The sequence below is a fragment of the Lactuca virosa genome, chromosome 8 (genome assembly GCF_052849685.1).
Source record: "Lactuca virosa cultivar CGN04683 chromosome 8, Lactuca_virosa_CGN04683_v6, whole genome shotgun sequence".
NCBI classification, from domain to species: Eukaryota; Viridiplantae; Streptophyta; class Magnoliopsida; order Asterales; family Asteraceae; genus Lactuca; species Lactuca virosa.
The window spans coordinates 345,461,585-345,533,673 of record NC_136433.1 but is presented as its reverse complement, the minus strand read 5'-3'; the positions used below and the strand labels follow the sequence as shown (position 1 = coordinate 345,533,673).

General features: G+C 38.6%; 2 protein-coding genes and 2 pseudogenes across 3 annotated transcripts; 2 read left to right on the top strand and 2 right to left on the bottom strand.

The window, feature by feature from the left end:
• Positions 1 to 29,232: 29,232 nt before the first annotated feature.
• LOC145135092 (small nucleolar RNA R71) lies at positions 29,233 to 29,333 on the bottom strand (annotated as a pseudogene).
• Positions 29,334 to 37,231: 7,898 nt separating this feature from the next.
• On the bottom strand, positions 37,232 to 44,046 carry LOC145132886 (cysteine-rich receptor-like protein kinase 2). 2 transcript variants are annotated; one of them, XM_079067837.1, is made up of 8 exons: positions 43,771 to 44,046; positions 39,309 to 40,207; positions 38,998 to 39,111; positions 38,758 to 38,897; positions 38,390 to 38,600; positions 38,079 to 38,313; positions 37,853 to 38,003; positions 37,232 to 37,764 (listed from the first exon to the last, which is right to left on the bottom strand). In XM_079067837.1, the coding sequence occupies exons 2-8, from the start codon at positions 40,066 to 40,068 to the stop codon at positions 37,423 to 37,425; spliced, it is 1,953 nt and encodes a 650-aa protein (XP_078923963.1). In that variant the 5' UTR covers positions 40,069 to 40,207; positions 43,771 to 44,046; the 3' UTR covers positions 37,232 to 37,422. The 2 variants fall into 2 exon arrangements, with proteins under 2 accessions (XP_078923963.1, XP_078923964.1); XM_079067838.1 differs by having other exon boundaries at positions 39,309 to 40,181.
• Positions 44,047 to 47,704: 3,658 nt separating this feature from the next.
• LOC145131864 (uncharacterized) lies at positions 47,705 to 48,328 on the top strand. Its single transcript, XM_079066509.1, has one exon. It carries the CDS (start codon positions 47,705 to 47,707, stop codon positions 48,326 to 48,328), a length of 624 nt encoding a protein of 207 aa, XP_078922635.1.
• Positions 48,329 to 67,748: 19,420 nt separating this feature from the next.
• Positions 67,749 to 68,333, top strand: LOC145131863 (secreted RxLR effector protein 161 pseudogene; annotated as a pseudogene).
• The last annotated feature ends 3,756 nt before the right edge of the window (positions 68,334 to 72,089 follow it).

Here is a 72,089-nt window from a genome sequence, read left to right as displayed (position 1 = left end):
CTTTCGAGCCATATCTGATTCATCTCATGGAATGGAAACCCATGCCAAAATAGGTCATCTCAAACCTAAAGCTCTCACTTCTACTAAATATCCTTTACTGATTGATCATGTTACACCTATTGAACCAAAAAATTTCTCCCAAGCAACGAAGGGTCCTAATTGGCAGCATGTAATGCAAATTGAATATGATTCTCTTATACGTAATAAAACTTGGGAACTAGTTATCATGCCTCATGAGGCTAACATTGTTGGGTGTAAGTAGATTTATAACATTAAGAAGAAAGATGATGGCACAATTGAGCGTTATAAAGCTCGTCTGGTTGCTAAAGGGTTCTTACAAGAGGAAGAAGTTGATTTCATTGACACTTTTAGTCCAATGGTTAAACCAACTACAATTCAGATTGTTCTCAGTATAATCGTCACACAGAATTGGCCTCTCCGACAAGTCGACATCAAAAATGCCTTCCTCAATGGCGATCTGAAAGAAACAATCTATATGAATAAACCATAGGGATTTATTGCTAGTGATCAGCCCAATCATGTTTCTCATCTCTCACATGCTATTTTACATGGCCTAAAACAGGCACCCCATGGTTGGTTTCACAAATTACATACGGATCTTCATCAACATGGCTTAAAAAGTTGCATCTCTGACTCCTCATTGTTCATCAAATGCTATGCTAAGGATGTTGTTTATGTTCTTGTATATGTCGATGACTTGATTATCACCGAGTCTATTTCCAAATTTATAGAGGAGTTTTTTTAGCATCTCAATGTCACATTCTCCTTGAAGGACTTACGCAATCTTCATTATTTCTTGGGAATTGAGGTTCTTCGTAATCACTCCAGTATATTATTATCTCAAAAGAAGTACATTCATGACATCCTTGATAAATGCAAAATGACAGGTGCTAAACCCATCCCCTCACTAGCTGAGCCTGGATCACGCTTACATGTTATTGGTGACCTTCTTCTAGACCCTCATCTATACCAGAGTATTGTGGGACCTCTTTAGTATGTCACTATAACATGACCCAAAATCTCCGACGTGATTAACAGAGTGTTTCAATTCATGCATAAACCCACAGAAACACATTGGTCAGCTGTTAAACTAATCTTAAGGAGTTTAAAGGGTACCATATATGATGGTCTTCTATTTAGCAAAATACATGACTAAAGTCTTGTCACGTTCACTGAAGTCGGTTGGGTGTATGACCTGGATGATTGTCGATCCCAACACGGTTTATTTATTTACTATGGTGGGAATCTTATCAATTGATCCTTGTGTAAATAACATGTTGTCTCCCACTCTAGAACGGAAGCCGAATATCGTGCTATACCATTTACGACTACTAAACTTATATGGATTTGCCAACTACTAAAGGAGATAGGTACGAAACTCACCCAACCGCCTATTGTACTATGTGATAATTTGTGACAACCCGAACCTTTTTCCGTTAATGTTAGCCCAATTCCGTCAAATAAAATTTGAATTTTATTTAGTTCCGTCAAATTCCTTTGGTTTGGAAAATCATTTAAGTTATATAATTGAATTTTATATAGGAGTCGGAACCAAAACCGCACGAAAACCCGAGTTTCCTTTGAAAAATCGACAGTTTCCGGCCTGAGTGGTGTTCACGGCCATGAACCCGATCACGGCCGTAAACCCGTTCACGGCTGGCCCCACCACCGACCATGAAAACCCCCTATATATGTGTGTGTGGTACCCTCATTTACACTTTTCTGGCCGAAAACTCCCCCATTCTCTCTCTAACCTCTCAACCGCAAACATACAAATACCCTCTTTCCTTCCGGAAATCATCAAGAATCACCTTTGGGTGTTGTTGTGGAGAATCTAAAACGCGTTTTTCATCAAATCCAGTATTGTTGTTCTTGAGTTCACGGCCGTGAACCATTCAAATCTTCATATTCACCAAGAACAGGTCGTGAACCCTTCAAACCTTCAAAGGCCGTAAACCCTTCAAGGGCAGTAAACTGTTCAGGACCGAGAACAGTTCACGGCCGAGAACAGTTCACGGCCACAAACCTTCTCAAGTCGTGAACTTGGATGAAAACCCGTTTTCTCCGATTCAATCGAGTCCCGGTAACATTCCTAAACCAAAAGCAAGTGTTTTTCCAACACTATAAATAATGGTTTCGCTAATAATATGCATATATGTATTTAATTGTTATTAGGATCCCGTTAAGTGCCGCGTACATCAATCTGAGGGTCTTCATTCACAGTTTCCTTTTCCGACACTTTCACGCTACTAATAGTGAGTTCATACCCCTATGCTTTTATTATTTTTAATGTTTTCAGGGGGGAATACATGCCAAACACAAATGATTTTGTGAATTTATACAAAAAGGATTTCAACACACTTAAAACTGATGCAATTAATACAACCATACGGTTCCCACATTTTATAAAATATTTAGATATTTTATCCCTTTTGTAACATGCTGAGCATAAGGGACGTTTTCAACTTATAAGCATAATTGCATAGTTTTCTGATCCATACACAAACCAAGTACATAACCTACCTACAAACTATAATAGGTATAGTTTGGGATTTCAATACACGGTTTTACACTTAAAGGCATATAAACTATGGCAGACTTAGTTTATGATATTCTCGGGTAGCAAGAATACTTTACTAAATAATTATTTAAGTATAATTATAACTCTATAAAGTATACAAACAAATTTAAATACAATAGATCAATACAGAACTACACGTAAACTAGTTAATACAGGATTGTGAGACAACTCTTCAAAATGTACCTTTCGGGGTACAGATTAAATCCTATCTTTTAGTGTAACCAGAGTCTCCTGGAGGGAGAGCGTGAGATGTGTGAATAGATCTATTCGGGACTGACAATCCCACATCTAAACTACTAGCTACAGTTAGGCAGGCATGCCTGGGGTGACAAATATCATACCGTCCGACGCCTGAAGAACGTCGTAGAGGTCATCAGTCATATCAAGCATGGTTATACTACTCATAATAGTATAAACTAACCTTTGGTTTACAAGATTTCATTCTTCATTAGTTTTATTTTAATTAATAGAACTACAATACATTATACTGGAGGATTTCAGGGGATGAAATACATGGTTTTATTTTAAGTAGTGAAAGTACTATACATGCTGGTGATAACCAGAGTTTTCCAACAAAACATTCTATACATACTGGTGATAGCCAGGGTTTTCATACCAAAGGGGTTTTACATTCAAAACATTATTATACAATTCATCTGGTGGTAAACATGCATTCGAACTAATACTTTATGGAACACTATAATAAACTTATATGTTAGAAAATATTAGATTTTCTTGGAAACATACAAACATTTTCACTGATTTGTTAACAGGTTGTCATTACAAACACATGCTTATGAACTTACCAGCTTAATGCTGATACTCTTTTCAAAACCGCTTGTATTCTCAGGAAATCAGTAGACAGGTACTCCCGCAGCTTTTGAAAAGACAGAGCAGTTATAGAGTCACGTCTTTATATTTTGCTACTTTTGTTGTATATTAATACGAATCAAACTGATGTAAATACTCTTTATATATTCAATGTAATGGTTGTGTTTACTTTGATTACTATGATGCAATTGTTGTGATACTACATATGAAGTCATCCACCCCTGAACGTTTCCGCCGTTTCGGTTTGGGGGTGTGACAGATTGGTATCAGAGCTCTTGTTTATAATGAACTAAGTATAACGAACCTTACACGGTATACAACTATAAACACTAAAGGGCCGAAACGCTATGAAACTAATAATATACTTAAAAATATAAGTATTTTACAAGAAGTATACAAGTATACATATGTACAAGAAGCTATAGCACAGTAAGAACCACATAAAAGTATTTAGGGCGAGTTGGACACTACGGTTAAACCTGAATAGTTATGAAGTCATATGTGGGGCCAATATAACCTGATCAACTATATTTTTCCGAGATATGACCAACATGTGTTTGGGAGTGACTGTGGTGTTGCGACAAGTCTAAAACTCACCAAATCCTATACTAATGAAGTACATAGTTAAAATACTATAGGAGTATTTTATAACACTGCACGGAATTATTACAAATAGTACTAATCCCCACAAATGAAAGACCTGCAATTCCTTGTTTATGTTAGTAAACCTTTATTGTAGATCTCGGTTATCGTTGTAGGATTAAGATATATCTTATTCGAAAGTATCCAACTCATGATCAACATAGAAGGCTTATCGTCATTTTTCCCTTGTATCTTTTATAGAAAGATGCCTCCCGGGAAGATACCCAACAAGAAGAACAACGATCATCCACCACCACCACCTCCTCAGTTCGATCCTGTCATGTTCCAGGCAGCAGTTACAGCCATTGTAGCTTCTGCAATGTCGCAGATGAATCCTGGCGGCTCTGGCGGGTCGGGAAGTGGATCCAAGCCCCGTAATCTTGATGGTGGCCAGGGACACCCAAAGGAGTGTTCCTACAAAGATTTTATGAACGCGAAACCCAAATCCATTGACGGCAATGGAGGAGCCATTGCCCTAACGCGGTGGTTCGAGAAGATCGAATCAATTTTCAAGATTTGTGCTTGTTCCGAAGCAAGCAAGGTGAAGTTTGCAGCCTGAACCTTCACCGATAGAGCACTGACTTGGTGGAATAGCCGAGTCAAATCCCTAACTCTGTCAGTAGCCAATGCTATGAGTTGGGAAAGTCTAAAGGAACTGATGCTCACCGAGTACTGCCGAAGGGGCGAGATGCAATAGTTGGAGCACGAGCTCTGGAACCTGAAGATGAAGGGTTCCGACATTGCTACTGATACAGCTAGGTTCTGCGACCTGGCTCTTCTGTGTCCCGGGATGGTCATCCCGGAAAGCAAGAAAATAGAGAGGTACATTTGGGGATTGACGCCCCCAAAACAAGGAAATGTTTTGGCTGCTAAACCCCTCACATTCGACAGTGCCAAGTGCCTGGCACAGACTCTGATAGATCACGGGGTTGATCATGAAACCGTGACAGCCATTCCTGAACCACCCAAGGTGATTGGTGAGAAGAAAAAGTTTTGGAACATACGCAAGGGCAACTCTTCGCAGGAGCCCTCCAAGAAACAACAAGTAGTGGCAGTTCATGCCGCTACCACTCCTGTTGCTGCCCTTACAGTTCAAGCACCTGCCAGTAGATATGCTGGTACCCTTCCAAGGTGTGACAAGTGCAACTTTCATCATCATGGGCAGTGCCGCGAAATGTTGTGCAATAGTTGTGGTAAGAAGGGACACACAACTCGATTTTGCAAGACACAAGCCCAACTAACCAATCAGGCTCCTGGAGCGGGTGTTGGTCAAGCCAGCTATGGCTGTGGGGAGACCGGGCACTTCAAGAGAAATTGCCCCAAGGCGACAACAACTGGAAACACAGGGAGAGTGCTAGTCATGGTCCAGGAGGAATCGGTCGTTGATCCCACCGCTGTTATGGGTACGTTACTCCTCGACAACTCTTATGCATGCATTCTTTTTTATTCTGGTGCGGAGAGAAGTTTTGTTAGTCATGCATTTAAGCATCTTCTCTAGCATAAATCCCAACCTTTAACCGAAACATTTACCGTCGAGATGGCTAACGGCAAGAAAGAGAGCACTAACGACGTATTCATCGGCTGTACCCTTACCTTAAACGACCATTCTTTTCCAATCGACCTTATGCCAGTTTCCATAAAAAGCTTCGATGTCATCATCGGCATGGATTGGTTGAGCCCAAATCATGCTGATATTCTTTGTCATGAAAAATCCATACGCCTCAATCTACCATCTGGCAAAGCCCTTATTATATATGGTGATAAACTCAGCTCAAACCTTCGTATCATTTTTAGCATCAAAGCCCAGAAGTATCTGCGAAAGGAGCGCCATGCATTCCTAGCCCATGTCATTAATAAGAAGAAGGAAGTTAAAGACCTCGAGAGCATCCCCAAAGTCTGCAACTTTCCTGATGTTTTCCCCGAAGATCTTCCCGGAATCCCTCCCGAGCGCCAAGTCGAGTTCCGAATCAACTTAATCCCCGGAGCTACCCCCGTAGCCAAATCCCCTTACCGTCTAGCGCCGGCAGAAATGCAAGAGTTATCCAGACAGCTCAATGAACTACTCAACAACAGATTCATCAGACCAAGTTCCTCACCTTGGGGAGCCCCGATCCTATTCGTGAAAAAGAAGGATGGATCCTTTCGGATGTGCATAGATTATTGTGAACTGAACAAGCATACCATCAAAAACCGTTATCCCTTGCCCAGAATGGACGACCTCTTTGATCAACTCCAAGGAGCCGGTTATTTCTCAAAGATAGACCTGAGATTAGGGTACCATCAGTTGCGAGTCCATGAAGGTGATGTTCCTAAGACATCATTTCAGACTCGGTATGGTCACTACGAGTTTGTAGTTATGCCCTTTGGTCTAACCAACGCACCCGCAGTACTCATGGATCTAATGAATCGGGTGTGCCGCCCCTTCCTAGACAAGTTTGTGATAGTGTTCATAGATAATATACTTGTCTATTCTCAGAGTGAGGAAGATCACAGACAACACTTGAGGCTAGTGCTGGAAACTCTAAGGGCGGAGAAACTATATGCAAAATTCTCTAAGTGCGAATTATGGATCAGAAAGGTAACATTCCTCGGGCACGTGGTTAGCGAGGAAGGCATACACGTGGACCCTTCCAAAATCAAGGCGATTGAGAATTGGTCAGCACTGAAGACACCCACAGAAATCCATCAATTCTTGGGTCTCGCTGGCTACTATCGCAGGTTTATCCAGAATTTCTCCAGGATTGTTAAGCCTTTAACCACCCCGACTCAGAATGGTGTACCCTTTATTTGGGGAGAAAAGCAAGACACTGCGTTCCAAACATTGAAGCAGGCTCTATGCAGCGCACCTATCTTGTCTCTTCCAGAAGGGACGGAGGACTTCGTTGTCTACTGCGATGCATTCAATCAGGGTCTAGGCTGTGTGCTCATGCAACGAGGAAAGGTCATTGCATATTCCTTGAGATAGCCGAAATCACACGGAGTCAATTATACAACTCACGATTTGGAGTTGGGAGCAGTGGTCTTTGCGTTAAAGATTTGGAGATATTATCTCTACGGAACCAAGTGTACTGTCTTCACCGACCATAAGAGCCTACAACATATCTTCGATTAGAAAGAGTTGAACATGAGGCAACGGAAATGGGTAGAGCTACTCAGTGATTATGAGTACGAAATAAGCTATCATCCCGGCAAGGCCAATGTGGTAGCGGATGCCCTTAGCCGGAAAGAGTATTCGGGTCGTAGAGTGAAGGCACTGACAATGACCATCCACTCCCATCTGTCCGCTCAAATCAGAGAGGCTCAGCTGGAAGCCTTAAAACCAGATAACATGTCAGATGAAGCCTTGAGAGGAATGGAAAAGAACCTAAAGATCAAGGGAGACGGAGTTTACTATTTCATGAACCGGATTTGGACCCCAAAATTCGGCGGTTATAGAGAGGTTGTTATGAGCGAAGCTCACAAGAATAGATACTCCGTTCACCCAGGTACGGATAAGATGTATCTGGATCTCAAAAAGCTATATTGGTGGCCGAACATGAAAGCAGAAATCGCTACCTTCATGGGTAAGTGCCTGACTTGCGCCAGGGTGAAAGTAGAATATCAAAAGCCCTCAGGTCTACTTCTGTAACACCCATAAATTTTAAGCCAATTCAAAACTTTTTAAACAGTTCAAAAGCCATTAGTTAGTACAAAACTTGTTTTCAAAAGGTATAATATCAGAGTATCCCAGAAACATAAACATAAATATGAGGAGCTGTACGATCACGCCTTCGCCTTGCCGCGATCCCCTGATGTACCTGAAACAATAAACTGAAACTGTAAGCCCGATGCTTAGTGAGTTCCCCAAAATACCGATACACTGCACATAATACATATATCAATAACAGCATGTACTGGGTCCACAGCCTTACAGACTGGAATACCCCTGGGCCCACAGTATGAGTCTGGATTGCCTACCGGGCCCACAACTCACATCTGGATTGCCATCGAGCCCACAGTACGAGTCTGGATTGCCTATCGGGCCCACATCTCGTATCTGGAATGCTCCTAGCATTTGTTGGTCGCCGCATGAAGCAGCACATCCTCAACCCATCCCACATAACATATCATCATATAACATAACTACTGAGCATGCAGATACTCATATAACAACACAGGTAGTCCTACAGATCTACCTAACTGGATAACCACTAACATGCAACACTAACTCATACTCAACTTCCAACACTGCTAGAATAACATATCCAATGGGCCGGCCTTGGTGCCTTAGACCCCGTAGTATAGTGAGGATAACTCACCTCGCAACTGTCGTCTGAAACTAGAAAGCTCAACTCCCGGATCACCACCACAAACTCCACCACCAGTATCTGACACATCACAAGGTTCATAGGTTTCCAAGATACCTCCAGAAGTCCAATAGTCAACCCTTGCCCAAGTCCAAGTCAACTTTCAAGGTCAACAGTCCATGTTGACCTCAACTCGTCGACTACCCTTAGCTACTCGCTGAGTTCCTGGCCTGACTCGCCTACTCACCGAGTCACTCGAGTGGCTCGTCGAGTTCCTAGTGTCAGTGGTAGTAATCCCTTGGCCAACCCTCTGAGTTTTCCATTGACAACTCGCCGAGTTCATACGTGTCCAAAGGTTGGGAAAACCCTAAACGACTCGCAGAGTCATTCGACTGACTTGCCGGGTCTACGACAATCTTCAACGGACTCGCCGAGTACAGGACCATCTTCATGTGGCTCACCAAGTTGACTATGCAACTCGCCGAGTCCCTTCAGAACTTCATCCATACAGGTACTTTTTAAGCCATGCAACGGTTCCATATTGCAGATCCAAGCTTCTAAGGCATGTTTATCACGTAAAGTTGCAAACTTTACGTGCATACAAGGCCCTAGAGACTCTTAATGACCAATCTAAGCTTCTAATGGAGCTTTACACCTTAGGAGAGTCTCATTCTTGAAAAGCTGGGAAATTTTATGGACTTAGAGACCCAAGAGAGTCCAGATCTGAGGTTGCAACCTCAGATTTGAGCTCAAACACAAGAAAGGCTTCCTAATAAGCTAGAAAAGCCCTAAAATCCACCCAAAATAGATCTAGAATGAAAGGGGGTTAGGATAACGACTTAATACCTTCCAAAAAGGATGCCAACTGATGTGGATTTCTGGTTCCACACGTTCCTTGCTCCTAGTCACTTGATCTCCAAGCTTCTTCCCACCAAAAATCTTCTTCCCAAGCTTAAGAACACAAATGAAGTACACTCACACGAATTAGGGTTTAAGGGTATCAAGTAACTGTAAGGGGAGGCTGGGGAAGGCCAATGATCCTTTAAATAGGTGCAATACCCTGGGATTTAGGGTTTCATTTGTCAGCTCCTACTCGTCGAGTCCCTTCTTGGACTCGGCGAGTAAGTCACTAAAACACGTGGACCAACCCGTTGCTACTCGACGAGTAGGGCAACCAACTCGTCGAGTAGACCTTGAAATCAAAGAAATTCTTATATAAATCAATATCTGAGAATCGGGGTGTTACAACTTCAGCAGCCAGAAATACCTAAGTGGAAGTGGGAAAGGATTACGATGGATTTCATCACTAAATTGCCCAAGTCTCCGAGTGGGTACGATACCATCTGGGTAATTATCGAGCGATTGACTAAATCCGCCCACTTCCTGCCAATCAAAGAAACATTCAGGATGGAGAGACTAACACGAATCTACATCCAGGAGATAGTTCGTCTGTATGGTGTGACTGTGTCCATTATCTCCGATCGGGATAGCAGATTCACCTCAAGATTTTGGCAGTCACTGCAGAAGGCTCTTGGAACTAAGCTGGATATGAGCACAGCTTACCATCCGCAGACAGATGGGCAGAGTGAGAGAACCATTCAGACATTGGAAGACATGTTAAGGGCATGTGTTATAGACTTTGGCAAATCGTGGGACACCCATTTGCCTTTAGTTGAATTCTCCTACAACAACAGCTATCACACTAGCATTAAGGTTGCACCGTTTGAAGCTCTCTATGGTAGTAAGTGCAGATCCCCTCTGTGCTGGACTGAGGTGGGTGACACGCAGCTAGCTAGAGGTCAAGTTCCCGATAGCTCTCTCACTGGCCCAGAAATCATCCGTGAAACCACAGAAAAGATCGTACAAATCCGAGAACGACTAAAAGATTCAAGGGATAGACAAAAGAGCTACGCCAATAAGAGACGAAAACCTTTGGAGTTTCAGGTTGGTGACCGTGTTCTATTGATGGTCTAACCCTGGAAAGGCATAATACGCTTTGGAACGCGTGGAAAGCTGAATCTGAGATACATAGGACCATTCGAGATCCTCGCTAGGATCGGTCCCGTAGCATACAAACTTCGTTTACCCCAAGAACTTAGCAACATTCATCATGTCTTTCACGTGTCGAACCTTAAAAAGTGTTTATCCGACGAAACCCTTGTGATACCTCTTGATGAGATCGAGATCAACGAGAACCTTAATTTCGTGGAAGAACCGGACGAATCATGGATAAGGAAATCAAACGAACAATGCAAAGTCGCATACCGATAGTGAAGGTCCGCTGGAATGCCAAGCGGGGACCTGAATTCACTTGGGAGCGCAAAGATCAGATGAAACAGAAGTACCCTCATCTTTTTCCGAGTCCATAATTGTATCCTATGTTTGAATTTCGGGATGAAATTCCCTCTATCGGGGGGATGATGTGACAACCCGATGAAACCGGAACCGAAAAAACCAAAACCGAAGCAAAACCGACGGTTAGGGTTTGATATTTTTAAAAACCGAAAAATCGGGTTCGGTTTCGGTTTTTACCTAGAAACCGACCCATCCAACCCAAGAAACCGACCCATACTTAAAACCGACAAACCACCCCAAGAAACCGACCCATTTAACCCGAGAAACCACCCATACTTGATTGTGTTTTGGTTGTAATAGACTATTTCGGGCTTTGGTTGTAACTTGTAATAGACTATTTATTGTAAGACTCATGTTTTTTGAAGTATTTAACTTCAATTTGGTGTTTTTTGAATTACTTAGCTTGTTGTTTCGTTTATAAAAAATGGGTTAAAACCCAAAACCCATGGGTTTAAACCCAGAACCCATGAATATATGGGTTGAACCCAAGAAACTGAAAAACCGCCCAAACCGACCTCAGAACCCGAGAAACCGAACCGACCAAAAACCGATGCTATTGGGTTCTGAAAACTAGAAACCAACCATTTATGGGTTGGGTTGGGTTTGGGTCCAAAACTGACCCAAACCGACCCATGCACAGCCCTAGCTGGGGTGAGGTCGGTCAGAGAGTCATGGGGAGTACGAAGGTAGTACCCAAGACCACGGAGCGGATTCAGCAAGTCCGAAGCAAGCTCCAGACTGCTCAGAGTCAGCAGAAGAGTTACGCCGACAAGCGGCGTTCGGACTTGTTGTTTCAGGCGGGGGATATGGTCCTCCTGAAAGTGTCACCCTAGAAAGGTGTTATCAAATTTCGGAAGCGGGGCAAGCTGGGCCCCAGGTTCATTGGTCCGTTTAGGGTTTTGGCCCGGATGGGACGGGTTGCTTATCAGTTAGATCTTCCAGCAGAGCTCAGCCAGATCCACAACACGTTCCATGTTTCTCAGTTGCGGAAGTGCTTAGTGGATGATTCAGCAGTGGTACCCCTGGAGGACATTTAGGTTGACGATAGCCTGAACTATATCGAGATACCAGTGGCGATTCTAGATCGCAAGGTGAAAGAGCTAAGGAACAAGAGAGTAGAGTTAGTGAAGGTGCAGTGGCAGCACCGCAAGGGCTCGGAGTGGACATGGGAGCCCGAGGAGGAGATGAGAGAGCACTACCCGGAGTTGTTTCCAGATGCAGTAGACTTCGAGGACGAAGTCTAAGACAAGTGGGGGAGAATTATAACGCCCCGTTTCTGGTACGTATTTAATTCATTAATTGTCATTTTACAAGATCTACTCGACGAGTTGTGGCCCTAACTCGTCGAGTAGATGCCAGGTTTGGACGCGGGTTTAAGTGACCTACTCGGCGAGTCCACGCCTTGACTCGACGAGTAGGCCAGTCTGGGGGAAACCCTAATATTTAGGGTTTGCACCCTATTTAAGCAAAATTATAGGCCTCTTGTCCAGCCTCCATCACCTCCAGAGCAGTAATCCCGAAACCCTAATCCTCCATAAGTGAACTTGAGCTTTCTTTGTGATTTTGAGAGTTATTTGGTGTATTTGATGCTTGTGAGAAGAAGAGGAAGAAAGAGGACTTCAAGAGAAGATTGTAGATCCAGGAACAACATCAGCTTCTCTTCACTTTCTGGTAATCAAGCCTCATACTTGACTTGTAGTTTCTTAGATCTCCTTGTGGTCATATTTATGAGGTTTTGGGTCCAAGGAGCTTGATCCTTGGGACTTGGACGTCCCAGGTCGATTTACACACGGATCTGGAACCTTGGAGGGTCCTCATGGCATAAAGGTGCCATCTTTATGGCCATGAGAACCCCAAGAATGAAATAAACCCCATTTTTGGTCCTTTGAGCATAAAAGTCCCATGCATGAACGTAAAGTTCATGGATTTACGTGTTATACCGATCTTAGGAGCCTAGATCTACCTTCTGGATGAGTTTTGCACATTAGAAATCGAATTATTAGACTTGGACATGCATGGACTCAGCGAGTCGTTCTTGGGACTCGGCGAGTCGTAAGTTGGTTCCCAAAACAGTTATGACTCAGACGAACCCATTTCAGTTCAGAAGGGATTTGGATGAGTCCAGGGAAGAGACTCAATGAAATAGACAAAGACATGGATCTGGAAATCATGGGACTCGCCGAGTGCAGGAACGTACTCAGCGAGTCCAAGGCCATCTCCTAACTCATGAAGACGGACTCGACGAGTTGTTCATACAACTCGACGAGTCAAAGACTAGACACGTTCATATGATGAAGATAAACTCGACGAGTTAAGGAGGAACTCAGCGAGTCAGATGAAGATTGTCCCAAGGTTATAGTTGAAGGAGAACTCGTCGAGTTCTTTCTAAACTCGACGAGCGGAGACGAGTTGGGGATAGATGAAAGTATTGGGACTCGGCGAGTTGACGGGCCAACTCGGCGAGTCCGGTCAACTGCGAAGTTGACTTTGACCAGGATGTGGACTTTAGCCAGGGGTAAAATGGTCAATTTACCCTAAGGATAGTTCTCGGTTTCTGACAAAGTGTCATTGTGGAAATGATAGTTGGAGAGTCCCCGGAGCAGCAGTCAGATATTTCCACTTAGTGTTCAGCAGCCAGTTACGCGAGGTGAGTTTCCTCCTTTAGGAACGGGTCTACGGCCACAATGCCGACCCGTTTAGATATAGTAGTTCCGGATTTCGGTCTAATCCCTGGGTGATCCCGAGAAGTAGTGTGTATGCCTGATGTCTTTGTGATTCATGCATGTTTATGTTATGTGCTTTGTGTTCCGGAATTCGGTCCGATGCCGGGCAAGCCCGATGCAGTAGTAATATGTTTATGTTACATGTTTATGTATATGTTATGTTCAGTTATTCCGGACTTCGGTCCGATGCATTGGGCAAGGCCCGAGTTATTCCGGACTTTGGTCCGATGCAGTGGGCAAGGCCCGAGTTATTCCGGACTTCGGTCTGATGCAGTGGGCAAGGCCCAAGTTATTCCAGACTTCAGTCTGATGCAGTGGGCAAGGCCCAAGTTATTCCGGACTTCGGTCCGATGCAGTGGGCAAGGCCCAAGTTATTCCGGACTTCGGTCCTATGCAGTGGGCAAGGCCCAATATGTGCTTTATGTGTTATTGTATGGTATGTGGTAGTTTGGGGGAGCTCACTAAGCTTCGTGCTTACGGTTTTCAGTTTTGGTTGCAAGTACTTCCACTAGCAAAGGGAAGGGCTCGGGATGATCGCATGGCACACACCACAGTTTTTCTTAGCCTGGGAGTTTACTCTGATATTTTGTTATGAGATTTATATGTGAGACATATTTTATGATGTGTTATGATACATGACTCACGATTTTACTCATGATACTGGATGGTTTATGATTTTTATTATGATTGAAAAATGAAATTTTGGGGCCGTATTTTTGGGATGTTGCAAGTTGGTATCAGAGCCTTGGTTTGAGGGATTCGGGCACACCTACGGGTGTGTCTGAACTCAAACTAAGGAAGTAGTATGAAGTTTTCAAAAGAAAATCATTTTTTTTCAAAAAGGATTTTGAAAGTAGAAAAGAACTTTGAAAAGAAGAAGGGTGTGGTGCATGCAATCAGCCGAGCTCAAGTAAGTACTCCAAAATTACCCATACAAGTTTATGTTATGTTATGGTTATCAGCTTTTGAGAATTGCATGCTAGTTAGGACTAAGGATCTAGGAAGGATGCCTTATTTTCCTATTATATGTGTATCAGCCTAATGAGAATTGAATGCTAGTTAGGACTAAGGATCTAGGAAGGATGCCTTATGTGCCTATTATATGTGTATCAACCTTATGAGAATTGCATGCTAGTTAGGACTACGGATCTAGGAAGGATGCCTTATGAGCCTGTTATATGTATCGCAGCTCTATGAATTGCATGCTAGTACAGATTAGTCGGTGTGATAACCTGATTAGTAAATGCTTGATTATATGCACTCAATGCTCCAATGCTGCTTGCTTTGTGCTATTAGGAGTTCTAGTTATCTTTTACTAACTAGTAAACGAATATGTTAAGTTACATATTGCAAGGACAAAATAATTTGAGAAGGTTAGGTCTAGCCCTATTTCGCAGCTCTTGTTTGAGTCCAACCGTTGTAGGGTAGGATCTCTCATTCGAAGAATTATCTAGTCTGAGTAATATGTAATAGTATTCGCGAGCTAGTTAGGGGAAGAAAGCAGGAACTTCTTATGCAGCTGATGGCGGAGAGTGAGTTGGTGATTACCCTAGGGCAAGCCTAGGATGAGAGTAGCAGAGAGCAGTAGCAGTAGAAGGGACTTGGTGGAGTCAAGTCAGTTCTTGAGGAAAGTACCGATAGATGTGGAAGGTAGTATGGGCCCGTACTACTAAAAGCAGAGGATCCGTACTCGAATCAAGGAAGGCTGAGATGAGACCAGGGAACTTGTAGTATGCGTGATCCCTCTAGTTATGAGTAGTATTCTGACTTGGTTTTGATGTATTTTTAGAATGGTGGTTTTACGACCCAGACCAGCAGTCGGCAGTTCAGGTGCCAGGGAGGGATCAAGCTCGGGTTCTGGAGCCGGACAGTTAGATGAGCAGACCAGGGAGTTTATCTCCTCGGAGGTCACAAGCAGCATACTAGACTAGACCCCTGTGATTTTCGGGTCGGTCAAGGAGGGTATCTTAGAGCTTCTGGAGGAGAAGCTGAGCGCATTCTGTACTGAGATAGCGGCCATGATGGGATCGCGCTCGTTGACTTTCAGAGAGTTCAGAGCTTGTGGAGCTCCCGACTACCATGGGGCTCAAGACCCCATTGCGAGTACCAGATGGTTGGCGAATGTCGCCAACGCGTTCCGCACCAGTAGATGTCCCGAGGGGGACAAGGTCAGACTAGCATCCTGTCTTCTAAAGGACAGGGCACGAGATTGGTGGGAGGAGGTCGGGAGAGCCATTGGAGATGACACTGTGTTGGATACGATGACCTGGAGTGATTTGACGACCAGGTTCAGGGCCGAGTTTGCACCTGTCATTGAGGTGTAGCAGCTTGCTAGGGAGTTTCAAGACCTCCAACAGACGACAGAGAATGTGGCGGAGATTACCGCCAAGATTAGGGAGAGGGCCCTTCTCGTTCCGCAGTATGTGGCGGACGAGGAGATGAAGAAGGCCCGATATCATGAGATGTTGGAGAGTGATATCCACCAGTTTTGTGAGCCGTTCCAGCTGCAAGACGTTGGAGGACATGATTGCGAGGGCTCGTGAGAGGGAGATTGACCTAGAGGTGGAGAGGAAGAGGAAGCCAGAGGTGGCGTCTGGCGCAGCAGGTTTGGGCAAGAAGCCCAAGGTATTAGATCCTAGATCTCGGAGCTAGCAGAGCCACAGTCGTTTGTGGAAAATGCGGCAGGATGCACGAGGGGGCATGCAAGGCAGGGAGTTCGGGCTGCTACAAGTGCGGCCGAACAGGTCACATGAGCCGAGATTGTACAGCTACTACCACCACCACACCAACTTCTGACCTGATTTGCTTTCAGTGCAATCAGATGGGACACAAGCGGTCCCAGTGCCCGAGCTTAGCAGCAGCAGGGAAGGTGGCAGCACCTTCTCCTGCCACCTTGAGGATTACAGATGGCCGTCAGGGCCGGACTGAGGCGCCCGCGGCGCGGAGCAGGGCTTTTCAGCTTACTGCAGAGGAGGCACGACCGGCTCCTGACGTGGTGATGGGTATGTATTTTTCTCTTACCTCTGTATTTGATATTATTTGTTCTCATGATTATGTGTTTGTGTATAGGGTCGTTCTTAGTGAACGGCATCTCAACTATGGTATTATTTGATTCGGGGGCTACCCGATCATTTGTGTCGCTCGCGCTTAGCAAGCGATTTAGAAGGGCTCCAGGGGAGCTGGATTATCCACTCGACGTTGAGATAGCAGATGATAGGACCGTCAGGGTCGCGAGAGTCCATAGAGGATGTACACTACGGTTATTTGATGAGCAGTTCCCAGTAGATTTGGCTCCTATTCCCCTGCGAGGGAACAAGGTTATAGTGGGTATGGATTGTCTGAGTTCCAATAGAGCAGTGATCGATTGTGAGCTACAGTTGGTGAGGGTTCGCACTCCTAGTAGGGGAGAGTTAGTGATTCAGGGCGAGAGGCCACAGCACGGACCGATTCTTTGTTCAGCAGCTAGAGCGAGGCGCTATTTCCAGCAGGGTTGCGCGGGGTACGTCGCCTATGTTATGGATATTCGGGATAAGGGTACGACGACGGTTGATGATGTACCGGTGGTACGAGAGTACCCGGATGTATTCCCGGAGGATTTGCCTGGGATACCTCCTGAGAGACAGGTTGATTTTCGGATTGACCTGGTTCCTGGTGCGGCTCCGATAGCCAAGGCACCGTATCGGTGGGCTCCTCCCGAGATGCAAGGGTTGTCTACGCAGCTGCAAGATCTGCTAGACAAGGGTTTTATCAGGCCGAGCAGTTCACCATAGGGAGCCCTGATCCTGTTTGTGAAGAAGAAGGACGGGTCGCACCGTATGTGCATTGATTACCGGGAGCTGAGTAAGGTAACGGTGAAGAACCGTTACCCACTCCCGACGATAGATGATTTGTTCGATCAGCTTCAGGGAGCATCTTGGTTTTCCAAGATTGATCTACGGTCCGGATATCACCAGATGTGGGTTAGAGATGATGATGTGCAAAAGACCGCTTTTAGGACCCGCTATGGTCATTATGAGTTTGTGGTGATGTCGTTTGGGCTCACCAATGCTCCAGCCACGTTCATGGATCTCATGAACCGCGTGTGCAGACCGATGCTGGATCGGTCTGTGATAGTATTCATTGATGATATCTTGGTTTATTCCAAGACTGAGGAGCAGCATGAGGAACACCTGAGGGAGGTTCTTGAGACTTTGAGGAGGGAGAGACTTTTCGCAAAGTTCTCCAAGTGAGAATTCTGGTTGCGCGAGGTGCAGTTTCTAGGGCACCTTGTCAACCAGAAGGGTATATTAGTAGATCCGGCCAAGATTGAGGCCGTGATGCAGTGGGAGGTCCCGAGGTCTCCATCCGAGATTCGGAGCTTCCTGGGATTGGCAGGGTACTATAGGAGGTTCATCCAGGATTTCTCCAAGATAGCAGTACCATTGACCCGACTGACCAAGAAGTCGGTAGTGTTTCGTTGGGGTCCTAAGCAGCAGACAACCTTTGAGACGCTCAGGCAGCGACTGTGCGAGGCGCCGATTCTTACCCTGCCAGAGGGAGTAGATGACTTTGTAGTTTACTGTGACGCTTCGATCACAGGTATGGGAGCAGTGTTGATGCAGCGGGGGCATGTGATAGCTTATGCCTCGAGACAGTTGAAGCCTCACGGAGCTAACTACCCGACACATGATTTGGAGTTGGGGGCTGTAGTGTTCGCCCTCAAGATTTGGCGAAATTACCTCTATGGGGTCCGGTGTACTATTTACACGGACCACAAGAGTTTGAGGTACCTCATGGATCAGCCGAATCTAAACATGAGGCAGCGTCGGTGGTTAGACGTGGTAAAGGATTACGATTGTGAGATCCTATACCACCCGGGCAAGGCCAACATAGTGGCCGACGCCCTGAGCCGCAAGGCGGTAGCGGCTCCGATTCGAGATATCTGCTTGAGGATGACAGTAGTTACTCCACTGTTGGAGAAGATTAGGGAGGCACAGGTTGAGGGCTTGAAGGAGGAGCGCCATAAGTGCGAAAGGATAGTTGGCCGAGTGGCTTCGTTTGATTACGACAGTCGAGGATTGTTAACCCTGCATAGGAGGGTCTGGGTACCGTACTGGGGAGGAGTACGGCAGGTGTTGATGGATGAGTCACACAAGTCTCGGTTCTCCATCCATCCAGGGGCGATAAAGATGTACAGGGATCTTCGACCCGATTATTGGTGGCCCTGAATGAAGCGGGACGTAGCTTGGTATGTGGAGAGGTGCCTGACCTGCAGGAAGGTTAAGGCAGAGCACCAGAGGCCGCACGGCAAGATGCAGTCGTTAGACATTCCCGTGTGGAAATGGAAGGATATCACTATGGACTTCATTACGAAGCTTCCCATGACCACACGTGGGGTGGATTCGATATGGGTTATCGTGGATCAGTTAACCAAGAGCGCCCATTTTATACCGATCCAGGAGAGCATCTCGGCCGAGAATTTAGCCGAGATTTATGTGCGAGAGGTAGTGGCACGTCATGGAGTGCCTGTATCAGTGGTGTCGGACCGAGATGTCCGGTTTACTTCCAGATTTTGGAAGCGGTTTCACGACGAGATGGGTACTGGTCTCCTTTTCAGCACCGCTTTCCACCCTCAGACAGACGAACATAGCGAGAGGATGATTCAGACTCTCGAGGACATGCTTCGAGCATGTGTGCTAGACTTCGGTGGCGGTTGGGATACCTATCTTCCGTTAGCAGAATTTTCGTATAAAAACAGCTATCACTCCAGTATAGACCGACCTCCCTTCGAGATGCTCTACAGGAGGAAGTGCAGGACCCCAATCTGCTGGGGTTAGGGGTGAGCAAACCCAGACCAAAAAACTGAGAAACCGATGAAACCGGAACCGAAAAAACCGAAACCGAAGAAAAACCGACGGTTAGGGTTTGATATTTTTAAAAACCGAAAAATCGGGTTCGGTTTCGGTTTTTACCTAGAAACCGACCCATCCAACCCAAGAAACCGACCCATACTTAAAACCGACAAACCACCCCAAGAAACCGACCCATTTAACCCGAGAAACCACCCATACTTGATTGTGTTTTGGTTGTAATAGACTATTTCGGGCTTTGGTTGTAACTTGTAATAGACTATTTATTGTAAGACTCATGTTTTTTGAAGTATTTAACTTCAATTTGGTGTTTTTTGAATTACTTAGCTTGTTGTTTCGTTTATAAAAAATGGGTTAAAACCCAAAACCCATGGGTTTAAACCCAGAACCTATGAATATATGGGTTGAACCCAAGAAACTGAAAAACCGCCCAAACCGACCTCAGAACCCGAGAAACCGAACCGACCAAAAACCGATGCTATTGGGTTCTGAAAACTAGAAACCAACCATTTATGGGTTGGGTTGGGTTTGGGTCCAAAACTGACCCAAACCGACCCATGCACAGCCCTAGCTGGGGTGAGGTCGGTCAGAGAGTCATGGGGAGTACGAAGGTAGTACCCAAGACCACGGAGCGGATTCAGCAAGTCCGGAGCAAGCTCCAGACTGCTCAGAGTCAGCAAAAGAGTTACGCCGACAAGCGGCGTTCGGACTTGTTGTTTCAGGTGGGGGATATGGTCCTCCTGAAAGTGTCACCCTAGAAAGGTGTTATCAAATTTCGGAAGCGGGGCAAGCTGGGCCCCAGGTTCATTGGTCCGTTTAGGGTTTTGGCCCGGATGGGACGGGTTGCTTATCAGTTAGATCTTCCAGCAGAGCTCAACCAGATCCACAACACGTTCCATGTTTCTCAGTTGCGGAAGTGCTTAGTGGATGATTCAGCAGTGGTACCCCTGGAGGACATTTAGGTTGACGATAGCCTGAACTATATCGAGAGACCAGTGGCGATTCTAGATCGCAAGGTGAAAGAGCTGAGGAACAAGAGAGTAGAGTTATTGAAGGTGCAGTGGCAGCACCGCAAGGGCTCGGAGTGGACATGGGAGCCCGAGGAGGAGATGAGAGAGCACTACCCGGAGTTGTTTCCAGATGCAGCAGACTTCGAGGACGAAGTCTAAGACAAGTGGGGGAGAATTATAACGCCCCGTTTCTGGTACGTATTTAATTCATTAATTGTCATTTTACAAGATCTACTCGACGAGTTGTGGCCCTAACTCGTCGAGTAGATGCCAGGTTTGGACGCGGGTTTAAGTGACCTACTCGGCGAGTCCACGCCTTGACTCGACGAGTAGGCCAGTCTGGGGGAAACCCTAATATTTAGGGTTTGCACCCTATTTAAGCAAAATTATAGGCCTCTTGTCCAGCCTCCATCACCTCCAGAGCAGTAATCCCGAAACCCTAATCCTCCATAAGTGAACTTGAGCTTTCTTTGTGATTTTGAGAGTTATTTGGTGTATTTGATGCTTGTGAGAAGAAGAGGAAGAAAGAGGACTTCAAGAGAAGATTGTAGATCCAGGAACAACATCAGCTTCTCTTCACTTTCTGGTAATCAAGCCTCATACTTGACTTGTAGTTTCTTAGATCTCCTTGTGGTCAACTTTATGAGGTTTTGGGTCCAAGGAGCTTGATCCTTGGGACTTGGACGTCCCAAGTCGATTTACACACAGATTTGGAACCTTGGAGGGTCCTCATGGCATAAAGGTGCCATCTTTATGGCCATGAGAACCCCAAGAATGAAATAAACCCCATTTTTGGTCCTTTGAGCATAAACGTCCCATGCATGAACGTAAAGTTCATGGCTTTACGTGTTATACCGATCTTAGGAGCCTAGATCTACCTTTTGGATGAGTTTTTCACATCAGAAATCGATATATTAGACTTGGACATGCATGGACTCGGCGAGTCGTGAGTTGGTTCCCAAAACTGTTATGACTCAGACGAACCCATTTTAGTTCAGAAGGGATTTGGACGAGTCCAGGGAAGAGACTCAATGAAATGAACAAAGACATGGATCTGGAAACCATGGGACTCGGCGAGTGCAGGAACGTAATCGGCGAGTCCAAGGCCATCTCCCAACTCATGAAGACGGACTCGACGAGTTGTTCATACAACTCGGCGAGTCAAAGACTAGACACATTCATATGATGAAGATAAACTCGACGAGTTAAGGAGGAACTCGGCGAGTCAGATGAAGATTGTCCCAAGGTTATAGTTGAAGGAGAACTCATCGAGTTCTTGCTAAACTCGACGAGCGGAGACGAGTTGGGGATAGATGAAAGGATTGGGACTCGGCGAGTTGGCGGGCCAACTCGGCGAGTCCGGTCAACTGGGAAGTTGACTTTGATCAGGATGTGGACTTTAGCCAGGGGTAAAATGGTCAATTTACCCTAAGGATAGTTGTCGGTTTCTGACTAAGTGTCATTGTGGAAATTATAACTGGAGAGTCACCGGAGCGGCAGTCAGATATTTCCACTTAGTGTTCAGCAGCCAGTTACGTGAGGTGAGTTTCCTCCTTTATGAACGGGTCTACGGCCACAATGCCGACCCGTTTAGATATAGTAGTTTCGGATTTCGGTCTGATGTCGTGGTGATCCCGAGAAGTAGTTTAGATATAATAACTTGGATAAAGCATCATTATGGCATTTAGATATAATAACTGGGATAAAGCATCATTATGACATTGTCGTCTTGGACATATAAGCAAGAAACGCATAGGCCAACTCCAAAAGGATGGAGTATTGGAGTCATTTGACCTAAAGTCAGATGATAGTTGCGAATCATGCTTACTTGGAAAAATGACAAAGTCACCCTTCACAGGTTCTTGTGAGAGGGGTGAAGGTTTGTTGGATCTTATACACACGGATGTGTGTGGGCCCTTCAAACATGCCACAAGGGATGCTAATCGTTATTATTTGACTTTTACTGATGATTACAGTAGATATGGATATGTCTACTTAATCAAGCATAAGTCAGAGACTTTTGAGAGGTTTAAAGAGTTTAAACAGGAAGTCGAGAATCAATTGGGCAGGAACATTAAGATGCTTCGATCCGATCGAGGTGGTGAGTATCTTAGTTCAGAGTTCCTCGACTATCTTAGGGAATGTGGGATTGTCTCACAATTGACACCTCCCAGGACACCGCAGTTGAATGGTGTAGCTGAGAGGCGTAATCGAACCTTGTTGGATATGGTTCGTTCCATGATGAGTCGAGCTTCGCTACCAATCTCATTTTGGGGGTATGCCTTAGAGACTGCCGCCCATATCCTTAATCTAGTTCCCACAAAGAAAGTTGCCAAAACTCCTCATGAGATGTGGACTGGTAAAGTACCCAAACTAGACCACATTAAGATTTGGGGTTGCGAGGCTTTCGTGAGACGCGAGACTCATGATAAGCTCGAACCTCGAAGTGAGAGGTGTATTTTCATCGGCTACCCACATAAATCCTTTGGTTACCTCTTCTACAGACCTAGTGAGAATGTGGTCTTTGTAGCTAGGAGGGCGTTCTTTCGAGAGAGAGAGTTCATAAGCCAAGGAGACAGTGGGAGGCAAGTTGACCTTGAAGAAATTCAAGAGTCAAGTGGTGAAGGAACTTCAAACCCTAGCACTCAACTTGAGGAGGAAACTTCTGTTGAGCCAATTGACAAGTCTGCACCTCTGAGGCGTTCCACAAGGGTTAGGAATGCACCTGAGCATTACTATGGATTCCATATTACTGCGGAAGGTGATACACTTATCAGTGATGAGACGCTGATAGATCTGGATGAACCTAACAGTTACGCGGAAGCCATGGCAGGCCCTGAGTCAGCCAAGTGGAAAGAGGCAATGGACAGCGAGATACAGTCCATGTATGACAATCAAGTTTGGAACTTGGTTGAGAATGTACCAGGTCGTAAGACTGTAGGGTGCAAATGGATCTTCAAGAAGAAGACCGACATGGATGGTAATGTACACACTTATAAGGCACGACTGGTTGCAAAGGGTTTCTCACAAACTCCGCGAGTTGATTATGATGAGACCTTTTCTCCAGTGGCCAAGATTAAGTCTATTAGGGTTCTGTTAGCCATAGCTGCATTTCATGACTATGAAATATGGCAAATGGATGTCAAAACCGCTTTCCTTAATGGAAAGTTGGCTGAGGATGTTTACATGAGTCAGCCAGAGGGTTTTGTCAATACAGAGTACCCTAATAAAGTGTGTAAGCTTGAGAAATCCATTTATGGGTTAAAGCAAGCACCTCGCAGATGGAATCTTTGCTTTGATGAGAAAGTCAAAGAATTTGGCTTTTCTAGGAGTGAAGATGAATCTTGTGTATATGTCAAGGCTAGTGGGAGTATAGTTAGCTTTTTGGTATTGTATGTGGATGACATACTACTCATAGGAAATGACATCCCAACTCTGCAGGAAGTTAAGTCCTGGCGTGGGAAGTGTTTCTCTATGAAGGACCTAGGAGAAGCTGCCTATATTCTAGGGATAAGGATCTTGAGAGACCGGAGTAAAAGACTAATTGGACTTAGTTAGAGTACCTACTTGGATAAGGTGCTGAAGAGATTCGGCATGCAGGACTCCAAGAAAGGAGAGTTACCCATCCAGAGTAATGCCAGATTGAGTAAGACACAAAGCCCTAGTACTGAGGCTGAGATAGCAAAAATGAGTCGAATACCTTATGCTTCGGCTGTAGGATCGATCATGTATGCTATGACGTGTACTCGACCTGATGTTAGAACTAAGTTGATGTGTTCAATTAAGTTCTTTGTCAAACAAATCGGAAATCGGGAAACAAACTGCTGGACAATAAGTAAGACATTGTTCCATGTATTTATCCGGCTGATATCTAGAACAGAGGATTATATGATCACTTATCTGAAATGGCGTATCATCATCTTCTCAGTTCCGAGAAACCTTGAAAAGAGCTACGATTGCTGATCGGTTCCTGAAGTCATGCTTGCAGTTATAGTTATTAGACTTATCCAAGTGGGAGACTGTTGGATAAGGTGTCTAAGTCCATAACTATTTATGGTAGGTACTTGACCCGACCCTGCATGGTCCATTTGGGTTGCATGGCACCATGCAATTGGATAAACTAAAATGAGAGAAATAACACTTATGGTTTATTAATATATTATAAGTTCTAATATATTAATAATATTATTTAATTAGTTTGATCAAGAATTAATTTAGAATTAATTAAGTGATCAAAAGATAACTAATTAAATATATGGGTAGATTATGTAAATCTTCCATATCTTATATAGTGGGCTAAGAGGCTCCATGGATTATCAAGTTGAGTTCCACCCATAGGATGCTCCATGGGAGTTACAAACCCATGGGTCATGGAAATGAAGAGTCATGACACATTAGGGCTTACATGGTGTAACCCTAGATGTGTCAACACTATATAAGAAACCCATTCTCCACCAAAATGGGCAACACATAAGAAACAAGAGGGCTAGGCCGATTTTAGAAGTGTGTATTTTCTCTAAAGTCATTCCAAAAGCATTTGGTGTTGTGTGAAACATTTGAGGCATCACACTTGGGGTGCTAGGCTCACAAGGTTTCAAGGATCATAAGCAACAACAAGGTAAGTTATTCTATCTTTCATGCAAGTTAAAATTTGTTCCCCATGTATGCTAGATAGGAATATAACCTTGGAATTCAACTTTGCATGATAATTAGACAAACATAGATCCAAGGTTATTAGGGTTGCATGTACACTTAGGAAGTGTTAGAATGCTCAAAACCCATCAGGTACTTCCACTAGCAAAGGGAAGGGCTCGGGATGATCGCATGGCACACACCACAGTTTTTCTTAGCCTGGGAGTTTACTCTGATATTTTGTTATGAGATTTATATATGAGACAGATTTTATGATGTGTTATGATACATGACTCACGATTTTACTCATGATACTGGATGGTTTATGATTTTTATTATGATTGAAAAATAAAATTTTTGGGCCGTAGTTTTGGGATGTTACATCACGGCCGTGAACCCGTTCACGGCTGGCCCAACCACCGACCATGAAAACCCCCTATATATATGTGTGTGCTACCCTTATTTACACTTTTCTGGCCGAAAACTCCCCCATTCTCTCTCTAACCTCTCAACCGCAAACATAAAAATACCTTCTTTCCTTCCGGAAATCATCAAGAATCACCTTTGGGTGTTGTTGTGGAGCATCTAAAACGCGTTTTTCATCGAATCCAGTATTGTTGTTCTTGAGTTCACGGCCGTGAACCGTTTAAATCTTCATATTCACCAAGAACAGGCCGTGAACCCTTCAAACCTTCAAAGGCCGTAAACCCTTCAAGGGTAGTAAATTGTTCACGGCCGAGAACAGTTCACGGCCGCAAACCTTCTTAAGTCGTGAACTTGGCTGAAAACTCGTTTTCTCCGATTCAATCGAGTCCCGGTAACATTCCTAAACCAAAAGCAAGTGTTTTTCAAACACTATAAATAATGGTTTCGCTAATAATATGCATATGTGTATTTAATTGTTATAAGGATCCCGTTAAGTGCCGCGTACATCAATCCGAGGGTCTTCATTCACAGTTTCGTTGTCTGACACTTTCACGCTACTAACAGTGAGTTCATACCCCTATGCTTTTATTATTTTTATTGTTTTCAGGGGGGAATACAAGCCAAACACAAATGATTTTTTGAATTTATACAAAAAGGATTTGAACACAATTAAAACTGATGCAATTAATACAACCATACGGTTCCCACATTTTATAAAATATTTAGATATTTTATCCCTTTTGTAACATGCTAAGCATAAGGGACGTTTTCAACTTATAAGCATAATTGCATAGTTTTCTGATCAATACACAAACCAAGTACATAACCTACCTACAAACTATAATAGGTATAGTTTGGGATTTCAATACATGGTTTTACACTTAAAGGCATATAAACTATGGCAGACTTAGTTTATGATATTCTCGGGTAGCAAGAATACTTTACTAAATAATTATTTAAGTATAATTATAACTCTATAAAGTATACAAACGAATTTAAATACAATAGATCAATACAGAACTACACGTAAACTAGTTAATATAGGATTGTGAGACAACTCTTCAAAATGTACCTTTCGAGGTACAGATTAAATCCTATCTTTTAGTGTAACCAGAGTCTCCTGGAGGGAGAGCGTGAGATTTGTGAATAGATCTATTCAGGACTGACAATACCACACCTAAACTGCTAGCTACAGTTAGGCAGGCATGCCTGGGGTGACAAATATCATACCGTCCGACGCCTGAAGAACGTCGTAGAGGTCATCAGTCATAGCAAGCATGGTTATACGACTCACAATAGTATAAACTAACCTTTGGTTTACAAGATTTCATTCTTCATTAGTTTTATTTAATTAATAGAACTACGATACATTATACTGGAGGATTCCAGGGGATGAAATACATGGTTTTATTTTAAGTAATGAAACTACTATACATACTGGTGATAACCAGGGTTTTCCAACAGAACATTCTATACATACTGGTGATAGTCAGGGTTTTCACACCAAAGGGGTTTTACATTCAAAATAGTATTATACAATTCATCTGGTGGTAAACAGGCATTCGCACTAATACTTTATGGAACACTGTAACAAACTTATATGTTAGAAAATATTGGATTTTCTTGGAAACATACAAACATTTTCACTGATTTGTTAACAGGTTGTCATTACAAAAACATGCTTATGAACTCACCAGCTTAATGCTGATACTCTTTTCAAAACTGCTTGTATTCTCAGGAAATCAGTAGACAAGTACTCCCGCAACTTTTGAGAAGACGGAGCAGTTATAGAGTCACGTCTTTATATTTTGCTACTTTTGTTGTATATAAATACGAATCAAACAGATGTAAATACTCTTTATATATTCAATGTAATGGTTGTGTTTACTTTGATTACTATGATGCAATTCTTGTGATACTGCATATGACGTCATCCACCCCCCGAACGATTCCGCCGTTTCGGTTTGGGGGTGTGACATAATTTAAGTACAAATTTTCTCACTACTAATCCCGTTTTCCATCAACGGTCCAAGCACATCAAGGTTGACTATCATTTTGTTCGTGAACAACTTTCGTGCGGTGAGCTTGTTGTTCGTCATATACGATCTAATGATCAGGTTGCAGATAACTTTACGAAGGCTATGGGTACTGCTCGTTTTCAAGCTTTGCACCAACGTCTCCTGGTTCGACCCCCTCGCTAAACTTGTAGGGGCATGTTAACGATATGATTTTGAAATTTTGTTGTTATCTTCTTTTACTCTTATCAGTTAGTTTATGATAGTTGTACATTTTATCTTCATATTGTAATCTATATATAGATCATTTGAATACAATAATAAAAGGATACACTTTTTCATCAAAACAGTCAGTTTACAATCGCAGATCTTAAACACAATCAGACAAGCTATTAGCAGGAGATTAGAGGTTTCCAAGTTAGAATCACACAGCCTACACGACGTGGAGGGAACGTTAATCCCTCTTTCACATATTAGACAAAGTAATTAAAGCTAGTAACTTTAAACTGTGTTAGAGAGCATAATTAATCTTAATTTGTGATTGGTTTCTTAACTTGTGCTCATTATCAAATTGGTGTTTAACTTGTGCTTGACCATTGCATGGTAATTCATAAATTGGTATGTCTAGATATTTGATCATAATAACTAGTTAACAAATTGTAATCAATATATTTCATCCACTAGAAATCAACCATAGGAGAATGTGAAATCGGAACTGAACAGAAGTACTCTTTAATTCTTAAAGTAAATTCGTTTTCCTTGCTTGCTTAGTTGGTAATTTGATAGTTTAATTTAAGTTCTTCTGATCTTGCAAAATCAGTAAAACCCCAATTTAAGTTGTTTTCTTAGATTAACTAGAAGTAGTTATTTTAATTAAATTTTTTTCCCTGTGTTTAACACCCGACTTACCCAGGCTATTATACAATCCGACTAGGTATACTATCTATAGGTGCATATTTTAGTTAAGTTAGTTAGGTTATAAATTTAAAACAAGTAGGTACTATTCTACACATCAAGTTTCTGACGTCGTTTCCGGGGAACGGCTTATTTCATTTATAGTTTAATTGCTTTTAGTTATTTGATCCTTTTTGTGGGGTAAAAACTGCAAAAAGTTATCTTTCTGCAATTATTTTATTTTTCTCTCTAAGCTTCAACCACGTCGTGGTTATCCTTGCTACGTTGTGGTTACGTTTCAGTCGATTTTTAGTTTAGTAATTTTTATTCGTTTTATGCGTTTTATTTTATTTTGTTTTTGTTTCAGTGATTTATGACCCCGAGGATCCAACACTCCAGTAATTCCACCATTGAAAAATCCAGAATCAGCTTTCCACAAGAAGATCGGCAAATCTAGCAACACTTTTCAATATGAAAAATTCGAACTTTTTGAAAGATTCCAAGCAAAAAGGAAGTAGGGAACGAGCCATAAATATCTACCGGCGAAAGTTCAGAAGACGAGATAAAAAGCGAGCTTGAAGAGATAGTGGACATCATGAGAATGACTATAGGAGATTACAAGAAACAGATACGTGAGGATAACAAACCAGGGCTTGTATCGCCTGAAATTCCGGCTAAAAGAAGTTTTGAGCTCAAGGGACACATTCGATCAATGCTCAAGGACATACCTTTTTCCGGGAAAGAATATAAAGACGCATTCAAACACATTGATGAAGTAAAGGACATTGCAAACTAATTCAATGTTCCAAACATGCCACGAGACTCAGTGTTACTTAGGATGCTTTCGGTGACATTTACCGGCGAAGCTAAAGTTTGGTTGAAATCACTTGCGCCCGGATCCATTACTACTTGGGCCAATATTCGTTATGCTTTCATTGAGCAATTCATCTCGTCTTCAGATATCTCGAAGCTAAAAAAAGATTGCTAATTTTCAACAAGAAGTTGGATATTATATGAAGCATGGGAGAGATACAAATGGTTTCTTAGGAGTTGTCTTCAACATGATCTAAATGTCCAACAAGAAGTGTCCATTTTCTATGATGGGATAAATTTTACCACAAGACAACTTCTTGACTCTCAAAGACCAATGACAAAGAAAGAACGGGCACCATTAAAGAGTTGATTGAAGAATTCAAAAAGCACTCGAGAGAGTATCATAACCCACGAGAGGATGTTAATAGAGGTAAAGGAGATGGAGGAACGAGAACATGGTTGGAATCATTACTAAACTAGAGACTATGGATAGACAAATGGCGAAATTGGATCAATCTATACACGCCATAAGAATTGGATGTGAAAATTGCCATGGACCACATTTAACAAAGGATTTGCGATTCGGATGAAAACAGGAATAAGAAAGCACAAGTGTTTTACTCTAGTAGTGAAAAATATGATGAAGATTGGAGAAAGCTGAAAAAGGAGTGATTGCCTTATGACGGGTACAAGAAGCTAAAGGACGAGAAATATAGACAAACCGGTCAAGACTACTACCAAAAATAACAACCACCACCCGAGAAGAAGTTAAATTTTAAGTCAATACTTAATCGGTTTATGGAAGCCTCTGAAAAGAGACACTATACTACTGATGCTAATGTGAGAAATCATCAAGCTTCCATCAAGAACATTGAGACTCAACTAGGTCAATTAACGACAATTGTTAACGAGAGGTTACCTCCTAATAATCTTAATCAAAGACCGCAACCTCATGTAATGATGATTTACACTGAAGAAGAAGTTCATTTTGAGCCATTTATGATCCATGATACAGCTACTAAGAAGCTCGGTCAAAAGATGGAAAAAGAAAATATCAAAGTAAAAAGCGAGTCGCGTTCTGACGATTCACCATGTCGTGGTCACAGGAGAACCAAAATTTTTCTCTTTTAAATCCGTATCAGCCTCCTTTACCATTCCCATCTCGAGCCATTAAGCATAATCTGGAGCTGGAACAGAAGAAGTTCATGGAGCAAGTACTATCTCTCTCAATTAATGCTTCATTCCTCAAATCCATGGTTAAGCTTCCTAAGTTTGCTAAGGATGTGATAACTAATCGAAAGGAGTTGGAGAAAGCATCCACAATCATGATAACTAAGTTATGTGCAATTGTAACCATCAATGGGTTACCAATCAAAATGGGAGATCCAAGCCAACTAACTTGCCTTGTGAATTTGGCAATTCTACTTCAATAAATGCTTTAGTCGATTCGGGGGCTAGCATCAATCTTATGCCATATTCTTTCTACAAGAAGCTCGGTCTACCAAAGCTATACAACACGAGCATGACACTTAGAATGGAGGATCACTCAATCACTCACCTACGGGGAATCATTGAGGATTTGTTGGTAAAGTGGGGAAATTTATTTTTCTAATCAACTTTGTGGTTCTAGACATGAAAGAAGATGAAAACATTCCCATAATCTTGGGAAGACCATTCTTGAGTACCGTGAGAGACCTTGTTGATATTCATGACTCAAAGCTCACACTTTGTGTAGAAGATGAATAAATTACTTTTGAAATGAGTCAAAGAGTAAGTAATGACATGCCAAGAGATTAAGTGCTAAGGATGACTAAGTACACTGCCTATAGGTGCATATTTTTGAAATGAGTCAAAGAGTGAGTAACGACACCCTACTTACCCAAGCTATTCTATAATCCGACCAGGTCCACTGCCTATAGGTACATATTTTAGTTAAGTTAGTTAGGTTATAATTTTAAAACAAGTAGGTACTATTGTGCACATCATTTACCAACCTTAAATGCTATGTTTTGAACTAGTACACCTCATTCAAACAAACACCTACTAACAATTTTACAATAAATGTGTGAAATTTAAGGCACATTGGTGTATGTATGATGGCATCGTTGTATGTGTTTAACACCCAAGTTAAGTCAGCTTTACTAAAACTTGGTAAATATGATACATGTTACTATTATGGGTTCTTTTTCTTTTTATAAAAAAGTTTGTTTATATTTTTATGAATGACAACATAATTACAATAAAAAATTACATACATTTGATAATTTACAACACATACCTAAGTGTTAGTACTAGATACCGTTCTAGGAACTTTCTCTTATGAAATTTCCTCATCTAGTCAAGTATCTTATACACCTTGTAATTGTAAGAATAGGGGTGTTCATTTTGATGGATCGGTTTGATCCGATCCAATTAGGTGAATCCAAATTAATTTCGGTTTTCAAAACGTGAATCCGAAAAGACCAAACTAAATTCAAATCTAATCTAAACCAATCAAATTACAATTCATTTTTCAAGAAGCGGGACATTTAAAAATATCTATAACATAATATTAATCAACTTTAAAATAATTTTTTTGGTGAGAATTAAAATTATGAACAACTATTAAAAATGTATTATAATTCAATATTTTATAGATAAAAAGCTATTGAAAAGTATACATTGAAATATTTTATTGGATAATACTTTCTAATTTATTTAAAAATACAATTAAACAAACTAATAAATAACTAAAAGATGTATATTTGAAACAAATATATCTATAAATAAATAAATAATAAACTCTTATTCGTGTTTTTTAGACTATTCGGTTTTAATTTTTTAAACCGTAACCAATCCAAAATCCAAAATAATAATTCGGTTTTACTGGAAACCCATCCAAAAATCCAAAAATCCGAACCAAATAGTCTAATCCAAATTGGACAATTGGACAATTCGGTTTTATCTGAATAGTGAACAATCCTATATAAGAACAACTGACCAAAATTGTCTATTGTGATATGAATGTGTTTATATTTTTACCAATGACAACATAATTACAATAAAGAATTAGATACATTTGATAATTTACAACACATACCTAAGTGTTAGTACTAGATACCGTTCTAAGAACTATCTTTTATGAAATTTCCTCATCTAGTCAAGTATCTTATGCACCTTGTAAGAACAACCAACAAAAATTGTCTATTTGGATATTAAATGTGCTGAACTTTTGCACTTCAGTACTTGTCATTTTGTGAAGGTCACTCAACCTTAGTAATTTCTTATATTTTTGGAATCATTATAAAACATCACAAATTCTAGATATTTTATAACCATCCATGGTTATATGCAACTTCCTTTGGGTAAGGAGTCACCCATGATTTATTTCGAACATCTTCTTTCTCACGACCCTTTATCATTTAGATAAAAATTTTCCTTTATGTATATCACTATTAAAAAAACCCTGAGAGGAACCCATTTATGTACAATTTTCCATCAACAAGTTTTAATGAAAAACATTTTTCATAGGCAGAGGTTTAATAAGATCTGGTTTCAAATACAAAATTGGATCTTATGACATAGTATAGGATCCAGTTCCAATTTCCAACCAGATTTTTGATATAAGATATGGTTCCAAATACAAAATTCGATCTTATCCCCTCTAATAAATGAAAGTTTTTTTTTGTCACTTGTCATACTCTAATGTCATTATGTGGTTATTTTGAATTGAGTAAATTACACGAATGGTCCCTATGGTTTGGGGTAATTTATATGTTTTGTCCCTAACTTATTTTTTTAACTCGGAATGTCTCTATTATTTGTTTTTGTTGCGTGCTTGGTCTCTGTCTTATCTAAAAAAACTATTTTGCCCTTGATTTTTTAATTTATTTAAATAAGGTGGGGTAGGTAAGGTAAGGTAAAGTGAGGTAGATGTGGGGTTGGGGGTGTGTTTATTTAAATAAATTAAAAAAATCAAGGGCAAAATAGTATTTTTAGGTAAGACAATGACCAAACGCGCAACAAAAACAAACCATAGGGACCTTCCGAGTTAAAAATATAAGTTAGAGACTAAACGTGCAAATTACCCCAAACCGTAGGGACCATTCGTGTAATTTACTCTTTTGAATTAATTTTTTTTCCACATGTCATTTTATAAGTTTTTCTATTTCATCAAATTACACATAATATTTTAATGTAATAATTGCAATAAATATAATAATAAATAGATATTAATTTCAGTAATAAACTTACATTTTAATTTCAAAATTTCCAAAATTAAACTCGTTAATTTCTTTTCTTTATTTAAATTATTTGTTTAAATTTAAATGATAAAAAACATTTTCATTATAATAAATCATTATTTTTCTTATTTTCTTATAAATTCAAAGTTCTCAAATATTTTGACTTTTATATTTAACCTTTATTTTTAAATTAACCCATCTCACAACTATTTATATAATAATATGATTAGATTTAAATCTCCAGCAGTAATTTTTAATATGAGATCCGGTTCCAATTACAAAATTGGCTCTTATTACACAAGTATATGATTCAGTTCTAGTTACCAACTAGATTTTTTAATGACATGCGTTTTTAATTCCTGATAAGATATGTTGTCTAATACAAAGTTGGATCCTATGTCGTAAACATAGGACCTGGCTCCACTTACCAAAACTGTTTATGTTTTCGAAGGTGAATAAGGTTTTGTTCCAAACCAAATACTTAGACCAACTTTCTTAATACCTTACTAAAAAAAAAACCAACATTCCAAATATTTCATTTCCCTCTTATATTTTCAATTCCTTTGTACATATGGCCTCAAGTATGTAAGCACCTAAACCTCTTTATATTCTTATTTAACATCAGTGAATCGTGCGTCATCATTTTATTTTGTTTTTCAAAATATATTAATCTTCAAATTAAGATTTCATCATAATTTTTTTTGTCTATATTTCTTTGTATGCACATATATTTTTATTATTTCAAGATTGAAATCAGTTTTCTTGAAAGGATATAACAACATTAGATTGGATTAACACCCAAACTTTTATTAATATATTATTTTGTAAATATCAATATTTTTGGTAAGTAGTTGAGTTAATAAGTGTATCGGGTAAGTACGTTGGGAGAAATGATGTTTATTTTATTTAAGTTGTAAATTCAATACCTTAATAAGAAATGTAGTTAATTAAGGTTTTGTATTGCATACAAAGCATTTAAAAACTATGTATTCTTGTTAATATTACTAGAGAGTGTATGCAATGATAAACAAATTACTTTGCTAATGATTATCACACTAAAAGCCATAAAAGATTCAAAATAAATAATAAATATCTATTTGATAATTTCTATTATTTATTAACATAGAATAAATAAAAAATAGTTTTTATTCTATTTAGTTTTAGATAGAGAACTAAGTAAAATAACTATTTAATAATTGATAAAGAGTTTTATTAATTCCATTTTGGTTGTGGACTTATTTTAAATTTAAATTATGGAGTATTAAAATGCTTTGGAAGTCTAGTCCATCAATTTTTCTAAGGTGTTAAGGTAAACAATGGAACCAATCTAACATTTATCAAAACATAATTCTCACCACCCTTACACAAAAATCGACCTCCTTCCTCTCTGTCTTAATTCGACATAAATAAGAAGAAGAAGGAAAAGAATGAAAGTATTTGATTAGTTATGTTCTAGAAATCACATTGATTGGCTTGTATTGATATATCATAAGTACAATTTGCATAAGTACAATTTGCATTGATTGTGATCTACTATGCTTCAAGGATATGTACTTGAAATAATCTATGGTAGATTAATGTTGATAAAATGGTCTTTAATTGGATCCATGGTTTGAGGTAATAAAATTTTGATTTGTCACTTCTGCTACACAAACTAATATTTATAATTGTTATTGATTACACCAAACCCAAATACATATGATAATATATATAACATAGGTACTGATAATAAGTTGCATATTATTAAAGATTGAACTAAACACATGGATGCAAAGATATATACAAGAAGGTTTTTGCATCATATGTAGCTTGCACGACTCTAAAGAGATTACTGCAAAGTTGTGAAAAATATGATTTGACTTTTCATATAGGGATTTTTTTTGCACAAACTTACCTTTCATATTCAAGTTGCAAAAGTGTGCAATATTTGTTGTGTTTTTTGATGTATTAATGATGGTATTGGAATATGTTCCAAATAGGTGGCTTTTGTTCCTTACACAAGTGCAAGTGTGTTGGATTTAATACTTAACAATTAAACAATGAGAAAATTGCAAATTTAGCCTTTTTTGCTAATTACTTTGCACATAATAGCCAAAAAATCCAAAGTTACAAAAATAACCACTAAAATCGTAGATGTATTAAGTCCATCTGCGATTTGACATTCCTATCTGCGAACATACAAGCTGCTAAAGCATGGTTGTGCATCAGGGACTTGTACATTCGCAGATGGATTAGTCCATCTGCTACCACCTATGATTTTGCCTTTTTCAGGGTATAAATACCGAAATCTTTTTTGGAACACTCATTTTTCTTGATTTTTGTTAGAGAAAACTCTCTCTCAAGGAGCTATAAACAATTTTATGTACTCTCCCAAAAACATGGGGATCGTGTGTTGGTCTTATGTAGTTGCATGTGATATGTATCTAACTAAATGTTTTATTTATAAATTCAAGCGTTTGAGTAGAAAAATTAAGTTGAAATATAGGGTGATATAGTTTATCTTCATACATAATAATAATAACTTCAAAAGTTAAAATCGTTCATAGCTCCCTTAGAGAGAGTTTTTCCCAACAAAAATGAAGAAAAATGAGTGTTCCAAAAAAATTTAGGTAAACCTGAAAAAGGCAAAATCGCAGGTGGTAGCAGATGGACTAATCCATCTGCGAACGTACAAGTCCTTGATGCACAATCATGCTTTAGCAGCTTATACGTTCACAGATAGGAAGGTCAAATCGCAGATGGACTTAATCCATCTGCGATTTTAGTGGCTATTTTTGTAACTTTGAGTTTTTTTTGCTATTATCTGCAAAGTAATTAGCGAAAAATGCTAAATTTGCAATTTTCTCTTAAACAATTTACTATACTGGTAATGTAATGATATATGAACATATGAGGTTACATATAAAGTGTATTAAAAGATATAAGAATAAACAATATATGTATAAGTGACATATTTTTTTACTAAACAAAATAATTGGTTATTTGCTATTTATTAAATAATGAAAATTAAATAAAACGATATATTTATTAATTAAACAAAATGGTTGATTTAACAAAATTCAATTGATTAATTAATCTACTATAATAAATGAAGATTCATTTTGTCACATGTCAATCTCTTATTAATTTTGACACTTGTCATTTTGTAGTATTTTTAGAATAAATAATATCTATATGTCATTTTCTGGATTTTTTCAAATTTTAAAATTAAAAAGCCACATAATAGTTATACTTATATATGCAAAGTATTTATTGTAATAAATGTAACAGTAAATTGTAATGAATATGTTTCTTCCTGCCTTATTATTTCTAAATTTTAATTTAAAAAAAATTTAATTTTACACTTTAATATTTAATATTTTTTAATCGACCCGTGTAATACATGGATGTAACACCTAGTTAGAAGTAATCAATTAAAAGTTTTTGGGCTAACTTGATTGTTAAAGTGGAAGGTTTTCTTAAAGCTATCGAACAGTGCAAGTACAAAAAGAAAGGCGGTTTGGGATTACGATAGTTGTATCATTAGAACTGCCTCCATTCCACCTCCTTTTCCTAATTCAAAGTCTCTTAGTTGTAAATCTCCTTGGGTTTACAATTTTCATAGATAATGAAGATAAGCTTGCTGCTTTGCTTTATTGGTTCGTTTCATAGTTAATAAAGATAAGCTTGCTGCTTTGCTTTATTAGGTGTTTTGTTTTAACTTTGACTGATATGTACTTGTTCAAATCGTAGCATTTAAGGTTGGTAAAATCATTATAGAATTGTCAAAGGGTGATTATTAACATTAACACATAGTAACCTTACATAACTGAAAGTGAATTGTTATTTTTGAAAGTAGGGTGTCAGTACTTAAAATATAGGACCAATATAATCAAGGTATTTATCGTCGGACAATGTTTATAAATGATTTAGTAATTTTAAAACATGAAATTTACGTCAAATCATTGGACTGAGCATTACCATGAATCCTCAAATCGATTAATAATGTTATATAGTACACAAAAAAAAAAAATCCTAAGTATTACGAGTAGGCCTTTTGCAAATCAAAAGGTAACACGCGTAAATCGTCTAAACAAATATAAATAAAATTCAAAAAATATGGAAAACAAGTTTTTTTTCCATTACCTCGGGTAGAAATGACTCTGGGAAACGGTAGCAATGGAACTAGAACTATCCGTGTAACTGTAATGTTGTAACTTTTCTGAAATGTCATTCAATTCCATGGTTTTTTCATCTATGAAAGGAGGATTGGAAGGGAGAGGCAAAGGTTCATCATCTTTTGCCAACATTTTTAGTAACATGGACATTGTTGGTCTTAAAGATGGAGCTTCTTGTGTGCAAAGAAGTCCTACTTGTACCACTTTTTTAGCCTCTTTGTGGTAATTGGTGTTGGGATAAAGATGTATCATTAGATTCGGGTCGAATATCTCCTCCACTGTACCTTCCTGGAAATGCTTCCATGCCTATTACATTAAATTATAAAAATAATATTATTTTTTATATTTAAAAAATAAGTTGCATTTTTATACGGAATGAAATTATTATACTTACAATAGACACTAAACTGTCGGTATATTCTGTGGTTTTGCTTTTGTTGTTTTCCATACCGGTGACTATCTCCAGAAGTAAAACACCAAAGCTATAGACATCTGCCTTTTCAGTTAACTGGCCATGGGCTAGATACTCGGGAGCCATATATCCTCTAGCGAAGTTGAAATAAAAAATAAAATTAGGAATGTAGAAAAAAAGCTGACGTGGCACAAATGAAATCACTTACAGTGTTCCAGCTATGGCAGTGCTGATGTGACTTTTATCATCTTGAAAAGATCTGGCCAACCCAAAATCGGCTATTTTAGCACGAAGTCTCAAGTCTAACAAGATGTTAGCAGCTTTGATATCTCTGTGAATAATTCGGTTCTTGGTGTTTTCATGAAGGTAGACAAGCCCTTCTGCTGTGCCAATTATGATAAAAAATCTTTTGTCCCAGTTTAGGGTCTTCCCTTTTATTGCATCTGTAGAAAGTTCACAAATTCTTCATAAATACGTTATACAACACACAATCTAAGAATCAAGAATTTTGAAATTTACCAAAAATAAAGCGGTCGAGACTCATGTTGGGAAGATATTCATATACAAGAATGCTTTCGGGCCCTGAACAGCTGCATCCTAACAACCTCACAAGGTTTTTGTGTTCAACACTACTAATCATGTTAACTTCGTTATAGAAATCTGCTGCTCTGAATTTGTTGTTGAAGAAGAGTCTCTTCACAGCTATTTCTCTCCCATCTGAAAGAATTCCCTGAGAGATAGATACTCACACTTCACATTAGTTGTTATATAAATATCAGATCACTGGCCAATTTTATATGGCCAGTCATTTGTAGTCATCTGATTTTAGATGACTAAAAGTCAGTCATCTAATATCAGATGACCGGGCATATAGTATAAGGTAGTACCTTATAGACAGTTCCAAATCCTCCTTGTCCGAGCTTATTGCATTCGTCCCAATTTCCTGTGGCCTTTTCAACAGTGGAGTATTTGAAGTTTAAACTACTGTCATTAAGCATCTTTGACAGTTTCTTTGCATCATAAGAACCTGAGACATTAACCACTCTTTAGTTTGTTTTGAGAATTCGTACACTAAAATTTTAGCAAGTCCAAAGGGGAGTAGAATGAATGAATGGGTTATATTATACCTTTTCTCTTCTTTTGTATATATCTTTGTTTCCATATATAAAAAATTATCATCACAGCAACTGTGAGAACTGTCACAGAACTAACAACGGAAACCACGATAGCTATTATCTTCCCTGTAATAACCATAATAAAAATTCATCGGGGGAGATCTATATGAAACAAATAATAGAAAAATAAAATAATATTCCATTCCATTTAATTTTCAATTTTTTTTATATTATATGTAAATATAAACTATAATTTAATTATGAAAATTTTATATACGAGAAAATCTATAATATAAATTATAATCAACAATCGTTTTGGTTACCTCGATTGCTAGACCCTGTTGCAACTACTACAGGATTCAAAAAATCCGTATCAGAATACCTCATAAAACACCCCGTATTCAACACCCTCCCCTCCGACCACGGCAGACATTTCGAAATCGCGGCCGAAGCATTCTCCAAACACGCCCTACACTCCGCCGGAGTCAAACTCCTCCAACATTCCGCCATCACAAACACCGACTCATTCACATTCACCCAACCCTCCTCCCTCGCAAAATAATCCCAATTTCTCGAACCCTCAACCACCGCATTCCCCACCGCCTGCCTCACCGCCGCCCCAAACAACCCACTCTTCGCTGTCGTATTCCCACAAACCAACTTATCATTCGGGCCAGTGTATTCATGATAAAAGCTGTAATTTTGAACCCGCATAAAACAGCCGTCGAGGTAAATCCGGCCGCCGTTGTTCGGGAAGCAACTGGGGAGAACTGTACGGGCTTCGGCGTAGCATAAGATGCAGTCTTGAGATGAAAGGTCGCCGTAGCATTGGGCGAGGCCGTAGTTGCTGTCGGGTCCAGTGCCGGTGAGAGCGGTGCCGTTGCGGGAGGTTCGCAATATTGTGCCGATTATTTCCATTGTACGGACGAAGTTTGGGACGAATTGGGTCATGTTGTTTTCTAGTTGTCGGTCGCATGTTATGTTGATGATTTTGGATCTTGCGTCTCCTTTTGATGGAATTAGTAGTGATAGAATTACCATTAAAGTAATCAGAATTGAAGGTCCATGTCTTGATTTCACCATCTTGTAGTAAGGTTTGATTGACTTGATAGAGGCTCTGTTAAAAATGGGAGTTTAACAGGAAGTCTTGTGGTTCAGTTGGTTTCAGCATTGATTATCTTGAAAGTCACCGTGATCTAGTCATACAATGTACGATTTTTTGCTGTTAAAAGAAAAAAGAAAAAAAAAAAAAAACGAAGTCAAACGAACAATTACAGTGAATATTGAAATTGAAATTTACTTGTAAACGTGAGTAAAAAAAATATGATGACGTGTTAATTGTTACTAGTCCAGACTTTTGTGTGTACTGTTTGTCATCGTGTGAAAGTATTCAACATTCTCAGCAAAGACACCGGGAAAAAAATAGTCTTTCATATTGGTCGGTATTTTTCACGGTGAGTCGGTCACTTTTTTTTTTTTTTTTTTTTTTTTTTTGTCAAAAAGTTAAATGCTAAATCATTTTTATATAAACATTCTACTGGCACATTTAGGAGGCTGTGCGATTTTTGTAGAAAAAAGAGTTTTGTATACAATAAGTTCCTCCTTTATAGAAGCATTATAGAAATGATACATATCTTTTACAAAATGACAGTAATTGGCCCTGCCTAATTAATATTTTTTGAAATAGTTTTGTCCCTGCTTAAGCAAAGTCATTGAACTTGTCCATGTGTTTCACAAAATTTCAAAAATGATCCTTACCTAATAAAAGTGTACAAATGATATCGAAAATATATGATTAATAAACTCGGTGCAACGTACGGCTCATCCATACACCAAACCCTCCCGTCCTTTTTTACCCCCATCCTCTCTAGTCTAAATCTGGTATCTTTGTCTTTTTTCTCATGAATCCTAAATCATTGAACAAAAGGCTTTGCCAACGAATACTCCGCCTACCTTTGGCCAAAACTTCATTCTTCAGTGTCATTTCTCCAATTCCTCATCTGCAAAGTCGAAGAAGTTTAAGAAAATGGAGGACACTACCCTACCTCTAGCCAAAACTTGCTTCGCAAACGTTGTTTCTTCGGTTCCCAATCTGCAAATTTGGAGGCTTAAGTAGAAGTTCGTCGCCACCATTAAATATGCCATCGTTGACCATTGTTGCCTTCTCCAACGTGATTGTTTCTCTCGTTCCTAATCTATCATCGTCTGCGGTTCCCGATCTCGTTTCTACGCCATCAAATCATCGACAACCACCATATATAAACTCTTATCCGGTTCAATCTAGTTTCTCCGCCATCAAATTGTCGGCTGCAATCAGATGAAAAACTCTGATCCGGTTGCCGCACTTGTTCCAACTTCTCCCTTCCTTTGATTTCATCAGAGCCACCCCGATGAGTTTCGGGAAATAGGTTTTAGGTTTGTTCTTGATTTTGGTTTAGTTTGATGTTGATTACATCTTTTGATTTTGATTACAAGCAGTTTGTATTTTGGTTTAATTACATTATGTTTGTTCTTGATTGTAGATTTGGTTTCACGTTTCTGATCATTGTGGTTGTTGGTGGTGGTTGTCAGTTCCTTTATCAGGGAAGGAAGAGGTGTTGGTGGTTGTTGGTTATTTTAGTGGTGGTGAGACTCTATATCACTAAACCCCATTAACTCATAAGTTAAAAAAAATAAAAATGACAATATAGTCTTTCTATGTATTGCGATGGATGAAAAATGCAACAAAATCATACTATACGGACAATCCAAGTGCCAAAAAAAAATAATAAATAAATAAATAAAAGACCAAACTTGCAATTTTAACCAACCACGGGAAAGATTCCACCATTTTACTCCTAACTTTAATAGGTCTTGAAATCGAAGGTTAAGACTTTTTAAGGATTGACGGGCAGTCGAAAAATATGATTGATCCTAATCAACCCAACCTTTTCTAAGATCGAATTTGGATATAACGAATTTTCAGTTTTGGATTGTTTTGCTCTATCTCTAACTATCATAATCCAAGAATTTCTAACAATGGACGCCATCCTCCTTAGTTATTCTAGAAAACAGGCAATATGAGAGATTCTTGAAATATTGGAACAAAATAAAAGCATATAAATATAAAAGGTGTGAAAGTGGGAAAGTCAGTGAAGTTTATAATACCCTAATCGGCTACTTTTGTTCGATAGTAGATGGGTTACATTCATGTTCGTAGGTAGCATATAAAGTCAAGGATAGGTACCGACTATTTATAAATATTATAATTATGGTTATCTTTCTAAAACAAATTTAATCAATTGCATATTGAATTTTGAGTAAATTACACGAATGATCCCTATGGTTTGGGGTAATTTGCGTGTTTGGTCCCTAACTTATTTTTTTAACTCGGAAAGTCCCTATTGTTTGTTTTTGTTACGCGTTTGGTCCCTACTGTTTGTTTTTGTTACACGTTTGGCCCCTGTCTTATCTAAAAAGACTATTATTTAAATAGGGAAAAATGATAGGATAGGTAATGTAAGGTGAATGGGGTGGGGTTGGGGGTGTGTTTATTTAAATAAATTAAAAAATCAAAAACAAAATAATTTTTTTAGGTAAGATAGGGACCAAACGCGTAACAAAAACAAACAGTAGGGACCTTCCGAGTTAAAAAAACAAGTTAGGGACCAAACGCGCAAATTATCCTCATTCGTGTAATTTACTCTTGAATTTTTTACAATGTATATGAAGCCTATTAATTATATATATTTAAATGATAAAAAAAAACACTTTTATAATCTTATATTCTTTTTAATTATATATTTAAAGGAAAAATCAATAAATAATATTTTTTTACGTTTAGCATAATATAATATCTTGTACGTTACTTTCAACTAGTTTGATGTGTCTTTGAATTTAATGAGTGGGCCTAAGTTCATACTCAGATTACATTACACCTTAATACTTCAACTACCTAATTTTATTATCAAAAGGTTGTGGGGCATGTGTTTGACATATAGGCCATAAAATAATATTATAATAACAAATATATCAATAGGTAAATTACAGAAACAAGGATTTCCTTTCAGATTACTCATTACTACGACTTCAGATGTGAATAACTTTTACACGCCAAACAGTTTTTTATTAGAAAGAAGAAATACTGGAACATGAAGCATCAAAATAAATGCAATAAATTTACGTTATTTTTAAGTTTTTATAACCTCATCATATTCCGACTTTATAATGAATAGATTTGAAGAACTTGATGATGATCAGTTACAGTTCAAAGAACATCAAAGCAATTAATATTATTAGATAATATCTCCCACTTTTAGGAATTAATACAAAAACGATCAAGTTTCTAACATCAAATTGGTTCTAACATTCCTGAAAACAGTTTTGATAGAATCAATCGTGCATAGTTGGCAATACTTCATAAATCTAAGTTGTAAAATCTAACTAAAAACGCAATGATTCCATCATCAAAGCGATATTTCCAATAAAAAACAGCAATATAAGAATGATTTCAGGTCAGAATTCTTATGCTTCAGTTACGAGTGGATAATGAACTCTAGAAATGAGGCCCGAGGGAACAAAAACGATGAGAAACAACAAAAAACTTGCATACACCAACCTTTGGTTTTAGAAAAACATGAAGAAAGGTTGGAAATGAAGTATTCTTATAGAGGTATAAAAGCACTTGAAGAACTTAAGGATTTGTTCTATCGAGTAGTGACAATTAACATTCGAATCATAGTAGCTAGCATTATATGCGCTGAAAAATCAAAAACAAATAGAATAATTACAGATCAGAGTTCATACCTGTTGACTACATTTGAATCATGAAATCTAGCTAGAGGCGGATTTAAATTTTCGCTTCCTTCTTCAGTTTGTGGTCTTCTGGATTATTATAGAACGATTAAGGGTAGGTGATCACCACTTGCATATACAGGATATGTACGTATAGACTGGGTCAAAAGGGAGAAGAAAGTAGAAGAATAATCGATGAAGCTAACAATAGAAGATGATGATTCTCCGAGGAAGATTGACTTCCAAGTTCCAAGTACTATGTACGCGCTGCATAAATTGTCACTTCAAATTTATGGGATTTCGAATTTGTGTGGGAGCCATTCTTAATTTTTCCCTTTTCTTTTGTTTTTAATTAAGTTGCAGAAATAGTCCCTAGACTATACCTCATTTTGCAATTTCGTTCATTTTTATTGTTTTTTACGTCATAAATAAAAGATGTACCGTGATGGATGTTGGTTGTTTACAACTAAGGATATATATGTAATTTTACGATCTTTAAGCGTGTTTATGCAATCTATTAATTTAGTTTTGAATAATTAAAATTTTCAAAATGTCATTGATTTTTTTTTGTCAAAAACTCAAAACTTTTTCTTGGTTGAGTCGCTAGCCGGAAAGTCATCGTCGACAACCATTAAACAACGCATGCTTATTGCACATATCAACCTTCTAAGGGTGTTATTGTCTTTTTAGAGAAAAAAAAAATTCTAAATCGTTTTCATCTATAACTCCTTTCATCCATTATATCGACATATAACAAAATACTATAACATATAACTATCGAATCTTTTTAGTGATCTTAAAGTTATGTTTTTTCTATCATTTCAACCGACAATAATCGAATTTGAAATTAACAAAATGAGTTTGGATGATAACATGTACGCATTTTTTCAACATTAACAAAATTGGTTCGGATGATAATTTGTACGATTTTTTTAAAAAAAGTTCTCTAAAGTAAACCTCGCCAATAGCCCAATAATACAAGTATATAAAGAATACAATTATCTGTTTACGGAAATCAAACAAACATTTAAAACCTTAAGTTGTCTCTAAAGGCGGCCTTGGGGTGTTCGGATGTTGCAGCCAGAAGTACCTGAAACATAAACCGAAAACCGTAAGCACGAAGCTTAATGAGTTCCCCAAAATACCGCATACCATACATATTTGCAAGCTCAAGATTGTGTCGGGTCTATTTCACCCCCGGGTCTATTTCAACTCATATGTCGGCCCAATGCTGTATCGGGTCTATAATCAAGGTCCTTCGACAAGAAGTGTTTGGATAAGTTGTCTTACGACCAATTATCCTCCACGTCACAGACCGGGCATCAAACCATTCTCAGTAGGTTTACATCAACAACTACGTTTGATCAACAATGTTGTTCATAAACTTCGCTTTTATGAGATGTTTATGATCTGTAGCTTCGAACCGATAATTAGCGAACCAAGTATCTTGGGAAAGCATATTTTCCCAATAGAAGACTGCTTTAAGATTCTAGCTCAACAGTGTGAGTACATCAGCAATTTTCAGCATACCAGAGATTTTTCCAACTGAGTTTTATATGTACTTTGGTATTTGTTCAGACACTTCAACAATAGAATCAACCGACTATAGATGTTCTGGAAGTATTTATTTTACTTTCATCTATGTTTTACATCTAAGGGAGCATATGAAGCTCCTATTATCTAACATTCTTCAGCCCAGTTCATTTAATTTTTTATCTTATTGTATTGGTGATAAAAAAAAATAGGAGAAATATTATGTGAGCATCCATATCCGATTTTATGGTTTCCGAGCTTAGATTTTTGAGACCTCTAAAGATGATGATTTATTTATTGATACGATGTGGCATTGATTTTTAGTCATCGTTGATCAAATTTCTTGTCTCACTATATATGTCTTGGATCCGAATTATTTATTATTCAAACTCTAACATAGGATGTTTCATATTTTTTAATTTAAATTTATTATTATGATTCAAGAACAAGATATTTCATAATTTTGAAGATAAAGTGCGATATGATTATGGGATCTTCAGTTCAGTAATTATTGCGGAACTTTGAACTTGCTTTTAGCAACTTATTGATCAACTTTGTGGATTTAGATCTCATTCTCTAGTATCATAGAACTAGAAGCATAATTCTTGGTGCTTAGAAGACCTTGACTTTATAGATTTCATTGTCCACATTTAGCGATCACAAACACTTAAGATTTTAAAGAAATTTCAATATTTGGTTCTCATTGTATATTTATTACCGCATCTGGTAGTTAGATATTATATATACTTTAGCCATATATCATTGCATTTGTATCCCTCATCATTTCCAAGCATTTAAAAGGAGATGGTTAGAACAGAAAATGTTTTACAATGATAAATGATAACTAGGTTAGAATATTTCTTTTATTAAATAGAGAGGAAAACTAGGTCATTTAGAACGCACCTCACAAAATGAAGTCACTATAGTTAGAGAGAATGGACGAGATTTCTCCATTGTCAATAGTTCTTCATATTCATATTTTATACTCTATCTTTCTAATGAAATATTGGATTACTAATACTTGTGTTTATCATATGTACAAACTTCAAGATATTATTATTCTGTAGTGGCTAACCTTCTCATGGGATCCTACAAGGTGTTTTGATAATAAAAAAATCAAGATTTTCTTAAGGACAATGTATATTCATATTCTGTATTGTTATTTCTCTCATATGTATGAGTTTTGAGAAATTTAAAGTGGTTGTTCAAAATCTTGTAGTCTTCCAAAATTAGCGAATATGGGTAGATGTTAAAAATATAATTATTTATAGTTCAAGATTAACATTGGAGGTTTTTCTTAAACTAGGTTTAAGCTGTAAACTTGAAGAAAGTGATTGGTTGCAAGGATAAAGAAAGAATAGTGGTGTTTGGATATGTTGTGTATTATTGTATTAAGTGCAGGGGGTGCGGCTCACTTTCTGTAAAAGAGAAGGAAACACGCGGGTCTTTGAGAATGGGTATGGATCAGATATTTTCGGGTTATGTTCATGGATATTACCCGATGAATATATAGTGTCTCAGCTGTGTTTTTTGATGATACACACATCAATTACATCTATACACTTCATCAAGTCTCTCTGTTCTTGAGTCATCTTCTTCTTCTACGTTTTTAGGGATTGTTCCAGTTTGAGTCTGATTCTTGATTAATTTTGTTTTGTAGAATAGAAAGTTTTTTATTGTTGTATATGTCTGAGAGTGAGTGATTGATGTAGTGAGTTTTCAGTTGTAAGTTCTTGAAAACCAACTGGGTCTTATTCTCTCGTTTAATAAAAGATCTGTTGATAGTCCTGCATCGTTTTTTTTTCCGTTTTGATCTGTTTTTGAGTTAGGGTTTCTCGATTTGTTGTTTGAGTCATTTTCCTGGAAGTCTCTTTGGTTCTTAGTTTCGATCTTTTGTGAACTCATCGTTCGTCATTTGGGCTGATTAAAATCTCTCAGACATCGTCGATTTTAATTGTAAACGTTCGCTTAATAGTAAACGTTAGCTTCATTTCTTGTTGTCTAACGGTCAACGTTAAGCGACGGTCAACATTAAGGTCACAAACGGTGTAATCTGAGGTTTTTTGGTGGTTTCAGGCATTTGAATGCCCGTCTGCTTCAGTGTTACTTCTATTTTATATAGATCTAACGGTAAACTACACTGCTGCTTGCTGTGCGGTTTTTTGTTTTGTGGATCTCTGTAAGTACTCGCACGCTCATACTTGTTTCTTGTTTGTTCAGGTTACTTTCTTGGTATTTTTGGGTGTTGTTTTTTTTGTTATTTCTTTTTCAAATCTTACAATTTGGTAATAGTAAGATTGTGGTCTTGTGGTTATATTGGCTTGTCTATCCCAAGAAAAGTGGTTAGAATCTGGCTTAGTATAATTACTTTGTAAGAGAACACAGTGTTGTTGTTACATAAGTTGTATCAGTTATGGGTGAGGAAACCCCTTCTGCATCTGGTTCTAAAAGTCCAGATCGTTATGATTTTGATGATCCATTGTTTTTACATCCTTCTGATAATGGTATAGTATCAATTATTAGTTTTAAATTGACTGGTATTGAGAATTTTCGAATATGGAGAGCTTCTATGACTAGGGCCTTGAAAGGTAGGAATAAACTAGGGTTTGTTGATAAAACTTTTCCTAAACCTAGTGCGGATGAATCGAAAATTCGTAAATGGGAACGTGTTAATGCTGTTGTGTGTTCATGGTTACTTGGTTCTGTGTCAGAGTCTTTATATGCTAATCATGCTTGTAGTGACAATGCTTCTGATATTTGGTCTGAATTAAGTGAAACTTATTCTAAAGCTGATGGTTCTGTTGTATTCAATGTACATCAAAAAATAAACTCTCTTACTCAGAGTGGTTTATCTGTTTCTGAATATTATAGTAAACTTGATGCTTTGTGGAAAGAATTTGATGGGTTAGTTAATCTGGCTGAGTGTACATGTGAAGCTTCAACTAGTTTTGTTAATCACTCAAAGTTGATGAAGCTAATGCAATTTTTGTCTGGTTTAGATGATACATTCAGTCAGGTTAAAGCCACATTTTGTTAATGGAACCTCTTCCTAATGTAAAAACTGCTTTTTCAATTGTTTCTCGTGAAGAATCTCATCAAAAGGGAGGTTCCATTTCTCAGACATCCACTAAGTCTCAGGTTACTGCTTTTGTTGGTAAATTTAATGATCAAAAACGGAATAAGTCTCGTGGTAATTCTAATCTTCAATGCAAAAACTGTGGACTTAAAGGACATACTATTGAAAGATGTTATAAGCTCATTGGGTTTCCAAAGGATTTTAAATTCAAGAATGAATCTCAGAACTTTAATAAAACCTTTTCGTCTAATAATTCTATGTCTTTTGATGTTAATGGTTCTTCTGATTTGGATGTTAAAACTAACAATTCTTCTGATAAGTTTTTTCTCACAAGTGAGCAATATAACAAGTTTCTTAGTCTTATCAATGAGAAATCTACAACAAGTGAAGTCTCTGCAAATATGGCAGGTATTTGTTGTAATTCTTATATTTCTACTAATAGAAAGTGGATTGTTGATTCTGGTGCAAATCACCATATGACCAAAAATGATTTGAAATTGAATAATGTAGTTGATGTTTCTAAACTTGATCTTAGAGTAGATCATCCTAATGGGTCTTCTGCTAGAATTAATAAAACTGGAAACATGAAATTGTCTGAATCGGTGATCTTGTCTGATATTTTTGTTATTCCTGAATTTAATGTTAATTTACTTTCAGTTCATAAACTTTGTAAGGATAATAAATGTCAACTTGTTTTTGATGAGTTTAAGTGTGCTGTTCAGGATTCACAGTCCTAGGTGATTGTGGGGACTGGTAGTGAATCGGGAGGATTGTATTATCTTGAAGATTCTTGTTCTTCAGGTAATATGGCTTCTTTGAGTAGGATTGATTGCTAGGTTTCTAAGATTACTTGGCATAGTAGATTAGGTCATCCTACTATTCAGTCATTAAATTCTCTTAAGCATGTTCTGTCTTTTGGAACTGAGTCTCTTCCTCCTTGTGATATTTGTCATAAAGCTAAGCAATCTAGAAATTCTTTTCAGTTGAGTGAACACATAAGTGTTTCACTAGGTGATTTAGTACATGTTGATGTTTAGGGTCCTTATAGAGTTGCTACTACAGATGGTTTTAAGTTTTTCTTAACTATTGTGGATGATTTCACCAGAGGTGTATGGATTTATTTGTTGAAGTCCAAAACTGAAGTTTTCTATTGGTTTTCTGTGTTTTATAAGTTTTTGAAAAATCATTTTAATTCACATGTTAAGATTGTTAGGTCTGATAATGGTACTGAGTTTGTTAATTCTCAGTTTAAAGATTTTTTTGATAAAAATGGTATTTCTCATCAGACTACTTGTACTTATACTCCACAGCAGAATGGTGTTGTGGAGAGAAAACATAGACATATTTTGAATGTAGCTAGATCACTCTTGTTTCAGTCAGGTTTGCCTCTTAGGTTTTGGGGTGAATCTGTTCTGACTGCTGTTTTTTTGATAAATAGACTTCCCACTTCAGTTTTAGATAGGAAGTCTCCTTTTGAAACGATTTATAAGTGTTTGCCTAAATTTGAAAATTTGAGAGTCTTTGGGTGTTTATGTTTTTCTGTTAAACAAAATATATCAGATAAGTTTGTTGAAAGGTCTGAAAAATGTATTTTTATTGGTTACTCTAATGAAAAGAAAGGATATAAGTTGTATAATCTTGATAATTCATCTGTTTTCTTTTCCAGGGATGTAGTGTTCTATGAGGATGTTTTTCCTTTTAAAATGAAGAAAGATTATGTCAATGAAAATGTACTTTCATTTTTTAATGATTCTAGTTTTGTTGACTCTGTACATCCAGGTCCCTATGATGAAGTTCTTTCATCATCTTATATGGATGAGGTTTTTGAACCTGATACTTCTGTGATAAGCCACCAGACTGATGACTCTGGTGAAGCTATTCCTTTTGAGTCGGCTAATATTAGCAACCAGGATGGCTTTGTACAGTTGTCTCAGTCTCAGGAGGTTGGTCCAGGTGTCTCTGAATCTTCTGAGGGAAATAGCTCAGAAAGTCTTGAACCATCTGGTAGTATTAGGAGGTCTAGTAGAGAGTCTAAGATGCCTTCTAGGTTTGATGATTATATTGTAGAAGGTAAATATAAGTATGGTATTGAAAAAACTTTAAACTATGCAAAGTTAAGTCCAGAAAATCTTTGTTTTGTTTCAAACTTAAATAAAACTGTTGAACCTAGGAATTTTTATGAAGCTTCTACTGACTCAAATTGGGTAACTGCAATGAATGAGGAAATGGAGGCTTTATATCGAAATAAAACTTGGGAAATTACTGATTTACCCCCTAATCGAAAACCCATTGGTTGTAAGTGGGTATATAAAATTAAGTATAAGTCTAATGGTGAGGTAGAAAGATTCAAAGCCAGACTTGTAGCTAAAGGTTATAGTCAAAAGGAGGGTATTGATTATGAGGAGACTTTTTCTCCTGTTGCAAAAATGGTAACAGTTAGAGTTGTTGTTTCTTTAGCTGTTAATAATTCTTAGAATTTGTTTCAACTTGATGTGAATAATGTGTTCCTTTATGGGGATCTTGAAGAAGATGTTTATATGACTCTTCCTCAAGGGTATCATACACCTGGTGATACTCGTGTTTGTAAGTTGTTAAAATCTTTGTATGGATTAAAACAGGCTCCTAGGAAGTGGAATGAAAAGCTGTGTTCTTCATTGTTTGAGTTTGGTTTTGTTCAAAGTATGAATGATTATTCTTTATTCGTTAAAATTAAGGGTGATGCTATTGTTATTTTACTTGTGTATGTTGATGATATTGTTATTACAGGAAATTGTGAACTTGAGGTTATTAAAGTGAAGGATTTTTTAAAATCAAAATATTTGATTAAAGATTTAGGGAAATTGAAGTTTTTCTTAGGTATTGAGGTTTTTTATAAAAGTGATGGAATTTGTTTAACTCAACGGAAATATTGTTTGGAGTTAATCCATGAGTTTGGTAAATTAGCTTGTAAACCTGTTAAAACACCTTTGGATTTAAATTTTAATATTTCTGAAAAAGGAATTGATGAAAAGCATGTTTTGGTAAGTAATATTACTGAGTATCAGAAACTTATAGGCAAGTTGATCTATTTGACTACAACTAGTCCTGATATTTCTTTTACTGTTCAAACTCTTAGTCAGTTTATGCATTCTCCTAGAAAGTCTCATTTGGATGTTGCAATGCGTGTGTTAAGGTATTTAAAGCAAAGTCCTGGTAAAGGTATTAGTTTTTTTAGGGATCAAAATGCTTCTTTATGTGCTTATGTGGATGCTGACTGGGCTAAGTGTATTTCTACAAGAAGGTCTGTTACTGGTTATTATGTTTATTTTGGGAATTCTTTGATTTCTTGGAAAAGTAAGAAGCAAGATACAGTTTCCAGATCTTCTACTGAATCTGAATATAGAGCTTTGGCATCTGTTACTTGTAAGGTAATGTGGATTCTTAAACTGTATTTTGATTTGGGTGTTAAGAAATTGTTTCCTGTAAATGTTTTTTGTGATAATGATTCTGCAATCAAATTAGCCCTTAATCCAGTTTTTCATGAAAAAACTAAACATTTTGAAGTAGATGTTCATTTTGTTAGAGATAGAGTTTCAAAAGGTATTTTGAAAATTGTTAAGATTGATTCAGAACATCAAAGAGCTGATATCCTTACTAAAGCTTTGTCTTCAAAACAACATGATTTTATGTGTTCTGGATTCGGGCTGTGTGATCTTTTTTAAATTTGAGTAAGTTATTTTTTTTCCTCTCTCAAAGTTTATCTTGGGGGGGGGGGGGGTGTTAAAAATATAATTATTTATATTTCAAGATTAACATTGAAGGTTTTTTCTTAAATTGGGTTTAAGCTGTAAACTTGAAGAAAGTGATTGGTTGCAAGGATAAAGAAAGAATAGTGGTGTTTGGATATGTTGTGTATTATTGTATTAAGTGCAGGGGGTGCGGCTCACTTTCTGTAAAAGAGAAGGAAACACGCGGGTCTTTGAGAATGGGTATGGATCGGATATTTTCGGGTTATGTTCGTAGGTATTACCCGAGGAATATATAGTGTCTCAGCTGTGTTTTTTGATGATACACACATCAATTACATCTATACACTTCATCGAGTCTCTCTGTTCTTGAGTCATCTTCTTCTTCTACGTTTTTAGGGTTTGTTCCAGTTTGAGTCTGATTCTTGATTAATTTTGTTTTGTAGAATAGAAAGTTTTTGATTATTGTATATGTCTGAGAGCGAGTGATTGATGTAGCGAGTTTTCAGTTGTAAGTTCTTGAAAACCAACTGGGTCTTATTCTCTCGTTTAATAAAAGATCTGTTGATGGTGTGCATAGATCTGTAGTTTTATATGTTTTTTGACAGTAGATATACTAACCTGTTTGAAAACTGGATAACATTGAAAAAATATGTGATTTTAGTAGTTGAAAAAGATTTCATGTAAACTGTCATCAGCTCGAGCTACTTGGCAAAATTGTAAAGACATATAGTCTAGATTCAAGTTGTCGAGGCAACTTACCTTTCTTGAACCTGAAATTGTCTCATATAAGGATATGACTCATATGAGAGGTATTTTGGGTATAGACTACGGATAGAGAAACTCACAATGATTGACAACCACATGTATGGATAGTTTTGCCAAGAAACTCGAGTCACATGACGATTTTTCCATAGATTATTTTTCAACTGTTGAAACAATGATTTTTTTAACCGAATTTCGGATACACTAGTACATGTACTCACATTTTTCTACTTTTAGAAGACTCTCAAAATCTTAAACATGCCTGACTTCATATCATCCCACATGGCTCGTAACAACCTATACGCCTAATTTAATTTATATAAAACAGTTCTTGGTAACTCAAAAACATAAATTGACATAGTTTACGTAGAACAGTTGTTGGCCTCATGACTCCGCCTTCGAGGTTCAAGTCCCTCAAAATTCTATTTTAAGTTTATTTTTAAATAACCCTGACCAAAATTTAACGGTCTATATTATTTGGTGGGTGAAGGAGAGACCCCTTCTATTTAAGTCATCACGAAACTCATTATAGAATGAGCTTTAAGTTTATATATGGTTTGCTTACTGCCAGGGCCGACCCTAGAGGAAGGGTCAGCTGGCCGACCGCCCCGGGCCTCGCCAAATCTCGGGGCCCCTATAAGTTACAGTTAGTATATATATTATAGGGTAAGATATATAATATATTTAGTAGCACAAAAAACTAAAGAATTTTCAGTTGACATGGTTAAGTCGTCGGGGACTTTGAGGGATATAAGGTAGGCCCGTGTTCAAACCGCACTTGTTAAGTTTTTAGAGTTTTACATTTTCTTTTCGGATTTTTTACAATATTTTCCTGTGTATGATTTTTTTTTCTTTTATTCTTAAGCACGAAAAGACCCTCGAAGAGTCGCTGTCTCTTTAATTTTCAGACTTCCTTTTCCCTCCTCTTAAATCTTTTAAGTCCCAAAGCATTTCTTAACAATTCAAGAAGCAATTTAATCGCCTTCACAAGGAGAATGGATTATGGATATCAATCTAAAGGTAATGTAGTGTTTTTCTTTTCTCATTTGCTTTGTTTATCGATTTCTATAGATTTAGGTTTTGATTTTTGATTTTTTGGGTTTGAGTGGGACTCAATTTTCTGATTTCTAAAGTGGAATATGGATATCAACCTAAAGTTAATATATTACTTTTCTTTTCCCATTTGGGCTGTTTATCGATTTCTACAGTCGATTTATTCCTAGAGAAAATGTGTGATTTTGGTTGTCTATTAAGTGTTTGATGAAATACCATAATGAAATCTACTTTTTGAATAAAAGACAGCTAACACAGTTTTACAATTTCATTTTGGTCTGCATAGTATATTGATTCCAAATTTCAAATCAATGATCAGTGGTGTTTTTCTTTAATATTTTACCAAATTGTGAATGCAGAATGAATCGTGCTATCTATCAAACAAGGGACAAGAAAAAGAAATTTATATCCATGGACTTCAATGGCATTTTCAACTTTCTCCAAGTACAAGCATCTATAGCAGAATTATAATAAAAAAGGATGTTGAAATATAAATACAGGTGGTGTGTGGAACAACGAAAAAAATGTTTATAAGGTTTGAATATATTGAAAGATTAGCTTTAAATATTTGGTTTCTAGTTACGTTTGATTTCACATGGTGCTAATCAAGAATATCGTTCGTTATTTTTTTAAGTAGTAGCTTTTTTTTTGTCTATGTGAAGCAAACGGTATAAAAACCTCAAGAAAGAAGTATGCAAAGAGACAAGTTTTAACCAAATGTTGACGAATGGAGACTTATATAGATAAACATATACTAATTTATATAGTAATTCATGTATGTTTATGTTCAGTTGTAACCTCTAATATATTAACTATTTTTAATAATAATTTTTCTAAAGGTTCTGTCTTTTTTACCAAAAACGTTTTAGTGAATTAGTACATGTTACTGTATCATATATTAATCGAAACTATTTGATTATAATTCTTTTACTAAGAAGGGCCTCATTTTTTTATTTGTCCCGGGCTTCAAATCGGCTAGGACCGGCCCTGCTTACTGCTTATTTTTTTTACTAATCATGGTATTTTTTGTCAAAAACTTAAAGAGTTAAAAACAGAGGAAACTAAAGTGTTGTTTGTTTTTTCTGAGGCAAAATGTCTGCAGTATGCGGACCACATCTGTAGACCTCTGCAGTAGAAGAGGTGTACCAAACGTCTGCAGTCTGAAAAAAAAAGACTGTTTGTTTTTTTTAACATCTGCGGGCTACTAAAATAAACTGAAATCTAAATAAACTGATTTTTTTAAACTTCAAAGTGATTTTTTAATATTTTTATGACTTTGTTATAAATAATTAACGAATCTAGATCAACTTTTATGTATTATTGTATAAAAAATAAAAATAAAAATGGTATGAATTAACGTATATATTTGATAAAAACCAACAACTTTGGTTGCAAAGTTATAACTAAACATTTTAATTAATGATCAAAGAATTTGATACATAAATTGATGGAAACAAACTTCGATTTTTTCAATTAAATCCATTAAAAGCGTACCATAAATATTTTCTTGAGAAATTGACAATATTGTATTAAATAAAGTTTTACAAAATTTGGCAAAAAATATAAGAATATATTATAATTGTTTTTCATATTTATATAAACAACTTCAACGACTATTATTGTAATAAATCTTTATTTATAAATTTGTCAAAAATATCATGTTTGTATCGTCGAACGTTTTTTTTTAAGTTTTGTAGTTTTTTTTTCAAATTGTTTATCATTAATAAAGTTGGAAAAAATATAAATTAAAAAAAACTTAAAAAAATAAAGATATATATGTTTTTTTAGGCTAGAAGATGTCTGAAGATGTTAGAAGATTTTGGTCCACATCTGCGCCAAGAAGAGGGCGAACATACATTTTTAGGTCTGCAGTCTTCAAAAAAACAAACAGTCTGCGAAGGCTAATGTCTGTGCGTGGTCTGCGCGGCGCAGACAGAAGATGCCACGCAGATCTGTAGACAAAAAACAAACACTACCTAACAGTCAAATATTTTCAAAGCTTAGAATTTATAATTTATATGATTAACTTTAAGGGAAACTCAAGTTGAGTTTGTTGTGTAAAATTTCTTTTAAAAAAAATGCAAGAGTTATCAAAAATTTTCAAACAGAAGGAGGTTTTTTTGATGTTCAATATTAAATAAAAACACACTCGTACATAAGTTATTTAATAGTTCGAAGCATTTTTCTTTTTTAAGGCTGTTTGTAAAAACCGTCTTATTAAATGTTTATAGCCTTAAAAAAAATAAGAGAATCGCGTTAAAAAAACACCAAAAAAGAACTTGTGCGGGTAAAAAAGAATAACATTAAAAACGATTTTTTGGCGTGACTTGTTGTGAACGCATCATTAAATTACGATTTTTTGATGCTCTATTTTATAAAATGCATCATTATATTTCGATTTTTTGGTACTATATTTTGAAGAGAGCATCAACTAAAAATTAGCTATATCCGTTTAGGGTTTCTGTAAACACAAACATACTTCTTCTTCTTGGAGATTCTCTGCAACATAAATGTTGGAAATTATGAAGGTATAATAGCAAGTTGACTATATTCATTTATCCCATATTGATGAGTGAAGAAACCTTTAGTGTAACACCCGATTCGAGGTATTACCATTTTTGACCCTTAGTATGCTTTGCAGATTCGGTCCCTAGGGAACAGTTTTTCCATTTCCGGCAAACTTGTTGTACGTAGGGCGTACTCCTTGTATGCAGGGCGTACACATGCAGGGGACAAACCCTAAATTTTAGGGTTTGAAACCTATTTAAACAACATTATGACCTCTCACTCTCTCATTTCTCAGCCACCATTGCCCTTAGAGTGCCATTTCGAAACCCTAGCCCCCTTAAGAGAGTTGACCCCTATCGTGTGTTTTAGTGTGTGTTGGTGATATTTGAAGAAGAAGACCTTGGAAGAAGGAGCCATGATCAAAGGAGAACTTCTAGATCTAGATTTCTCACATCATTTCCAGCTTCATTGAGGTATAAAGTTTGAAAATTTCTCCTTGTTTGCTTAGATCTAGTCTTTGTGAAGTTTTGGTCCCTCTTTGGTCATATTATGAGATCTAGTGGATTCCTTCCACTCCAAAAGTTAGGAGTTGCTTCTTTTGATGATTCTGAGGTCCTAAGTCCATAAAGTTAGCATCTTGATGGTTGTGGATCAACCATGCATGTATTTAGGTCATTATGGTGAAAGTAGAATGTTAAAAGTGAGGTTTGAGTCCTTTTGAGCCATGCAAAGGCTCCAAGTTCACGACTTTATGGATTAAGACGTCCATTTAGACTTGGATCTGAAATTTGGATATTGGAATGTAAGTATTAAGCACTTAAGGAAAAAGTGCTTAATAGGTGCGTACGTTGGGCGTACTCAAGGGTATGTTGTACGTACGCGCATGTGTCCACGATATGCATACAACCTAGTACGTTGGGCATACATCTGGTACGCGCCAGGCCTGGATTGCACTTTTACGACTTTGGGACATTTTTGGACTATGAGAGTTTGGGCCTTAATGGGTCATTGGCCCTTCTGACTTTAAGCCGTTGATGGGCTTTGGGACCATAATGGGTTTCGGGAATCTTTTAGAGCTTTGGGCCGTATTGGGTTTTTGGTGCTATTGGATTGGGCCACGGTTTTATGCTAAGTTAGGAAGGGGTAAAATGGTCTTGTACCCTGAGTATTGGACAATTGGACTAGGATCCCAGTTATTGGTTGTAACCCAATTATTGATTGGATATTATTTGATGATGTTAGCGCAGGAATTTTCCGGATCAACAGTCCGAGAATTATCTGAGAGATTCAGAAGTTTGAGGTGAGTGTCCTCATTGTGCTTGACGGGTCGATGTCACTAATGCCGACCCATGGTTTGTTATGATTAGGATGCTAGTTGTCTGCATGACTCTTACATGTGTTATGTGTTTATATGTATACCAGGCGAGGACCCGATGCCAGGTGGGGCCTGATGACTATGTTGTATGTTATTTATCTTTATGATTCTTGCATGTGTTTATGCGTTTGTATGTATACTAGGTGGGGCCCGATGCTAGGCGGGGCCTAATGAATGTGATGTGGCGGGGCCAATCTCATATTACTGACAGATCTATTCTGAGCGGGGTCGATGACGGGCGGGGTCCATTATATGTTTGATATGTATGGTATGTGGTGTTTTGGGGGAACTCAATAAGCTTCGTGCTTACGGTTTTCTGTTTATGTTTCAGGTACTTCCGGATCCAAGGGGAAGAGCTCGGGGTGATCGCATCGCACAGACCACGTTGTTCCGCATTTTACTTTACTCTGATGTAAATGGGATGTTTTTATCATATCTGATTATATTATTGTTATATGAACATGTTTTAAATGGTGGTTTTATTATAATTAAAAAGAAATTTTGGCCTTAATTTTTGGGTCGTTACAAGTTAGTATCAGAGCCTTGGTTTGAGGGATTTAGTCATACTCTCGGGTGTGTCTGAACTCAAACTGAGAATTTGGTAAATTTTACAAAATGAAAATGTTTATAAAAAGATTTTTTTTAATAAAAGAAAGGGGTAGAGTGCATGCAGTCGACCGAGCTCAAGTAAGTTTTCCCAAAATACCCATACATGTTATGTTATGCTTTGAATTGTGAATCTGAATCACATGTTAGATTAGGGCTAAGGATCTACTCAGGATTGCATGATAGAATGCTAGGAGAGATGCCTTTGTATGCCTGTTATATGAGCTTGTAGACTTGCATGCTAGTACTGCTCAGTCAGTGATAAGATGGCTTGTTTAGGTTATGCTTGATTCCGATTAATCAATGCTTGAATGCTTCTTGCTTTGTGGTTCTTAGGAGTTCTCATTAACTTCAGCTAACTAGTAAGCGAATATGCTAAGTTACATATTATTGAGACTAAATACTTTTAGAAGGTTAGGTTTAACTCTATTGTGCAACTCTTATTTGAGTCCAACCATTGTAGTGTGAAACCTTTCATTCGAAGAATTATCTGGTGTCGATAATATGCAATTGTATTCATGAGCTAGTTAGAGGGTGTTAGAGGGGGTTCCTTCTGCAGTTGATGGCGGAGATTGGTGTGGTGATTGCCCTAGGAAAGCCTAGGAAGAGATTTAGTACAGGGAGCCTTGTCTTATTGAGGGTTGTATGTATGGATAAGGGAGTGACTTGGAGAATTCGGAGCACCCGCTCCAGTGACTCTCCGGATTACTGATGGCCGCCAGGGCAAGGCGGATGCGCATGTTGCAAGGAGCAGGGCTTTTCAGCTGACAGTCGAGGAGGCTCGCACAACACCTGATGTAGTGACGAGTATGTATGTTATCCTTATCTCTTTATTTATGTTGATTTTCTGCTTATATTTGTGTGTTTTGTTTTAGGATCGGTCATTATGAACGGTATCTCTGCCTTGGTATTGTTTGATTCGGGGGTTACCCGATCTTTTGTATCTCTTGCGCTTATAAAGGGGTTCATTGGTTCTTCGGGGGGGGGGTGGATTGTTCATTAGAGGTTGAGATTGCGGATGATCGATCTGTCTGGGTATCGAAGGTTCATCGCGATTGTGTTCTAGAGATGTTCAACGAGCAATATCGGATCGAATTGGTTCCTATTCCTTTGCGTGGGAATAAGATTATTATAGGGATGGACTGGTTGAGCCACAATGGGGCAGTAATTGATTGTGAGCATCAGATGGTATGTATTCGGACCCCAAAGTGGGGGAGAGTTAGTGGTTCAGGGAGAGAGTACTCAGCGTGGGCCGATTCTATGTTCAACAGCTAGGGCCAGACGTTATCTTCATCAGGGTTGTTCCGGATATGTCGTCTATGTTATGGATACATGGGAGAAGGGTAAGGTGACTATGGATAATGTGTCAGTTGTTCGGAAATACCTGGATGTGTTCCCGGAGTACTTTTCTGGAGTGCCTCCGGAGAGGCATGTGGAGTTGAGGATTGACTTTGTTCCTGGTGCGGCTCCGACAGCCAAAGCATCGTATTGGCTAGATCCTCCAGAGATGTAGGAGTTGTCTACATAGCTGCAGGAGCTATTAGACAAGGGGTTCATTTGACCGATCAGTTCGCCATGGGGAGCACCGTTCCTGTTTGTGAAGAAGAAGAATGGGTCGCATCGGATGTGTATTGACTACCGGGAGCTGAATAAGCTAAAAATGAAGAACCGTTATCCACTCCCAAGGATTGATGATTTGTTTGACCAACTTCAGGGTGCATCTTTGTTTTCCAAGATTGATTTACATTCGGGTTATCATTAGATGAGTGTCAGAGAGGATGATGTGCAGAAGACGGCCTTCCAGATTCGTTATGGTCATTACGAGTTCATGGTGATGCCATTTGGGCTCACCAATGCTCCAGCCGTATTCATGGACCTCATGAACCGCGTGTGCAGGACGATGTTGCATCGAAGTGTGATTGTGTTTATCGATGATATCCTGGTCTATTCTAAGACCCAAAAGCTGCATGAGGAGCATCCGAGGGAGGTATTGGAGACCTTAAGGAAGGAGAGACTGTATGCGAAGTTCTCGAAATGTGAGTTCTGGTTGCGCGAGGTGCAGTATCTGGGGCACTTTGTCAACCAGAACGGTATTCTGGTCGATCCGTCCAAGGTTGAGGTCGTGATGAGTTGGGAGGTTCCAAGGTCTCCATATGAGATTCGGAGTTTCCTTGGGTTGGCAGGTTACTACCGGAGGTTCATTCAAGATTTCTCCAAGATAACGGTTCTTCTAACTCGGTTGACGAAGAAGACTGTCACTTTTCGTTGGGGGCCTGAGCAGCAGGCATCTTTTGAGACCCTGAGATAGAGACTATGTGAGGCACTGATTCTGACCATGCCTGAGGGTGTTGAGGATTTTGTGGTTTATTGTGATTCGTAGATCACGGGTTTGGGTGCAGTTCTGATGCAACGGAGTCGCGTCATTGCTTACGCTTCAAGGCAGTTGAAGCCTCATGAGGCGAACAATCCTACGCATGATTTGGAGCTGGGGGCTGTGGTGTCCGCCCTTAAGATTTGGCGACATTACCTCTATGGGGTCTGTTGTACTATTTACACGGATCACAAGAGTCTGAGGTATTTGATGGATAATCCGAATCTTAAAATGAGGCAGCGTAGGTGGTTGAATGTGGTGAATGATTATGATTGCGAGATCCTTTAAGGCCAATGTGGTGCCCAATGCTCTTAGACGCAAGGCGGTCACGACTCTGATCAGGGATATGTGTTTGAGGATGACGACGATTACCCTACTTTTAGAGCAGATCCGAGAGGCTCAGGTTGAGGCTATGAAGGAAGAGCACTGGAAGTGAGCGCATAGTGGGTCAGGTGGCTTCCTTGGATTATGATAGTCGGGGTTTATTGACTATCCATCGGAGAGTGTGGTTCCCTTATTGGGTGGTTCACGTTAGGTTCTGATGGAGGAGGTGCACAAATCGAGGTTCTCTATCCATCCCGGAGCGACAAAGATGTATAGAGATCTTCGTCCTGATTATTGGTGGCCCTGTATGAAGCCAGATGTAGCTTGGTATGTGGAGAGGTGCTTGACTAGCAGGAAGGTCAAGGCCGAACATCAACAACCTCAGGGCAAGATGCAACCATTAAACATTCCCGTTTGGAAATAGGAAGGGATTACAATGGATTTCATTACGAAGTTGCCCCGGACAGCGCGTAGAGTGGATTCGATATGGGTCATCGTGGATCGATTGACCAAGATCGTGCATTTCATTTTGATTCAGGAGAGTATCTCTGCAGAGAAGTTAGCCGATATATAAGGAAGGTTATGTCGCGACATGAGGTGCCAGTTTCAATGGATTCAAACAGGGATGTTTGGTTTACTTCCAAGTTTTGGAAGAGGTTTCATGAGGAGTTAGATACTCGTCTGCAATTCAGCACGACTTTCTACCCGCAGCCTGATGGACAGAATGAACGGAATATCCAGACCTTGGAGGATATGCTTTGGGCGTGTGTATTGGATTTCGATGGCAGTTAGAATATGTATCTCCCTTTGGCGGAGTTTTCATATAACAACAGTTATCACGCCAGCATCGATCGACCTCCTTTTGAGATGATATATGGGAGGAAATGCAGATGCCGATATGATGGGGTGAGGTCGGTCAGCGAGTCATGGGGAGTACCGAAGTGGTACTCAAGATAATCGAGTTGATTCAGTAGGTTCGGAGTAGACTTCAGACAACATAGAGTCAGCAGAAGAGCTATGCCGACAAGCACCAATCAGACCTAAAGTTCTAGGTTGGGGATATGGTTCTCCTGGAGGCGTCTCCTTGGAAATGTATCATCCGATTTAGGAAGAGGGGCAAGTTGGGTCCTACGTACATCGGTCCTTTCAGGGTTTTGTCACGGACGGGTCGGGTTGCTTATCGCTTGGATCATCCCGACGAGCTTAGCCAGATCCATAGCACGTTTCACGTCTCTCAGCTGCGGAAATGTTTGGTCGATGATTCTGCAGTGGTTCCATTGGAGGATAGTCAGGTGGATGATCTCCTGAATTATATCAATAGATCGATGGCGATTCTTGATCAGAAGAAGAAAGCTTTGAGGAACAAGGTTGTCGAGTTAGTGAAAGTATAGTGGCAACACCGGAAGGGGTCTGAGTGGATGTGGGAGTCTGAGGATGAAATGAGGGAGCACTACCCGGAGTTATTTGCGACAACAGACTTCGAGGACGAAGTCTGATTCAAGTAGGGGAGAGTTGTAACACCCGATTCGAGGTATTTTCATTTTTGACCCTTGGTATGTTAATATTTTGCAGATTTGGTCCCTAGGGGACAATTTTGCCATTTCCGAAAAACTTGTTGTACGCAGGGCATACGCATGCAGGGGAAAACCCTAAATTTTAGGGTTTGGACCCTATTTAAACAACATTATTACCTCTTATTCTCTCATTTCTCAGCCATCATTGCCCTTATAGTGCCATTTCGAAACCCTAGCCCCTTTGGAACATATTTGACCCCTATTGTGTGTGTTTTAGTGTGTGTTGGTGAGACTTGAAAAAGAAGAACTTGGAAGAAGGATCCTTGATCAAAGGAGAGCTTGTAGATCCAGATTTATCACATAATTTCCAGCTTCATTGAGGTATAAAGCTTGGAACTTGCTCCTTGTTTGCTTAGATCTAGTCTTTATGAATTTTTGGTCCCTTTTTGGTCATATTATGAGATCTAGTGGATTCCTTGCACTCTAGAAGTTATGAGTTGCTTCTCTTGATGTTTCTGAGGTCCTTAGTCCATAAAGTTAGCATGTTGATGGTTTTGGATCAACCATGGATGTGTTTAGGTCACTATGGTGAAAGTAGCATGCTAAAAGTGAGGTTTGGGTCCTTTTGAGACATGAAAAGGCTCCAAGTTCACGAGTTTATGAATTAAAATGTCCATTTAGACTTGGATATGAAATTTGGATGTTGGAATGCAAGTATTAAGCACTAAAATAAAAAGTGCTTAATAGGCGCGTACGCTGGGCATACTCAAGGGTATGTTGCACGTCCGTGCCCATGTCCGCAATATGCATGCAACCTTGTACGTTGGGCATATGTCTAGTACCCGCAGCGTACCAGGCCTGGATTGTACTATTGTGAATTTAGGCCATTTTCAGACTAGAGAGTTTGGGCCTTGATGGGTAATCGACCCTTCTGACTTTAAACCATTGATGGCTTTGGGCATTCCTATGTGGGCCCATAATGGGTTTTGGGAATCTTTTAGAGCTTTGAGCCATATTGGGATTTTTGGTGCTATTGGATTGGGCCTCGGTTTTGGGCCAAGTTAGGATGGGGTAAAATGGTCTTTTACCCTACGTATTGGACAGTTGGACTAGGATACCAGTTATGGGTTGTAGCCCAATTATTGATTGGATATTATTTGATGGTGTTAGCGCGAGGATTTTCCGGATCAGCAGTCCGAGTATTATTTGAGAGATTCCGCAGCTTGAAGTGAGTGTCCTCACTGTGCTTGACGGGTCGAAGATACCAATGTCGTCCCATGGTTTGTTATGATTAGGATGCTAGTTGTCTACGTGACTCTGGCATGTGTTATGTGTTTACATGTATATTGTGTATATATGTGTTTATATTGTATGTATTATGTGTTTACAATTCCGCACATGTCATCATAATCAGGGTCACTACATAGGCCTTCAAAGGCTTTAGTGGATCAAAGGAATGGGCCAAGCCCACACGCGCGCCTAGCCTAGCCTAGCACTAGCCAACGTCGTGATTGCGCGAAATGCTGTGATTTAGGCGCGCACGATGCATCAGTTGCTGTGAGCTGAGGAACTTTTAGTTTTGACCGATCTGGTCAAATGGTTGACCGTCATTGACTTCATGGAGGTCAAGTCAGAATATTCTGGAAGGCCTAGAAAACGACTTGCTTGGAGAGAATTCATCACCCTAGGGTTTCTAGGGGCCAGCCTATGTGACCCCTTTTCTGCTTTCTAGGCTTTCAATACCTATAAATATAGCTCCCTAGGAGCCGTATTCCACACACGAAAATTCAAAGCTCCCTCATTCTCTCTGTGATTTATTCCCGTTTTCTCAGTATTCACTTTACGTTTATCGTTTTCCATTGTTGTTGGAAACTCGGTAATTCTGCATTAAATCCTGGGGTTTTACTCTGTTGCTTATAGCCAGTAGAAGCGAAGTAAAAACCTTTAAGGACAGGAGTTCGATCCATGCAGTTATTTCACGATCAAGATCAACCATCAATTGGTCGATTTTACATTATTGTCTTGTTTTTAATTTCATCCAAAAACAGGATAGTCTTCTTCTACCCCTTTCTTATAATCACATCTGATCGAGAAAGATTGATCTGATTTCTGGACGAAACTTGGTAATTATAATTATAATAATTTGATTTATTTATCGCAATTAATAGACATATAATTCTCAATATTATTTGTCGGTTTCCTTGTATGTCTATTTTTTGTTTTACAACAACTTTAAAGGTTTTTTATTTGTGTTTATAAATCAACAACTAATGAACAACAAAATCCCAACTCCTAGTCTCCACTACATGAACCAAGAGTTTGCCAAGATTGACCGATTCGATGGTTAGAACTACACCCGTTGGGCTGACAAGGTCAAGTTCATGCTTCATGTGCTGAAGCTCGCCTATGTTTTGGACCCAAAACTGACCCCAATTCCTGCAGATCCAATTCCTAAGGCCCAGAAAATTTTGGATCCAATGATCATCTATGATCTGGAAAGCAAAGGGCTCTACGTAGAGAGTCTGAGGAACTGTGTGTGGGTCACATCAAGAACTCACTGTCTGATCGACTCTATGATCTTTACGTGCCGGTCAAAGATCCGAGAGAGCTATGGTGTGATTTAGAACTCAAGTACAAGGCACATTAGGAAGGTAATAACAAGTACCTTGTATCTAAGTACCTAGAGTTTCAGATGGTTGATGACAAGCCTATCATGGAGCAAGTGCATGAACTCTAGTTCATGGTCAACAAGTTAAACGCGCTCTCCATCTCTATACCAAAACTCTTTCAGGTTGGTGCGATCATCGCAAAACTACCACCCTCGTGGAAAGAGTTCTCTAAGAGAATGATGCACAAATTTGAGGACTACTCCTTGGACGATCTGATGAAACACCTTCTCATTGAGGAGGAAACTCGCATCAGGGACAAGCATGGTAAAGTTGGATTGAGTGTGCACCATGTATCAGCTGGGGGTTCTGGTCATAAGACCAAGTCTAGGGGACAAAACAAGAAGAACTTCGGTCCCAAGAAACAAATCTTCAGGAAGACAGGTCATCAGAATCCTAAATCAAAGCCTTAGAGGGCCCGACTTTGCCACGTTTGCGGAGAGATTGGGCACTATGCGAGAGAATGCAAAGAACGCAAATCAGGACCGGTAGCACATGCAGTCGAGCAGGTTACTGATATGGTGGCAAGTGTGAACATTGGAGAGATTTTCATGATCTCTTCCCTTACCTGAGCAATCTATACTCAAGGATGGTTCGTGGACACCGGAGCCACTATGTATGTTTGTGGGCAACGAGAGTGCTTCCACACTTGCCGTCCAATGCCACCGGGAATGGTAGTTGTTTGTGCTGATTGTCACAGAGCTAAAGTTCAAGGAAGAGGTGATGTTCGTCTAAAGTTCACACGTGGTGAATGGGCTACCCTTTGAGATGTTCTTCATTCTTACTATCTCGAAGGGGTTGGTTTCTGTGGAAAAGTATGACAAGGGTGGGTTCAAGATGGTGCTTGAGAATGGAAAAATTGTGATCACTAAGGGCAGAAGATATGTTGGGAGGGCGAACTATTTTTCTGGGATGTATCATTTGTGCCAAGTGTTGAGAGTAATGGTGCTAGTGCGATCGTTGCGAGTGTGTCAGGTGTTGCTAGTAATGATGTAATTGGTGGATTGGTTGCTAATGTGAATGTAGTGAACTTTTCTGGTTATTTTGTTTGTTCAATTACTTTATGGCATAAACGTTTAGCACACACTAAAGTTAAAAATATTGAAAAAAATGCAAACTAAAGGAATGTTAAAATATGACTCAAAAGATTTTGAAAAATGTGAAACTTGTGTGAAATCAAAGTTTACAAAGAAGCCATTTCCATCAATTAAGAGAAATACATCATTACTTGAGTTGATTGATTCTAATATATGTGAATTAAATGGAATACTTACTCGAGGAGGAAAAAGGTATTTCATCACATTCTGTGATGACTCCAATCAATATCTACATGTTTATTTACAGAGATCAAAAGATGAAGCTTTTGATGCATTTAAACTGTATAAGGATGAAGTCGAAAATCAACTTGAAAGACACATAAAAATTCTTCGCTCGGACTGATGCGGAGAATAATTCAACCAAGAGCTTGACACATTCTGTGAAGAGAATGGAATCAAACATGAGAGAACTACACTATATACTCCCCAACAGAATGGTTTGGCCGAAAGAAAGAATCGAACCCTTTGTGATATGGCCAACTGTATGTTGAACCAATCAGGTCAACCAAACAAGTTTTCAAGGGATAATGAAAACTCAGTCATACAACATCTACAAGTACTTCTCGAGAAATACTCCCACCTCCTCCTATTGTGGAGGAACCTAGGAGAAGTACTAGGGCTAGAATAGAGAAACGTTTTTGAGACAATTTCTATTATTATTTGGTCGAAGGAACACAAAAGAAAGTGACAAGAGAGGTCATCTTCGCCATTAACTTGGATGATGATCCTAAGACCTTTACTGAAGCCGTGACATCTAGAGAAGCCATCAATGATGAAATGGACTCAATTATGGGTAATGGAACTTGGGAGTTAGCTTATCTACCCAAGGGGAGGAGACCCATAGGATCCAAATGGATATTCAAGAGAAAATATCATCCAGATGGATCTATATCTACCTATAAAGCAAGAGTAGTTGCTAAAGGCTACAAGCAGCGAGAAGGGATCGATTATTTTGATACCTATGCCTAAGTTGCTAGGATTAGTTCTATTACAAGTCTCATAGCAAGATAAGCTTTCAAAGGATTGTACATTCGTCAAATGGACGTGAAGACAGCCTTTCTGAATGGTTATCTCAAGGATGAGATTTACTTAGAGCAACCTGAAGGTTTCGTGATACCCGGACAGGAAAACAAAGTTTGTAGACTTGTTAAATCCTTGTACGGGTTGAAGCAAGCTGCCAAACAGTGGCATGAGAGATTTGACACCACTGTGACTGCATTCAGATTTTAGCACAACAGTGCTGACAGGTTTATTTATTCCAAATACACATCCGATTACATAGTAGTAATATGTCTTTATGTTGATGATATGTTGATCATTGGCACTCACCTAGAAGGTATTATTGAGACAAAGAAATACCTATCCTCGAACTTTAAGATGAAATATATTGATGAAGTTGATACAATTCTTGGTATCAGGGTGAAAAGAACAGGCGGCCAAATTTCTCTGAGTCAATCTCATTACATAGAGAAAATTCTGAAAAAGTTTCAACAGTTGAATATTAAGGAATTCAACCCTCCTTTTGATTCAAGTGTGAAACTAAATGTGAATTCTGGACGAGCAGTGGCTCAACTAGAATATGCAAGTGCAATTGAGAGCATGATGTATGCTACACATTGCACTCGACCTGACATTGCATTCGCTGTAAGCAAACTGAGTTGGTATACTGTTAATCCAGGAACGAAGCACTGGAAGGTAGTGGGTAGAGTACTAGGATACCTGAAAAGGACAAGTACTTTTGAGTTGACGTATTCATCCTCAAATGGAATACTAAAAGGCTATTATGATGCTAGCTGGATAGATCACACCAGTGACTCGAAATCCACAAGTGGTTGGATTTATATTCTAGCTGGCGGTGCTATTTCTTTGGCGGGCAAGAAACAGACATGCATAACATATTCAACGATGGAAGCAGAGCTAATTGCCATAGCAGCAGCATGCAAAGATGCAGAGTGGATTTGAGATCTACTCATTGATATATGTCTGTGGGATATTCCAATGCCATCTATACCCATGTAATGTGACAGTGAGGCCACGCTGTCTAAAGTATATGTAACGCTTGATTTTCCGGTATGAATTTATTTCCAAGTTGTTTATGTTTTCTGTTTGGGACACGGCGTGTTGGAGCCTCAACACGGCGTGTCGAGATGTATTTGGCCGCAGAGTTTAATGAGCCTACACGGCGTGTTGAGGTGTCTCAACACGGCGTGTTGGCAGCTGGGAAGGAAACCCTAATTTTTAGGGTGTTGCACCATATTTATAGGTGTTAAGTCCCATTGACCGGCCTCCTTACCAACCTCCTTTTTTATCTAAAACCCTAAATCGAGTTTTGAGCTTTCTTGGTGGTGTTCTTGAATTTTTGAGTGGATTCTTGTGGATTTTTGTGCTCATTTGAAGGAGCTTTAGAGTTTGAAGGTGCCTAGCTTGGAAGGAAGGTCATAGATCCATAATCTCACAACTTGTTACAGTCTCCTTGAGGTATCAAGTTCATACCTTGCTTTGTTGTTGATCAAATCTTCTCTTATGGGGTTTTGTTATGATTTTTTGCTCATTGTTGGGTTGTCTAAGGAGTTAAGTTGTTTCATGGGTGGTCCTGTTACGTTGTGCAAGCTTTATAAGATTCTAGGTCTCATGAATGCATGAATGAACGTAAAGTTGTCAAATTTACGTGGTCTTCCAGCTTTAAGGTGTCAAATCTGTTGGATTAGGTGTATAAGTTCATAACTATTTCTGGAATGTACTTGACCCGGTTGACATGGTCCATTTGGGTTGCATGGCATTGCAACACTTGGATAGACTAAATGAGAGAAATGACACTTATGGTTTATTAATATATTATAAGTTCTAATATATTAATAATATTATTTAATTAGTATTGATCAAGAATTAATTTGGAATTAATTTTGTGATCAAAATTGAGACTAATTAAATATATGGGGTTGATTGTATAAATCATCCATTCTTTTATAGTGGGCTAATGATCCATGGTTTATTAAGTTGGGCTAAAACCCATAAGGTGCTCCATGGATAGTCCATGGAGGTTATAAACCTATGGATCATGGAATATGAAAAGTCATGCACATTAGGGTTTACATGGTGTAACCCTACTTGTGACAAAACTATAAAAGGACCCCATGGGCTACCAAAATCGGCACTATGTGTTGAACAAGAGGGCTAGCCGATTTTGAGTGAGTGTGGACTGCTCTCAAAGTTATTCCAAGAGTTATGGTGTTGTGTGAAACATTTGAGGCATCACACTTGAGGTACTAGGCTCACAAGGTTCTCAAGGAATCCAAGCAACAAGAAAGGTATGTTCTCCTACTAGCTTTTATGTTTCAAAGTTCCCCATGCCATGCTAGTTAGGTTAAGAACCTTGGAAAATCAAATTTGCATGTATCTTAGTAAAACATAGATCCAAGGTTTCTAGGGTTGCATGTACACCTTAGGAGTGTTATAATGCTCAAAACCCTTCAGTGGTATCAGAGCCTAGGCTTGTTTTCTTGATACTTGATGCAAATTGTTGAAAAAACTCAAGATTTCTGCATTCTGCTGAGTGAACTCACCGAGTCCATGGGGGGACTCGACGAGTCCATGTGATTGTTCATCCTACTCGTCGAGTAGGTTCTTGCACTCGACGAGTAGGAGGCCCTGAATGTACATTTTCGAGTTTTGCTACTGGAAATGAACTAGAAACATTACCCTAAACTTTTTCGGTCTTATAAAACTTGTTTTAGATGGTGTAATGGTTATGCTAATCCATTTACAATGGCTATTATCAAAATCTCAAGTTTTATATGTGTTTATATGATTCTTGAAATTGTTGATATAAATGTTCATATGCTTATGAGTTTTGTTAGATCATAGGAATTATTTGCAAATTGTTTGTTAGTTAATTCTTGATCATTATGTGTTTTAATGGAATCCATAATTTGTCCTCAAGTTATGGATTACCAAAAGTCACTCATTTTAAAGTCCATTAATGAACACATAGGTTACATAAAATGAAGAGTCTTCATTTTAATAAACTAATAACTCATAAGTTATGAAGTTGAAAATTTTGAAGAGTTACAAAACTTGCCCTCAAGTTTTGGAACATGTAAAGTCACTTTAGAAAACTTTAGTTTCAACCCCTAGAATTTTAAAAGTTAAAATTCAACCCTTATACTTTATAATATTATAAGTTAATAATATATGTATATATATATATATATATATATATATATATATATATATATATATATATATATATATATATATATATATATGTATAAGGTCAAGTCGTTTTACCGTTAGTAGGCCTTATTCACGAAGCTGGTCTATAAGGGAGGTATAAGGTTGTTGCCTACAAAATGGCAGCTTAATGGGTGTCCACTCTCACCCACCGTTTCCTTGACTGGTGGAGGGTCGTTAGCCGAACGGGTAGGACAATGACTTTAAATCCTCATTAAAAGTATGATGGTTATAAAGTAACTAAATGTTTTTTTTATAAATTCCCAATCTTATTTACTTTAGGAAAAATGTGAATATGGTGCTAACCCATGAAATTACACTTTGCACTTTGCTTAAGTCGTTAGTGGAGCGTATGTAGTTAACCAACACACTAACCTGGACCTAACAAGGTAGGCAAAGGGTGGCTTAAGGTTTATCATAGATCGGTGGAGCGCGTGTGGTTAACCGGCACATCGATTAGGTGATAAACATTAAGAGTACAAAGTAATTTGCATGGTTAATTCACACCTTGTTCTGTGATCCTCGGCATCCCAATCACAAAACTTGAAGGGCACATTCGAGATTGAAACATGCCATTGAAAAGTTCAATGAATTTCAAAAGAATCTAGGAGTTTCAAAAACCATTTAAAAACCTAATAATTTATTTCGTTTTTCATGGTGGAAATTGGTGAATCGTCATTCACCTACCTTCAAATATTTTATAGCTTGGATTACGGCATCCCTCTTCTAAGTTATAAAATATTGTGTTGGATCCTAGCCTTAATATTACATTTGGGTGTCTTATTAAGGACTATCTTTATATCTAATCTAAACTTGTCCTTCTTTCTTTTCAGATGTCTTCCAACAATGCTGCTTCTGGATCAAACCCTACCGGCTCCTTCTCTCTCATGAACCTTTGTGGGAGAGTCATCTTCGATGGTTCCAACTTTATGGATTGGATACGGAACATCAAGATGGTCACTCGCTACGAGGACAAGGAATATGTCCTCCACAAGGAGCTTAAGGAACTTGATGAGTCGTCGGCTACTCCTGAGGAGATCGCTGAATACCAGACTCTTGAGAGAGATGCCACCAAAGTGGCATGTATCATGTTGGCCACGATGACAGCCGATCTCCAAAAGTCCTATGAGGACTATTACCCTTTTGAGATGCACTAGGACTTGATGGACCGCTACCATCAAAGTGCTCGTCAAGAGAGGTATGACATCATCTCCTCCATGATAAGAACCCGAATGAAGGATGGTGAACCTATCACGGGCCACATGCAGAAAATGCAAAGGTATGTGGACCGTTTGCTGAAATTGAATGTGAACTTCCCCGAGGAGTTGGCAATTAACATCATTTTTCACTCCTTACCTTCGTGTTATGATCAATTTCGAATGACATATCACATGAACAAGGAGAAAGTTACACTCAGCAAACTTCAAGGACTTTTGAAGACCGCGGAAAGTGGTCTTAAAGGTAAGTCGGTTGTTACTACTCCTACTC

What these genes read in the sequence shown, in the direction of transcription:
- LOC145132886 (XM_079067837.1), bottom strand. Translation starts at nt 40,068, where the DNA reads ATGGTGAAATCAAGACATGGACCTTCAATTCTGATTACTTTAATGGTA. An exon ending in GATTTGGAACTGTCTATAAG is followed by an intron (nt 38,601 to 38,757) that starts GTACTACCTTAT and finishes TCTATCTCTCAG; the next exon opens with GGAATTCTTTCAGATGGGAG. An exon ending in CCGACAGTTTAGTGTCTATT is followed by an intron (nt 37,765 to 37,852) that starts GTAAGTATAATA and finishes TTAATGTAATAG; the next exon opens with GCATGGAAGCATTTCCAGGA.
- LOC145131864 (XM_079066509.1), top strand. Translation starts at nt 47,705, where the DNA reads ATGGGTGAGGAAACCCCTTCTGCATCTGGTTCTAAAAGTCCAGATCGT.